Genomic DNA, 72,089 nt, shown 5'->3' with positions numbered 1-72,089 from the left:
CATCTAGCTTTTAAGCCCTACAGGCATTAGTTATTTGTCCTAATGCTGTCTCTTCTCTTGCCCCCACCCACTGACATGCCCCACTGCGTGATGTTCCCCTCCCTGTGATTATGTGCTCTCATTGTTCAACTCCCACTTACGAGTGAGAACATGTGGTGTTGGGTTTTCTGTTTCTGTGTTAGCTTGCTGAGAATGATGGCTTCCAGCTTCATCCGTATACCTGCAAAGGATATGAACTCATCCTTTTTTATGGCTGCATAGTATTCCATGGTGTATATATGCCACATTTTCTTTACCCAGTCTACCATTGATGGGCATTTGGGTTGGTTCCAAGTCTTTGCTATTGTAAATAGTACTGCAATAGACATACGTGTGCATGTGCCTTTACAGTAGAATGATTTATAATCCTTTGGGTATATACCCAGTAATGGGATTGCTGGATCGAATGATATTTCTGGTTCTAGATCCTTGAGAAATCATCACACTGTCTTCCACAATGGTTGAACTAATCTACACTCCCACGCACCGTGTAAAAGTGTTCCTATTTCTCCACGGCCTCACCAGCATCTGTTGTTTCCTGACTTTTTAATAATCACCTTTCTGACTGGCATGAGGTGGTATCTCATTGTGGTTTTGATCTGCATTTCCCTAATGACCAGTGATGATTAGCTTTTTTTCATATGTTTGTTGGTTGCATAAATGTCTTCTTTTGAAAAGTGTCTGTTTATATCTTTGCCCACTTTTTGATGGGGTTATTTGTTTTTTTTTTTTTTCTTTTAAATTTGTTTAAGTTCCTTGTAGATTCTGGATATTAGCCCTTTGTCAGATGGGTAGATTGCAAAAATTATTTCCCATTCTGTAGGTTGCCTGTTCACTCTGATGATAGTTTCTTTTGCTGTGCAGAAGCTGTTTAGTTTAATTAAATCCTATTTGTCAATTTTAGCTTTTGTTGCAATTGCTTTTGCTGTTTCAGTCATGAAGTCTTTGCCCATGCCTATGTCCTGAATGATATTGCCAAGGTTTTCTTCTAGGGTTTTATGGTTTGGGGTTTTACATTTAAGTCTTTAATCGATCTTGAGTTAATTTTTATATAAGGTGTAAGAAAGGGGTCCAGTTTCTGTTTTCTGCATATGGCTAGCCAGTTTTTCCAGCACCATTTATTAAATAGGGAATCCATTCCCCTTTGTTAAAGCCAGATTGTAGTCATTTTTTTTTCCTAGCCTGTCATGCTGGAAAGTTCATTAAGCCACCTCACATTTTAGTTATCATGGCAAAAAATGGGAATATTAATGTTAGATACTAACATGGGATGAATTATCTAATGTTTCTTATTTCGGGTTGTACAGCAAAATCATCTGAGGTTTTGCTTGTTTTAAGGTTGAAATACCTAAGCCCTATATTAACTCAAATCAGAATTTCTGAGATGGAACACAGAAGTCCATATTTTTTTTCTTTTCTTTTTTTTTATTATACTTTAAGTTTTAGGGTACATGTGCACATTGTGCAGGTTAGTTACATATGTATACATGTGCCATGCTGGTGCGCTGCCATATTTAAAAAAAAAATTCTAATATACATATTTGGTTGAGACTCATAAAGTAGCCAATAAGCACTTCAGAGGCAGGGCTTCTATATTTCTCATCAGGCTCAGGCTTATAGCTAATACTCAGTACATACTTTGGTGTGATAGCATGAATGAATAGAGTGATGGATGTATAGAGAGGATGGATAGCTGGAAAGATGGATCAATCACAAAGGGTTTAATGATGCTCTGAGTTAGTAATAGAATGATGCTAACTTCAGGATAAAAAGTTATATATATTTTTACCTAAGAAACTATTACAATGTTCATGATGTGGGTTGACATGACCAGCGCTCTAGGTATGAGTGCATTAAAGGAATATTGGATATAAGTTGAAGATATTCAAGAGAAATGTTTTTAATGAAATACAACTTGGGAGTTGGTATAAGTGAATGCCAAAATATCTGAGAAGTAATCTGGGAGATGAGTGGAATGCTGAAGGTCACTGAAACTGCATTCTCATCAGCAAAATTATTTGTATGAACGATAATCAGAGAATTGAGCCAAATTCTATTTTTCTGAATATGTTGAAAATTCAGGACTATAGCCTAATGGAAAAATCTCACTACACACACATAAACATATTCCTAAAATGTTAAAAATTTTGAATTCAGGAAAAAATACTTTAAAAATGTTTCCATAACTTACCTGTGCACAAATAGTTGCCACATTCCCTAAAAGTCAGCACAGATAACAAGCTAATCACCTCTTTTAACCATAAGGACTGTTAATCTAAAAGAACCACCTCTAAAATCTAAGTTACTGAAGTGAGTGGGTGTGTGTGTGTATGCAGGATTCTAACAGCTCATAAATCTTTGTATGATTCTACTGTGTCTGCCAGTATTTATCTTAAGGTCCCCCTTCTTGTGTTCTCACATTGCAAATGTTTCCCTTTGATATTGGTTTTATTTGATTTGATTTTGACATTTAATTGCTAAAAATTGCAAGCATTGATTTTTCTTCCTCTCATCTTGCTTGCTCTGTTTACCTAAGAAGGTTTTTTCTGAAAATCAAATGTAAAGCAACATGTGAAAGCATGTTATAGTTTATAAAACTTCAAAAATGGGAGGAATTATTTATATAACCATTAATCAAAATAATCATCGTCTTCATTATCATTATGACAGCATTGTAATTGGGGAATGTAATTCGAGATCTAAAGCAGCTCTTTTTTTGTTGGAAGGACAAGTTGTAGTTATGCCCCATTGGGCAATTATCCTCCTTACATATGGGGAGAAAGTAAGTTTTTTTTTTTTTTTATCCTAATAAAAGTAATGGTGACTGCAGTGGAAAGGCAATATAATTTCCCAGGTGAGAAATAAAGGTTAGAAAGAACCATAATCTACATATCTACAGTTGACTAGCTAAGAAGAGAAGCATGCTTTCTTGTAATCTCTCTAATCTGAAGCTCTCTCTCCCTCTCTCTCCACCTCTCCTAGATGCCAACAAAGAGAATATGAGACAGGCCACAATAAAATTATAAGAATTGTTCACTCATCTTCAACAGTGTAGAATTACTTTGCAAGTCCAGGCATTTGTTCCCCAACTGTACTTGGTAATTAGCAAGATATAAGCAAACTAAACACTCTGTGGAACTTTTCACTGCTTCTTTTTGCTGAAGTACTAGGAGCTTAATTTTTCTTTCCCTGTGGATTTTTTTCAATTATTTTTTATTATAATAAATATCTCTAGCTGCCTGAGATACTATTTTTTAATGCTTCTAATTACTAGATGTGTGATCTTTGGCAACTCACTTAACTTCTGTGAACATTTGTTTTCTCCTTTCTAATATAGACACAATTTTTGTCCTGCCTCATAAGGATCTTAGAGGCTCTAATTAGAAAATATATTTGAACACAATTTATAAGTTGAAAAAGGCAAACAAATAATGAGATATAATTATTGTAACTTAGTATCTGACCCAGTTCTTTATCAAGTTTTATGATTTTCTAGTATACATGGTAAAACCTTTAAATGTGATTATTAATTTGCCTGTGTCTAGAATTGCAGACAAATTTTTCTTGTACACCATCCCTAAATAGTTGGTTTTGGCTGCTTGCAGTGCCTTTTGGAATTAATTCTAAGTTCATTTTGGGACATTGTGGAAAAAGATTCTATGATCAATCAGCAGCATCTTCCGTGGGCACAGGGGAGGGAAGTAGTATCAAGAAAAGTGTATATTTGCTAACTCTGCACAATGTTCTAAAGCAATAATATACAGTGGCAATACATGGATGAAATTCAGTCCCAGACATGTTTTACATTGTTTGCACAAACACTTAAAAATTCAAAGATTTAATACATACATGTATACATATTCATATATACATGGATTTTTATATTCTCTTGAAAAACTGGAAGGTCTAGTAAAACTATGCCTGTCCTTACCCTATGTATTAGTCTGTTCTCACACTGCTATAAAATATATACCTAAAACCGGGTAAATTATAAAGGAAAGAGGCTTAATAGATTCACAATTCTGCATGGCTGGGGAGGCCTCAGGAAACGTACAATCATGGTGAAGACAAAGAGAAAGCAAAGACCTTCTTCACATTGTGGCAGGAAAGAGAAGTGCAAGCAGGGGAAATGCCAGATGCTTATAAAACCATTAGCTCTTGTGAGACTCACTCACTGTCATAAGAACAGCATGGGGGAACCATACCCATGATCCAATCACCTTCTACAAGGTCTCTTCCTCAACACCTGGGGATTACAATTCAAGATGAGATTTGGGTGGGGATAGAAAGCCTAACCATATCACCCCATTACAACAATGATCAAGAACTAAGTACTGTTTCATTACCCCTTTTAAGTGAAGCACATTCCCTTTAATTTTACATAGTTCCACCACTCCCTATTACCTTACTGCATTCTCCTTCACATTTGTTCTATTTTCTAAGATTCTGTAGGCATTAGGATTTCTGATTTCTGGTTTAGAGTTTTGCAGTGTGTTGGATTCATCTGCAAAATTCAGACTATGATAAAATTATCTGAGCACTGCATATTAAGATAGTTGAGTTCTGAAGACCAAAAAATTTAGATACTCAAAAATGCGGTATGGTACAGAATTTTTCATTTCAAATCCAGAATTTTAAATCTTGAAAATATCAATGCTGTTATGCATTGATCAAGCCTTTTAGCAAAAGCTTCATTAAATGAATCATGGCCAACATAGTGTAGCCAACTCCAAAGTTGGAAAAGAGTCTGTGCCCCTTTCCTTCGCCCTATAATCTCTCAGCACTTTCAGGATCTAGCCAAAAGCAAAGAAAGAGCAACATAAAATGAAGTGAGTAATTCACCATTTGTTGAGGGAACATAAATTAGCAACATTTTATGATGTCGCTTTTTTAACTAAAAATCTCCACAGATATGCTTAATGTGGAGAAGTGCATTTGTTTTCCCCTAATAAGACATACATATATCCCCCCATCCTCCTGCATCCTCTTTCAGATCCCTTCAAATTGAACAAAGTGGACTTAATTTGAATTAAACTGTCAAAAATCTCCCACTTAAATTGATGTATCTACTTCCTCAACTAAAATGGATTAATTTCTGGGCAATGTATAAGAAGTGTTGATGGATTGCATTTTGTGAACTAGAAATATTTTGCATGCATCTTCATGTCATGTAATTTAGGTATGGAGAGAAAATGAAATAGTGGAAGTAGAACAGGACAGCGTAGGGAGTAGAAAATACAAGGGGTGGGTGAGAGGCAAGGGCTAGAGGAGATGGCAGCGTTTACACTAAAACAAGGAAATAGTAACCCTCTTTAGATATTTTGAGTCAGATAAACTTTTCAAATAAAATATGCAGACTGTCTTTTAAGTCTGATGTAGTTGACCTTCAAAACCCCCTACCTGAGGCATTTTATTGATGCCTTTAATTTACCAGGATATGATTTTATATGTGCAAATGGCCATTTAAATTCAAAAAAGGAAAAGCTGAATTATCAGGAAATTTTTGAATTTAATATTGAATTTTTGTTATATTATCAAGAATGCTTTGTGTACTTTATAGTGGGGGCTACAAAAAAAAGTATTCAAATATAATGACTAGTTTCATCTTCAAAGATGTTATAATTTAATTAGGAAGCATAAAACAATTACTATCATATTTAAGGCAGAAAATAATTTGGCACTTAAGCCTGTAGTTATGGGCTAGAAATGATGAAAAAATGAAGGAAATCAATGTAAATTTGTATAAATCAGGAAGCTTCATCAATGAGGTTCACTGGCAGAAGATGGAAAATATTGTTTTATGCTTGTTGAGAAAATTGTCGTACTATTCACTAGTCTGCCTTCTGGCAGATTTGACCAATGTCATAGCTATTAAAAGAAAACTAACTAAATGGAAAGCAAAATGCCTATTTATAAATTACTTAGTGAGTGTCTGGGTCTTTTTTTGTAGGGCTGTGGCAAGTGGAGGAGTGACATAGTATGATTTAAACTTGAAGTTAAACCAGGCCTCCAATCTCTCTCTTATTTTAACTCTCTGTATTGAAACCCATACATGCAGATATGCAAAAGAGAGTGAGCCAAGGGAGTTCCAAAGAGTAGGTGCCTACTTCATGACCTAGCCCGCATGAGTGAGGCACACAAAGGTGTGCCTTGCTGATCCATTCAAAGGCAAGCACAGAGAAAATAACATGACATCTTGCAAGCCCTAGCTGAGTTGCTCACTGTATGGAGAAAGAAAAGGCAAGAGAGTCTTAGAAAATTTCCATTTACAAACACTAATTGTTATCACTGTCTCTGACCACTTGTAAAATGTAGTTCATTAGATTCACATCTCGTCCTTTTCATGGGGAAAAACGTACATGGTTGGAAGAGTCAAAGCAAAACAGAAATTCCCTACTTTATGGACTGAGGCCAAAGTATGAGATGAGCAGAAAAAGTATTTCCCACAATTAAGGAAATGAACTGTGCCATCCACCTGTAATGGTTCTAAGGGAATCTAGAAACATTTGATTGTGTCTTTGACCTTCAATTTTCCCTTGGTGTTACACAATAATTTGAAGAATCTCTTTCAACAAAATGTCTCATCTGTTGACTATCAGAAATATATGTTTTAACATTTTCATGACACATGATAAAAATATAAATCCTTTGAGTATTCTGCATAAAATTCATAGCTCATTTAAAGAGAAATGAGGAGGATAGGAAGGTACTCAAATGATCTTAGGGTATGAGAAAAGATTGAAAAACATATGTGGATATTAATGCTGGTGGGATAGAGGAGGAATGTGATCACTGTCTTCAAATAGCTATAGCAATGTCATGGGAAAAAAACAATTACCCTAATTCTTTATGACCCAAATAAGTGAAAATAAATGCAATCAAACTGTGTCACAAGGTAATAAGCTTCCAATCATAGGAAATATGTAAACACTAACTTTTTGGTAACTTTCCGGAGATGTGGTAGAGAGTTATTTTTCAAAGGGGTAAGATTCTCAAAAGTGTTAAAAGCAACCATCTAACTGTGAAATTATATGATTCTATAAGTCTAATTCTTAAACTGTTAAACCATTTGTGATATTGTGAAATATATATTAGGTTTTGGTCCCTGTTTCCTGTCATACAAGTCCTAACATCTTTAGAATCTCCAAAGTAATGTCTTTTTGTGTGCTATCGAGTTGACTGGTGGCTGGCTGACCCGGTAGCTTCAGCATGGGATCTGGTCACTGTAAACACCAAGACGTGATTACAGGGTTTGGTGTTTTACCTCCATTCCCCAACCTCCAGGGCTGAAGGTTAAATTAGTCACCAATGGCCAATTGTTTAATCAATCATGCCTACACAATGAAGGCTTCATAAAAACCCAAAAGGACAGGGCTAAGAGAACTCCCCCAAATAGCTGAATATCTGGACAGTGTTGGAGGGTGGTATGTTCAAGGAGGCCATAGAAGCTTCATGATTCTTCCCCGGTACCTCACCCTATACAATTCTTTATCTGTATTTTTGTAATATCATTTTTAATAAACCAGTAAATGTAAGCATGTTTCCCTGAGTTCTGCAAGCTGCTCTAGAAAATTAATGAAACCCAGAGAAGGGGCTATTGAAACCCCAGCTTGGAGCTGGTGGATCAGAAGTTGTAGAGTCCCAGACTTTTGGCTGGTATCTGAAGAGGCATACAGTCTTGTGGGACTGAGCCCTCAACCTGTGGGATCTGACTCTATCTCCAGGTAGACAGTGTCGAAATTGAATTGGAGGACACCCAGCTGGTGTCTCTTGCAGAATTGATTGTTTGCTTATTGATGGGGAGAAATCTCCACACATTTGATGACAGAAGTTTTCTGTGTAGATTGTTAAGTGAGAGAAAAAAAAGTTTGTTTACCTTTTATTACTTGTTTTTTTGTTTTTTACTTTTTTGTTTACTTGTTTATTTATAATCATTATTCATTATTACTAAACTTTAGTTACAGAAATCTTACCTTCAAATCTTAACTTCTTCCAGTATGTTTCTTTGAATATATAAGTCTAGAATGAATATTATCCTTTGTTACAAGAGTCATGTGAGTCCACTTTTGGAAGTTAAACACCTGTTGTTCTTGGTTAAGACTGGTCTGTGTTCAAATGGAAAGAGGATACTACTTCCTAAGAAGCTGAGTCATCCAATCTTACGGCTTTAAATGCCATCTTTATGCATAAGAAACCCAAATTCATCTCCAGCCCAGAGCTTACATTTGAACTACATATTAATAATGGGAACTGCTAACTAGAAATTTTCTTTTTGATGTGATGGGCATCACAAACAGTATTTCCAGAAAGAAAAAAAGGCAAAAGTGAGGTGCATATATCCACTACACCCTCTCCATTTAAAAGACCTTGTCTCCCCCAGTATTTTCAATCTGAGTAAATGGCATTCATATCTATTTTAGTAGCTCACATCAAACACTTGGAAGTCAATTTTGATCTTTTTCTCATTCTCTACCACCAAAAGCTCTTCTGGTTCTTTTAGTTCTTCTTCAAAAATATATGTCACATTTATCTTCTTTTCAATTGCTTGCTCCCACTCTAGTCAAGGCTGCCATCATAAATCCCCTAGCTATTGTCTCTAACAGTATTGTCTCTGATTGATCCCCCTGCTTCCACTTTTAAGTCTCTCCAATCCATTCTTCACATCACAGTCAGAAGAGGGAAGAAACGGCAAGGACAATGACATGCTTGAGACCATTGCATTTGAAAAACAAACATAAACAAACAACAACAACAACAAAACTCTTTCAATTGTAAAAATGTTGTTATCTTTATTTCCGCATTGCACTGACCTAGCTAGTGCTGAATATGGTGGGAGCCATTTAACAAATTTAATCTACTTGTACTCAAAAAACAATTCTTATCTCCAGGATTTGAGTTGAGGAGGGGAAGGATGAAATTTGTCATTGATTGACCCAATAAAAATTGACTCTTACTTTATCCCAAAGAAAACATCCTTCACTCTTTTCTCTCTGTGTTTGTCAAAAAAAAAACTTAGATTTAGAAGACTACAAGGACAAAAAAAAAATCATCCACTAATTTATTCATCCATGTCATTCATTTGTTCGTGGTACTGTTAAAGAAAAAATTATTCATGACACTTGTTAAAGAAAGTAAGAAATATTGTTTTCAAGAGAGACTACTGTAATATGGGTTTTGCAATAGAAGACAAAAGTTAAGTTCAACTCTAAATACAATAAGAACAAGTTGAGATTTATAGCTAAGGAGTAGGATGAGGATTCAGTGGATAGAAAATTACTAAAAGAAAACATCAAGGCTAGAGATATCCTTACTGAAGGCAGGTCAGAGTGATACAATATCCAGGACTGGGGATAAGGCATTTGATCAGATACCAAGGATGGGGGACTTTCTCTAATCTGACAGAGCAGGACTATTGCTAATATAGGACTAAGCAGGACAAAGACAGCACCTGAGGTTGGACTTAGTCAAATGGAAGACTCAGCAGGTCCTGATTCAAGTTTGCTCAAGGATAGTGTCTTTGTCACTATCCATGCTTTCTGAACATATATTCCAGGCTCTGAGCTAGGGAACAGTGATACAAATAATGACAAGTCAGACATAGTCCCTACCTCATGTGCCTAACAAGCTAATAGGAAATAAAATTACTTTAAAAAAAGTTTACTCATTTAACTTCTTCAAGCCGTAGAAAGAGCCAGAATGAAAAAAAAAATTACTGAGGTCAGTAAGGGAATACTTAGAGACAATTGCCAGGTGAGTTTTCTGTTCGTTTGCCTTGTTTTTTAATACCCTCAGTTACCAATGAAATTAACCCGATCAATGCCCTAGCAATTTATTATCCACCTCTCCTAACCTTAGAAGTAAACAAAATAAGTGGTACAGTCACGAAATAGAAGTGGAGGAATGATGCTGAAAGGAGAAAGGAAGTAGGAAAATATTTTTAAAGTACCTAATATGTGATTGAGAGCCTTGATTTATCTTCGAGTTTTACCCTTGCGTCTTCAATGTGAGGCAGAAATAATTATCCCACACTATTTCACAGAAAATGAAAGCATCTCAGAGATGGCAAGAAACTTGCTCATGATCTAATAGATATACAAAGTAGCAAAACTCAAATTTAAACCCCAATTCATCTCCTCACTCCCAACACAGGCATTGATTATATCCTACAACATTTGTATCTTCCATCAGGCCCAGTTCCTTGGATCCATACAGAAGAGATTATTGAGACCTTAGAAATAAGCTGAAGACTGAGAGGAGTTCCTGATGCTCTCTGATCACGGTTCTTTCCAGATACTTGCCAGTTGAGCTGTCTTGCAAAACTTTTTATTTCAAAGTCCAATGGGAATTTCTATAATTATGCCCTGCCTTTTTCCAGCTTCTGCCTTTCACTTTCCTGCCCTCCTGGCCTCTCTCAAATGGAAATTAATCCAGCCTCTAACAAGCTGTCAGTAAGTAAAGATTTTACTGTGATTATTGCTTAGGAAAAAGATATTGCCTTTCTCCCCCTGCCTCCAAATGCCTTATTTGCAGACTAGAAATCATGGGGCATGTGTCCAATTGATACATTTCTCTTCAAATAGAAGATCCAATGCTAAAGTGGGATGCAAATTTAATTATTCCACATGTACAGAACAGAAACAGAATCTCATTGTTAAATTTGTTCTCCTATGTTGGAAAGATTAAAAACAAAATATGTTGAAGTGGTTTGTGTGAGCGGAATATATTTCAGCTCATAAAAATGTGAGGCAGTGAAATAAGGGCACCAGAGGACTTACTTCTACCACACAGAATTGTCATTATTTAAAAATGTTTCTTCTCAGAAATCTTTTTTTTCCTCACCTGTGTACTTCCAACATTTCTATAATCTTCTCTGTGATGATTTCTCTAAATAATCCCCTTCAAACACTTTGTCTTCCAGCCATGCCCATATAATATAATATGGAATAAAATGGTGATAAAATTAATTAATTGCAACATAAATATGAGTCCAGCAGTCAAGAGCCTGACCTTAACCTCTACCTAAACTCAAACGTTGGCTTCATTGCTTCACAGTTATACAAACTCAGGCAAGTTACTTGACTTCTCTCTGCTTCTGTTTCTTGCTCTATAAAAGGGCACAATAATGGTACCCACTTCCTAAAGTTTTTATGGAGTAATGAGTTAATACAAGTATTGTGTCTAGAACAGTGCCTAGTACTTAATAAACACTCAATAGAATGTTATTATCCCGTACCTGCCTCCTTTCCTCTTTATCACCTCCTTCAAGGTTCAACTGAAATAATTTCTATGCTATAAAACCATTTCACCAGCCAATAGTTAACTTTTCATCCCTAAGTTCCTTAAAACATTGTCTCTGCCTCATATATCACAATTTATCATGTTCTTTCTTGGGTTATATCTATATATATATATACAAGTTACTCCATTGCTCCTAAGAGTGAAGAGAAGAGATCATCTTACTGCTTTTACAGAGCAGGGAGAAAGTAAGTGCTTGCTGATCGATGGAATGAATAAAAGGACAAGGAGTGTTTTAATTAGAACCCTTGAGGGCTTACTATATATACCCAGGCCCTGTGCCAAGAATACATTATCTTATTTAATCTTTGCAACAGTTTTGGAGATAGGTTTTATTATTTGCAGTATATAGATAAGGGTTTGGGAGGTCAGAGAACTTTAATGACCTTGACCAAGGACACATGGGAAATAAGAGGCAGCATAGGCATTTGAGGTTACATAGCTCTGTCTGGCTAACACCTGTTAAATTGAGATTAGCTTACAGCTGCCTCCTTACACATCTTAAGCTCAGCCTAAAAGTTATGCCATACCTAATGAACCATAGCCTAACTGGATGTGTAAACAGACTAACCTACTCTTGTAACAAGTAGCTGAGTCTCAGCCAATCACAGCTTGGTTGATGTTGGCCAATCACAGGTGACCAACTGTTCAAACCGTGTTCAAATAATGCAAAGCCAAGCTATAGCCCTCTAGCTGTTTCTGCACCTCACTTCCATTTTCTATGCATCAGTTTCCTTTTTTCTGTCCATATGTTATCTGATCACTTGGAAGCCCTGGAGTCCTTCTGAACTGGGGGCTGCTCAGTTCCTTCTTTGCTCAGTTAAACTGTTGAATTCAATTTGTCTGAAGTATTTCTTTTAACACTCTAAAGATCATATTTGTACCTACTAAGCAAAATTGTCCTAGGAGTCCCCACATAGGCATGGGGAAGAGCAAATTATGAAATAGTGCTGTGTGAGATTGGAGTTTGAAATTCACTGAATTTCTTACAGATGCATTTCTTCTGTTAGCAGGAAATACTTCAAACCAGAAATTTTGTTAATGAGCACATTTCATAAATCCTAGCTTGAGATGGAGGGAGAGGGAGAAGAGAGTAGCATTCTCCCCTACTCATCTGATATGGTTTGGCTGTGTCCCCACCCAAATGTCATCTTGAATTGTATCTCCCATAATTCCCACGTGTTGTGGGAGGGAACCCGTGAGAGATAATGGAATCATGGCAGCAGTTTAACACAAGCTGTTCTCGTGGTAGTGAATAAGTCTCATGAAATCTGATGGTTTTATAAGAGGAAACTCCTTTCACTTGGCTTTCACTCTTCTCTTGTCTGCCTCCATGTGAGACCGTGCCTTTCACCTTCTGCCATGATTGTGAGGCAGCGTCCCCAGCCATGTGGAACTGTGGGTCCATTAAACCTCTCTCTTTTGTAAATTGCCCAGTCTCAGGTATGTCTTCATCAGTAGCATGAAAATGGACTAATACGCCATCTCAAGTATATCTGTCTCTGGGGAAGTGACTGCTTTCTTGATTACTTTTATCTCCTCCTTCCAAACTCTGGTTGTCTCTTAGGTCTCAGATCAAGCCACTCCCACTCCCACCCCTTCCTCTCTGCTCCAGCCAATAGATCTATTTAAAATTATTTGCATTGGTACCCTTCTTTTTCTTCAAGCTTCTTTGACCACCATCTCTTCTGTTTTCACTTTGACTCCCAAATGCTTTCCCAACCACTCTGGAAAGTTTTCTCAATCATTCCACTAAATTCACTGCATTGAATTTGCTTATTTATTCTTCATTTTCTCCTCACCAGTCTACATCCTCCCAGAAAATAGGTATATCTTCTACCTTATTCACAGTTAAATCTCCAAACTGAGTGTACCCTTTCTTGGCCAAGAGGACCCAGATAAACCTTAAAATTGAATTCCTGGTCATGACAGGATGGGAAGTGAGACATGCCTCAGGATGCCCCTCCATTATTAACCTTTAGCCAGAATTCTCTCCTAAGGAGTAAGCAGAAAACAGCCCTAGAAGACAAGAAACAGATGATTCATACCTTTATCAACTTTGGCCAGTCACTGGAGACTGCAACCAGACTCCCCCTCCTGCTTTGCAGGTTAACTTGACAACTCACCAGTTTCATAGCTCATTCCTTTCTTATAAGAGACCATGGATCACTGAGTGGTTCTGGCCAGTCTACAGAGGCTGTGCAGTGAGGGTTTCTGGGTCCCATGCTTTACCTTTTGATGTCAATGGGCCAAAAATCCCACCCTCAAATTACACTAATGCCACCATTTTTTTGAACGTGCAACTCATGGAGAGGCATTAAGCTCAATTGTGCATGTGCATGTTTCTCCTTTTATAAACATTTTGACTTTTCCTATAGCTTGATAAATATGTATATTTGGTCTCCCCATTTAGCATAAATTTCTATCTTCTGCTTTCCTCCCTGGAAGTTCTTGCTCTTGGCTTCTGGCTGGAGGCTATGCTTCCCAGAATGTGGGATGCCCAGCCTGCAGGCTGAAATGCTTTATGAAAAATAAGTCTTTCCCTTCCAAATTTATAAGCCCCCTGATATTTAGTTGACAAACCTTGTAGAGGTTTAAATACCTCAAAAACTTTAGAAAACTGTAATTACCACTTTTCCTGCTCATACCACCCTGCCTCCACTCTCTCTAACAGCATATAAAAGGGAAAAAAAATTAAGGCTGATGTTACCTGGGAAAAAAAGCCCAGGAAGACCTTTTAGGAAGGAGAAGAGATTTTCCCCTAGTAATACAGAAACAGACGTCAACTCCTTTCCTTCCTACCTTACAGCTACAGTAACAATAATGTGCCCTAACATTTTAGTCTAGGCACACTGTTTCTCTTAAGTACACATAAAAATCACCTAGAGAGTTTGTTAAAACAAATTCCTAGCTTCTGATATGCAGAGATTGGGCCATGTGAATCTCAGTGACCTGAATCCCTCATACTTCTTTATGGCTCCTCTGCCCCAGAAAAAAAAAAAAAAAGAAAAAAAAAGTTAAAATTCATGTATCAATTATAAATAATTGTGTCTCCATTAAGCACAAGCAAGTGATTCCTCATTGTCTCTGTCAAATAAAACCACCCCTTAACTCAAGCGGTTTTCTTCAGAAAACACAGCTCCACTTCCTCCCACCCTGAACTCAGTTAGATTAACATTAATGATTCTTCCTTTCAGATGGGCCCCAGAGCATTGGACCCTGCCAAGGCATTTGCCACTTAGAATGATGCTTGTTATGGCCTCTTGCTTGCAACATGGCTCTATCTCAATTTGGAAGTAGCAGCTGTTTAACAGATGCTCGCCCACTTAGACTTAGCCCTAAAGGTATGGAGAGAGGGTCTGGTAGGCCAAGAAAAGAGAGGAGAGCATTGCAGATATATTATGATAAATTCTAGAAGCTGGGAGCATAGATCCTGGAAAGAAAAACCACCATTGAGCTTTATAGTTGACTTTGAGTGATGAAGACTGAGCAGTTATTTTGCCTTTCCAAGGAATGTGTGTCAATATTTTAAATAATTTTAACTACTCCTTTTTTTAATTTATAAATAAAACACACACAAAAACAAGAATTAAATGTCTACATGTTCTAACTTCCTTTCTCCATTTTAGAGTTCATCCTTGTTTATAATGTCTTATGTATCCTAGAATTTGTACAAATATCAGAGCGTTTAATATAAACATTTTCTGTTTTAAAATCACAAATGACATTATATATAATATTCTCTACATTGATTAAACATTTTTGTCACAGAATCATGTGCTTCCAAAAAACAACGTGTATATTTAAGTGTATAATTCATTGACTTTTTATAAACTGAACTCTCAGATGTAACTAGCTGCACAAAGACCATAAAACAGAACAAAACAGAATTTTAGGAGTTCTCTTGTGCACCTTGCTTTTTCATTTAATGAAACAGCTCGGCAATCTCTTCATTCAGCCTATATGAATCTACTATTTTTTTAATAGCTATAGAGTGCTTGGCCATATGGCATTGCTATAAAGAAATACCTGAAACAGTGTAATTTATAAAGAAAAGAGTTTTAATTGGCTTGTGGTTCTGCAGCTGCACAGGAAGCAGGGCAGCATCTGCTCAGATTCTGGGGAGGCCTCAGGAAACTTACACTCATGGCAGAAGATGAAGGGGAAGCAGGAACATCTTACATGTCCAGGGCAGAAGGAAGGGGCGGGGGCAGGTGCCACACACTTTTAAACAATAGGAGGAAATCTGCCCCCATGATGCAATCACCTCCCAGCATGCCCCACCTCCAACACTGGGGATTATAATTCAACATGAAATTTAGGCAGGGACAAGATCCAATCCATATCAAAGAGCCATATATTTTTTAATGACTGGGCTATTGATGGACATTTAGGCAATTTCCAGTTTTGCTTTGTAAATATCTCCATGAAAATTCTTGCACGTGGATCTTTGTACACTTCTGAGATTTCTTTAAAATGTACTCTTGAAGAAGAATTGCGATAACAAAAAAGTGTCTGTATTTTAATTGTTACGAATATTTTAAAATTGTCCTGCAAGAAGTTAAGGAATCTACACTAATCCACACTCCCACAATGGTACCAGCTTCAGAAAAATATAGTTTAAAAAATGCATGCTAAATATATACTACTTAGAATATGCTGATAAACAAACAAACAAAAAACTAAACATTACCAGCAGTCTTATCTCTTTGAGGTAACTCGTTATTTATTTTTGTGAACTTTTGGAATTTTTTTCTTAGGTTCAAATGAGGAGAAAGTTTGGTTGATTTGAAAAGGCATCGTGAAGAGACAGTCAGCCTGAGGATACAAGCTCAGTTGATGTTCTGGAAGAGAAAGCTGATCTCTTTCAGTTTAGCACCGAAACCTTTTCACTGCATCATTTTGGCAGCTCCTAAGGCTGTTTCTCCTCTCCCTTTAGACTAACAAACTCATGGCCTGCAAGGAAAGAGGGAGTCATAGACTTATCCAGGAAAGGAGGCATATGGACTCAGCGGCATGCCCAAAGGCCCAGGTACCCACTAACTGAGCTGTGGGGCTTGTTATGCTGCCTGTGCAGGTGACCTACAGGCATCATGGGATCCATTCATTAGAGCCCAGATGCTCTGATAAAGGGAATAGTGCCTTATGCACTGTCACAGAGAGAAAAACTCCTTTCTTTAACTTTCCATGCATTTTTCACTGCTGACGATCATTGAATAATATCTCTACTTCATATATCTGGGAGTAAAATGTTCACAAAAACAGTCTGTGTGAGAGATGAGCTGTCACAAAACAGAGCAGCAGATAAAGTCTGATAAAGTTCCTGCTGTATCCATCTCCCTTTCTCACTTGCAGTTGGTACTGGTTGTACCTGTGACACCATATATCTAAGCAAACAACATGAAAAGTTCTCTCAGAAGTATTTCTTCTCTACCATCTACCTTCTGCCATGGAATTCCTGGCAGAAGAACTCAGAATGGCAGAGATTTTCAGAGGTGAATGAGATCACAGAGACCATGCGGTGTGGGACTTCTCCAAAACTTTCAAATTGTATGTAGACTGTGCTTAAACATTGCTTCTAAAGGCCCAGCATTGGCAGAGGTTATGAATAAAATCTGGAATGGGGTCCAGGAATATACATTTTTTACTAAGGTGATGCTGATACAGCAAGACCTCTAGTTTGCATTTAGAAAACATCATTTGAGTTCAAACCTCCAAGTGAGTAAGTGAAGAAACTGAAGTCAAGTCCAGTGAGTATTCTATTACATTATACCAAAGAAATGCTTTGTTATTCACCCTTCCAAAGTCAGAACTCTGTTCACATAAGCTCAGAGTATTTCCTCACAAGATACTTACTAATTTATGAAGGACATACAGTCACTTGACAGCAGACAAAACTGGCAGACCCTTTCCTAACCAAGTGATCAAAGTTAATATCATCAGTTATGAACAAATCAGTAAATGGTACAGATGAGACAGGGAAAAGATGCAATAAGAACACAGCATCATTTTTATGGCATCCTTGCCAAAAAGGTGTAATCTAAATTTTTCATCATAGGAAATATTTGCCCAACCCAAACTGAGGTATATTTGACAAAATAACTGGCTAATATTCTCCAAAAAATGTCAAGGTCCTAAAAGACAAACAAAGAAGCTAATGAACTGTCACAGATTAAAGGACACTTAAAGGACACATGAGGACGAAATATATCATTCAGGATTGGGTTGTGAAACAGAAGATGACATCAGTGGAACAAGTAGGGGAATTTAATAAAGTCTTTAGATACTCATATGTTATCAATGTTAATTTCTTATTTTAATAATTGTACTATGGTTATACATTAACATTTCTGGAATCTGGGTAAAGGGCATACTGGAATTCTTTTCACCAGTTTTGCAATGTTTTTATAAGTCTGAACGTTTTTCAAAAATACAAAGCTTAAAAAACAGAAAAATTAAAAGGTAAGAACTCTACTGTACTCTCAGACTCCATAAAATTTAAGAGATAAAGAAATGGTAAAGACATTGACTTATAAAACTGATTTTTGCCTCTGAAACTTGAAGAATAGAGACAAAGGCTGAGGCATAAGACAAGTTTTACAACTTTATTTGGTGTCCTTGGATAAATCATTAACTTCCTTTGGCTTCAATTTATTACATAAAACCATTATTAAATATAGTCAACTATCACATTATTTAACATTCAATAAAATTACTTGATTGTGTCCTTCCCTTAATAAGTAGAATAGGTTGCAGATGGAGAGGAAATGTATACTAGGCACTAGAATACCTCCCTACAATACTAAAACACTTTTACTTCATCCTAGATGACAATTTAAATCTTAGACTGTATTTCTCCTCTAGAATAGAATCTATATGTAAGTTTATCTTGTTTGTAGCCAAAATCGCAGCACCTAGGGTAGTTTGCTGTCACAAAATATTTATCCTTTAAATATCTCCTGAATAAATTAATGAACGAACAAATCTATCTTTACCTCTTTGCTGGACCATACCAAAATTTATTCCTTCTACAAATTCCCAAATGTTATGAATTGGCAAAATCTACCCTATTTTATTGTTCTTTCTTAATTGTTTGATACTTGGCCATTGTTCTTTTTTTTTTTTTTGAGACGGTGTCTCGCTCTGTTGCCCAGGCTGGAATGCAGTGGCGCGATCTCCGCTCACTGCAAGCTCCGCCTCCCGGGTTCACGCCATTCTCCTGCCTCAGCCTTCGAGTAGCTGGGACTACAGGCGCCCGCCACCACGCCCGGCTAATTTTTTGTATTTTTAGTAGAAACGGGGTTTCACCATGTTAACCAGGATGGTCTCTATCTCCTGACCTCGTGATCCGCCCGCCTCCGCCTCCCAAAGTGCTGGGATCGCAGGCGTGAGCCGCCGCGCCCGGCCTTGGCCATTGTTCTTTCAGGCAGTATTTTAGCTGTCCTTCGGCGCAGTTGAAGATTCTGTAACTGGGCGTTTGCCATTCAAAATAGGTAGAGTTGCACATTCAAGAGGGAAACAGTCCTGAGGCATTCTCACAGATAAAGGTAAGTCAAATGTTTAGGAAGCACTTTAACTTGAGCTTCTGGAAGGTAATCTCTAAGAATGCCATGCCTAAAAAGAGTTTCTTTCTTTGCATGGTGGCTGTGGGTTACACTAAATGGTCTAACAATACGATTTAGGGTGAGGCCTGGCCAGAATTTAGGGCTGGGGCTAGTCATGCCAGGAAAACCAATAATGTTACCTGAGGTGAGGGCTTTGGATCATGCACTATCAGTCAACCTGTAGACTGAGATCAACCACATGGGCAATCAATCAGTCAATCCTATCTACATCATGCAGTCCCAGTCAAAATTCTGAACAAGGAGCCTTAGTGAGCTTCCGTTTTTGGCAGTCCTCCAAGCATATTGTCATACAACATTGGCAGGAAGGTAACACATCCTGACTTCTCAGGGAAAGAGTAACAGAAGTTCCACCAGGGAAATAAAGTGGAGTCAGATTTATAGAAGATGTTAAGGTATGAATAAAGAAGTATGTCAGTTTTGTGCGTTCTGTGATAACCTAAAACACAGAGGAAGAAATTTCAGTGAAGGAGTTCAAATCAGAATGCAAAACAGTAACTAAAAGTTCTGAAACATTGAGCAACTTGGGGGAGTGTCACACAATACAAAAATTAAGCTCTAATAATCTGCAAGAGTCCTTTAATTCTGTTGTTATAAAGATGATACTGTATAGGACTTGTAAGGAATTCCATGTTCTCATCTCTGGCTACTACTCTACTTCTCTCAAAGTTTTTATCATAGTATCATATACTACAACTTGAATGATTTGGTCTTATTTTGTACTTTCTTAAATATGCCATAGTCTGTGTTTATGTTGTTCCTTGTGCTTTGAATGCTTTTCCACACTCTCTTTGTCTGACTAACTCATGGTTATAACTTAGGAAACACTGCCTCCAGAAAACCTTAATTGTCTCCATGTTTGGCTGAGATATTCCTTTCTGTGGTCCACAAACTTGATATTCTTGCTCTTTCATAACACTTATGCCCTGGTATTGTATGTGTCTGCATAAACTCTCTACCTGGCTAGATTAAATGCTGACTAATTAATGGCAGGAAATGTGCTCACTTTAGTCATCACTGAATTCTGCACATCCAGAACACTTCTTTTATATATGTAATGAATAAATGTGCACTATTTGTTAAATAGCTGAATAAATACATTTTATAAATACTGCTTTTGGCTTATTCATTTTTATTTTATTTTTTTAGGAACAGGGTCTTGCGTTGTTGCCCAGGATGGCCTTGAACTCCTGGGCTCAAGCAATCCTTGAGTAGCTGGGATTACAGGTCTGCACCGCTGTGCCCTATTTATTTTTAACAAGGGGCATTATATGCCACTTAACTATCTGATATTTCCATCATAAATTATGATTGACATTTCTCTGTTTATTTTAAGCTGGGAATAAGCTTAACTCTCAAGAAAGATTCTCTGGAGATTATGGCTCTTTTATTGTATGGACTGATCTTAAATCAGTACCTTAGTGTGGTATAGCAAAAGAAGTTCTGGACTGAAAGGGAGGTGACTGGATTTCATAAGAAATCTAGCAACAAATTCTGTAACTTAATGACTATAGTATAAGACTGCTTTTTCTACCAAGTGGACATCAAGTAGACTGTAAATATTAGCAATCTCTCCAGCAATCCCTGAGATCAGAGAATCTCTATCTCAGAAGAGTAGAAAAGCTTATTTGCTAGCCAAATGAAGAGTAGTCTCCTGTCTTATCTATTACCAATGTTGCCTGGACTGAATTTGTTACAGTGACTTTTTTTTTTTTCAGTTTCTTTTTCCCTTTCTCAATGAGGAAGACATTTGTGGATTCTTTCTTTTTTCTCTCTCTCTCATTTTGCCTTTCTCTCTTCCTTCCTGCATGCCCCAACTCTCAGGATCTCTAGTGCATTATTAACTGGGACTTGTTCAATTAAAGGGGACGTGGACCTTCATATTTCGTGGTTCCTCAACAACGATCAGGCTGGCAGGCCCAGGAGGAACTGCAGTCCCTGAGACACTGGCTGCATGAGCTAACAGGAAAAGATGAGCAATAAAAAGAGATTATGAGAGAAATCAATAGGTTCATACTGGCCCCATATGTCCACAAACATCTTTTTGCTGCTGGAGAATCACTTCTGAGATTGTAGCCATCATTACTGCAGTATTTATTTCTCTCTCTCTGACCCATCAAATACCTGCCTAGAATCAGGAGTCTATTTGGTTCTGGCGTTTTAAGCTCTCTTAGTTCTCTATAGGTCAGGTTTTTGGTCTTTTCTCTTATTTCCTAACTACAAGCCAGAGACTACAGTTTGTTTAACTGGCTGACCACAGGCCTGAAATATTGTGCAAGAAACTGTGGAATTCACAGGGAACTAGGGATTGGTCGTAGTGACTTTATTCTAATTCTGAGCTTCAAAGATTCTGTGGCTAAATGAACATTTTATCTAAGATGAAAAACTTGCTGTTGGTTTCATAAAAACATATTTATTCAACAAATATTTATTGGGCATGGTGTGTCTGGTATTAATTTATGTTTTTGGCTTCATTGATTACATCTAACTATTTTGTAAATTTTAGAAAGGTTCTGCCTGGTGATTTAGAAAGGTTCTGCCTGGTACCACACTCCTGATAGCAGACATAGTCTCTGAGCCTCCACATTCTGTAGTCATTTATCGTGATGTTTCCCAAGGTGTGGTGCAAAACCATCTGTCTCAGACAAGCTGCTAGAGTGTAGTAGTTATGAATATGACTCTAGAGCTGAATTGCACCTCAGCCACTTACCATCTATGAGACATTGGGCAAAGCACTTAATCATTTAAAATCATGTCTTGTGGAGTAAGTCCTGAATGATGAGCAACTATCAGAATTATCCAGCAATTCTATCAAAATGCATATCTAGAGATGTTTTAGTGGTGGACTGACTGTCTGCAGCAAGATGATCTTTATTTATTGAAACTTGCGGAAGCACTGAATTTTATACTTTCCCCTTAAATTTTCTCATTTTTTCTTCCCCCCACTTCTATCAATGACTGGGTTCAAATCTGATCCTTTCATTTTTCATGATGTATAATTTAGGCAAGTTTCTTGAACTCTCTGATACTCAATTTTTTTCACATGTAAAAAGAAAGACAATATTTTCAATGTTTCTGGTGATGATGAATGAGGCGAGGATTAAATACCCAATAGAATGGAAGAATACCCAATAAAATGAAATACCCAATAAAATGAGAATACCCAATAAAATGAAAGTCATCATTTGTTACCATGTAACAAGCATTGCCTTATGGTGTTTAGCTATCTCAGCCACTTTGTAAGGTAGGTAGGTATCATCATGCCCATTTTACAGATGAGGAAACAGGTTCAAAATGGCTAAACCATTTGCACACAGTCTCAGTCTCACAGATAGTAAATGGCAGATCCAGGATTTGAAAGCACAACTATTTTCGAATGTGGATATTTTATCAATAAAGTGTCTTCTACTTTTCTTATCGTTTTGTAAAGTTTCACCTCCACTTGAGAACCATGCAGGTAATGTCTTCTCAGGAGAGGATTTTCTGAAATCAGGCAGCAGATAGAGAATTATCAATATTTATACTCTTCATCAGTGTGTTATATATTAATGACAAATGTTTTTACAACAGTACAGGCAATTTTAGCAAAAAATAAAAAATACTAAACCCCTAACAATAAAAGTTGCTGGAGTAGAAAGCACTGTATATCCGTATAGCTCATTATATATCTTTGCTAACCGAGTGTTTCAGGTCACCTTATGGGGTTAAGGAAGCCCCACTGTCCTTGCATTAATTAATTAATTTTTTTCTCAATCTTATTTCTTACACTCTATTTTGTTGCTATTCAAGAGGTATCTATAAACTAGTTGTAAGTAGTGAAGAAGACAGTAAAGTTCCCTGACATACGGCACTTAATTTTAATGGGGGAACATAGATAAAAATTACTATATAATGAGCTATATGGGTACATAGTACTTTCTACTCCAGCAACTTTTGTTGTTAGGGGTTTAGTCTGATATTTTTGCTAAAATTGCCTGCAATATATATATAAATATATATATATATATATTTATATATATATTTTATTATACCTTAAGTTCTAGGGTACCTATGCACAACGTGCAGGTTTGTTACATATGTATACATGTGCCATGTTGGTGTGCTGCACCCAGTAACTCATCATTTACATTAGGTATATCTTCTAATACTATCCCTCCCCACTCCCACCACCCCACAACAGGCCCCGGTGTGTGATGTTCCCTTTCCTGCGTCCAAGTGTTCTCATTGTTCAATTCCCACCTTTGAGTGAGAACATGCGGTGTTTGGTTTTTTGTCCTTGCGATAGTTTGCTCAGAATGATGGTTTCCAGCTTCATCCATGTCCCTACAAAGGACAAGAACTCATCATTTTCTTATGGCTGCATAGTATTCCATGGTGTATATGTGCCACATTTTCTTAATCCAGTATATCATTGTTGGACATTTGGGTTGGTTCCAAGTCTTTGCTATTGTGAGTAGTGCCACAATAAACATGCGTGTGCATGTGTCTTTATAGCAGCATGATTTATAATCCTTTGGGTATATACCCAGTAATGGGATGGCTGGGTCAAATGGTATTTCTAGTTCTAGATCATTGAGGAATAGCCACACTGTCTTCCACAATGGTTGAACTAGTTTACAGTTCCACCAACAGTGTAAAATCATGAGTGAACTCCCATTCACAATTGCTACAAAGATAATAAAATACCTGGGAATCCAACTTACAAGGGATGTGAAGGACCTCTTCAAGGAGAACTACAAACCACTGCTCAGTGAAATAAAAGAGGATACAAACAAATGGAAGAACATTCCATGCTCATGGATAGGAAGAATCAATATCGTGAAAATGGCCATACTGCCCAAGGTAATTTATAGATTCAATGCCATCCCCATCAAGCTACCAATGACTTTCTTCACAGAATTGGAAAAAACTACTTTAAAGTTCATATGGAAACAAAAAAGAGCCTGCATTGTGAAGACAATCCTAAGCCAAAAGAACAAAGCTGGAGGCATCACGCTATCTGACTTCAAACTATACTACAAGGCTGCAGTAACCACAACAGCATGGTACTGGTACCAAAACAGAGATATAGACCAATGGAACAGAACAGAGCCCTCAGAAAAGTATCACACATTTACAACTATCTGATCTTTGACAAACCTGACAAAAACAAGAAATTGGGAAAGGATTCCCTATTTAATAAATGGTGCTGGGAAAACTGGCTAGCCAAATGTAGAAAGCTGAAACTGGATCCCTTCCTCATACCTTGTACAAAAATTAATTCAAGATGGATTAAAGACTTAAATGTTAGACCTAAAACCATAAAAACCCTAGAAGAAAACCTAGGCAATACCATTCAGGACATAGGCATGGGCAAGGACTTCATGTCTAAAACACCAAAAGCAATGGCAACAAAAGCCAAAATTGACAAATGGGATCTAATTAAACTAAAGAGCTTCTGCACAGCAAAAGAAACTACCATCAGAGTGAACAGGCAACCTACAGAATGGGAGAAAATTTTTGCAATCTACTCATCTGACAAAGGGCTAATATCCAGAATCTACAAAGAACTCAAACAAATTTACAAGAAAAAAACAATCCCATCAACACGTGGGCAAAGGATATGAACAGACACTCCTCAAAAGAAGACATTTATGCAGCCAAAAGACACATGAAAAAAATGCCTGCAATATTTTAAAACCATTGGTCATAAATATAAAACATACTGATGAAGAGCAATATGATGGAATAGGACTTTCCACTGTTCCCTCTTCAGAAACATCAATTTGAACAACAATCAACACACAAAAGTACCTTCACAAGAGCAAAGGAAACCAGGTGAGTGATTTTAGCACCTGGGCATAGCACAGAAATCAGAAAAGGTGCATTAAAGAGAGTAGGACGGGCAGTTTTATATCAACTGAGTCACCCCTTTGAAAATTCCAGGCAGTACATCGTGTAAAGAGACACTCTTCAACTTGGGGAAGGAGAAGAAAGTGAGCTTTGGACTTTTCCTTTGGCCCCAACATTGGATCTGCACCAATAAAACCCAACACTGAGCAGGCTACCACAACCACAAAATTCAAGGTAGTACCTATGGACTGAGTATCCAGGCCTGCCCTGGCACCAGTCTGGACCCTACTGCTCCAGGTTCCAGGCCTGCTCATTGGATTCAGTCTCCAGGCCTGCCTCACCATCAGGCCAACCCCAGCGGCCCTGGGCTCTGGACCAGCTACAGCACAGGGCTAGTCCCATCACAAGGTAAGCCCTGCCAGATTCAGGCTCTAGGCCTGCCCCACAGACTCGGTCTCTGGGCTGGCCCCAGCAACCCTGGGCTCAGGCCTGCCCCAGCACCATGCTAGTTTCTGCATCCCTAGTCATCATGCTAGCACTCACAGATCCACTCATCAGGATGGACCCTGTGCATGCAGAATTCAGGTTTGCCCAGTAGCTGGTCAGCCTCTATGACCCCAGGCTCCAGACCTGCCCCAGGTTTCAGAAAAGCCCAGAGCTAGGCACACACACAGCCCCAGGCTCAGGCCCACCCTGGCACTAAGTTAGCAATCCTTGCCTCAGGCACTAGGATAGAACCCACTGGCTCAGGCTTTAGGCCTGCCAAATACAAGGTTGGTTCCTGGCTCCATTCTCCAGGCCAGATACCGGAGCCACATGCTCCAGCAGACCTAGAGTTCAGACCTGCCCAGGGTCCAGGCTTATCTCAATAGATCCTAGCACCAGGTGAGACTCCTGAACCTTGGCTCCAGGACTGACCCTCAGCACCCAGCATCTAGGCCAGCCCCCAAAACCCCAGGACCCAGGCCAGCCCTCATGTTCCTAGCCTTCTGGTCAGCATCATCACACCCAGCTTCCAGGCAAGCCCCCATAGCCCTTGGCTCCAGGCAAGTTTCTGTGGCTCCAAGCATAATGTCAGCACCTGCCATCCCAGGCTACAGTCTAGCCCCTGTGGGTGCAGGCTTCATGTCTTCCCTAGCACCAGGCCATCCCCAGGTTGCCGTCAGGTCCCAGTGGCCCAAAGTTCCAGTGGACCCAGGGGCCAGGCCTGATCCAAAAAATACAGGGCCTAGGCTTACCTCAGGCGACCTTAGTGACTGGCCAACCCCTGTGGACTAAGACTCTAAGAACAACCCTGCAGACTTAGGCTCCAGGCCCATCCCAGTAGACCTAGGCTCTAGGCTTATCACAGCACCCGGCTAGCTCCTTCAGACTCAGGCTCAAGGGATATTCCAGTATCAGGTTAGCCTCTGTGGATTCATGCTTCAGTAGAGACCCCATGGATCTAATCAAAAGGTCTAGCACTACTTATCCAGCTTTCAGGTCCAACTCTGCAAATCCCAGGCACCAGGCCCACTCATCTGCTGACCCTGACACCAGACCAGCTTGCCTAGAAACTTCAGAAGCAAACCCATTCATGAACCGTGCCAGATGGACTGTTAGAATCTCTCTGGACAGGCTCACTGTTGAAAGTTTTTCTGAAACAAAGCCAGTCTGCAATGTTTGGAATAAGTCCATACTTCTTTAAATACACAGAAACCAACACATGGCCACAAGAATCAAGAATGATCAGGAAAACATGACACCAACAAAGGAATAATGCACCAGTAACCAACCATAAATAAGTGGAGATTTACAAATTGCCTGACAAAAAATTAAAATAATTGTTTTAAGGAAGCTCAGTAAACTTCAAGAAAACATAGAGAAAAAAATTCAATGAAATCAGAAAAACAATAAATGACCAAAACAAAAAATAAATACCAGAGATATTGAAATTATTTTTAAAAAATCAAACAGAAATTCTGGAGCTAAATATACCATGAAGAAAATTTAAAATGCAATAGAGAGCATCAACAGCAGAATTGATTGAGCAGAAAAAATAATTTGAGAACTTGAAGACAGGTTATTTGAATATGTACAATCGGAGGAGAAAAGATCTAAATGAATAAAAAAGAATGGATAAATATTATGGGACTTTTGGGAAAGCATGAGAAGGGCAAGGCTTTTTGATTTATAGAAATTAATGAAGGAGAAGAGAGAAACAGTGATATTTAAAGAAAGAATAGAAGAAAACTTTCTAAATTGGGAGAAAGATATAAATATTCAGGTATGTAAAGGTTAAAGATATCTAATTAGATCCAATCCAAACAGGACTACACCAAGTCATGTGATAATCAAACTGTGAAAATTAATGATAAAGATGGAATTCTGAAAGCCACAAAGGAAAAGAAGAATATCACATATATGAGAATTACAGAACCACTAGAAACAAACCTCTCAGCAGAAATCTTACAGGCCAGGAGAGATTGGGTTGATATATGCAAAGTGCTGGAGAAAAAAACAAATCATCAATCAAGATTATTTTACCCACAGAATTTGTCCTTCAGAGAAGGAGAGATATAGACTTTCCAACACAAACAAAAGTGAGGGAGTTCATCACCACCAGAAAGACCTGTCTCACAAGAAATACTAAAGGCAGTCCTTAAAGATGAAGGAAACATATGCTAGGTAGCAACAGAGAAACGAAAAGTATAAAATTCATTGATGAAAGTATGTACACAGTCAAATTCAGAATGCTTTAATATTGAAATAGTGGTATATAAATCACTTAAATCTTTATTATGAAGGTTAAAAGAAAAAACTGCTAAAAATAATAATAGTTACAATAATTTCTTAAGGAATATGCTATTCAAAGAGATGTAAGTCATGGCATCAAAAACACAAAATGTGAGGAGATGTTGAGTTTTTTTTAATGAGATCAAAGTTAGTTGTTATCAGCTCAGAATATCCTATTATGACCATAAGATGTCTTATGTAACTCATAAAGAAAAAAATAGTAGATACCAAAATAATAAAAAGAACCAAGTATACATTAGAAAAAAATCACCTAATTACCAAGAAAGGCAGAAAGAGAAGAAGAAAGGAATATATAATCTACAAAACTACCAGAAAGCAATTAACAAAATGGCAGTAGTCATTACCTAACAATAATTACCTTAAGTATAAATGATTTTTTTTTAATCAAAAGATACAGAATGACTAAAAGTATAAAAACGAGACCTGCCTATATGCTGCTTACAAAAGCCTCACTTTACCTGTAAGGACACACATAGACTGAAAGTGAAGGAATGGAAAAAATATTCCATGCAGATGGAAATCAAAAGAGAGCAATGACAGCTACGTTTACATCAGATAAAATAGACTTGGGTGAAGAGTAAGACAGACTGAAATATAATAATACCAGGGACTTCAGTACTCCACTTTGGGCATGGACAGGTTATCCAGACAGAAATCAATAATGAAACTTTGGATTTAAACTACACTAAACCAAATGGACCTAACAGACACATACAGAATATTCCACACAAAAAAGCAGAATATACATTCTTCTCAAGAGCACACAGAACTTCTCTAGGATAGATTATATGTTAGGCCACAGAAAAGTTTTAACAAATTTAAGAAGATTGAAATCATGTCAAGTGTCTTTTCTGACCACAATGGTATAAAGCTAGAAATCAGTGACAGAAGAAATCTTGGAAGACTCACAAATATGTGGGAATTGAGACAAACAAAAATGGACAAACAACATAACAAAATTTAAGGGATGCAACAAAAGGAGTTCTAAGAGGAACATTTATAACATAAATGCGTACATCAAAATAGAGAAAAGATTTTAAGTAAGCAACCTAATATTATACTTTAAGAGAGTAGAGAAAGAAGAACAAACTAACCCCAACATTAGTAGAAGAAAGAAAATAATTAGTATCAGAGTAGATGTAGGCAAAATAGAGACTAGAAAAAAAAATAAAAATGATCAACAAAACTAAGAGTTTTATTTAAGATTAACAAAATTTACAAACCTTTCACTAGACTAAGAAAATAAAGAGAAGATGAAAATAAATAAAATCAGAAAGAAAGAGGAGACATTACAACTGATACCACAGCAATAAAAGGCATCAGAAGACATTACTATGAGCAATTATATATCAATGAGTTGGATAACCTCGAAGAAAAGAATAAATTCCTAGATACATGCAGTCTGTCAAGACAGAATTATGAAGAAATAGAAAATCTGAACAGACCAATAACAAGGAAGAAGAAAAAGTCAATAGTAAAGTCTTTCATCAAAAATAAAAAGGCTCAGGAAATGACAGCTTCACTGCTGAATTTTACCAAACACTCAAAAAACAACTAACAACAATTATTCTCACAGTCTGAAAAAAATGAAGAAAAGGAAATACTTCCAAACTCATTTTATGAGGCCAGCATTTCACTGATACTAAAGCCAGACAAAAACACTGCCAGAAAAGAAAATTACAGGCCAATATTCCTGATAAGCATAGATGCAAAAATTTGCAATAAAATATTAGCAAACCAAATTCAACAACACATTAAAAGGATCTTTCTAATAGAATACTTTATATGCCTTTGGGAATACTCTGCAGCCATAAACAAGAATGAGATCATGTCCTTTGCAGGGACATGGATGGAGCTGGAGGCTATTATCCTTACCAAACTAATGCAGGAACAGAAAACCAAATACCACATGTTCTCAGTTATAAATAGGAGCTAAATGATGAGAACACATGGATACATAGAGGGAAACAACACACACTGGGGCTTCCAGAGGGTGGAGAGTGGGAGGAGGGAAAGAATCAGGAAAAATAACTAATGTGTACTAGGTTTAGTATCTGGGTGACTAAATAATCTGTACAATGAACCCCAACAACACAAGGTTGCCTATGCAACAAACCTGCACTTGTACCCCTAAACTTAAAATAAAAGTTAAAAGATAAATAAAATGATGCTTCACCATGATAAAGTGGGATTTATCCCAGAAATGCAAGATGGCTCAACATACACAAATCTGTAAATGTAATATACCACATTAATAGAATGAAGGACAAAAAACATACAATCATCCTAATAGATGCAGAAAAAGCATTTGACAAAATTCAACATCATTTCATAATAAAAACTCTCAATAAACTAGGTGTAGAGGGAATGTACATGAAATAATGCTTAACGTCACTAATCCTAAGCGAAATGCAAACCAAAACCATAATGTGCTACTATCTCACACTTGTTTGAAAAACTTTTTTCAAAAACTCAAAAGATAACAAGGGTTGGCAAGGAAGTGGAGAAAAGGGAAGACTTGTACACTATTAGTATAGCCATTATGGAAAACAGTATAAAAATTCCTCAGAAACTAAAAAATAGAACCACCACATGATCCAGTAATCCCTCTCTTGAGTATAAATTCAAAGGATATGAAATCAGTTTGTCTAAGAAATATATCTGCACTTCCATGGTTATTGTACCATTATTTGCAATAGCCAAGATGTGGGATCAATCTAAGTGTCCATCAATGGATGAATGGATAAAGAACATGTGTCATATGTACTTAAAGGGATTCCTTTTTGCCTTTTTTTAAAAAAAAAAAAAAGAAAGAAAACCTGCTATTTGCAACAACATGGATAAACCTGGAGGACCTTAAGTTAAGTGAAATAAGCCAGGCACAAATAGAGAAGTGTCACAGCATCTCACTTACATATGGAATCTAAAATAGTTGGACCCACAGAAGCAAAGAGTAGAATAGTGAATACCAGGAGCTGGGGAGATGTTGGTCAAAAATTACAAAATTTTGGTTAGATAGGAAGAATCTACAGATCTCTCTATTCAAGAGCTCTGTTGTACAACATGGTGACTATAGTTAATAGGAATGTACTATATTCTTGAAAATTACTAAGAGTAGATTTTACATGTTCTCACCGCAAAAGAAAAAAAAATGATATGTGAGCCAGTTCATATGCTAGGTAACTTGATTTGGCCATTCTGCAGTGTATACATACTTCAAAATATGATGTTGTACAAAAAAAAGTGTACATAATTTTTGTTAATTAAAAAATAAATTTTTAAAAATTACTAAGATAACTCAAAATTATAATTGATTTTTATAAATGTCATACATGATACAAATAAGATATTATCTAAGGGTAAAGAATATATTTGAAAGAATAAGAGAAGAAACTAAAAAACATTTCACTTGAAAACAAAAAGATTGTGTTCAGAGATAGTGCATCCACTTGTAACTGCTAAGCTGTTCATGGTGGCACACGTAATACTCTAAGTAATTTTACTGTCTTTATGGGCTCTTGATGTGTACTCATGTTCTTAGACTTCATATTAAGAATATTTCATCTCAAGCAATATTGGCATCTTTGAAAACATAATGCTTTCCAATACCAATGTCCAGGATGGTCAAAGTAGGTAATTTTCTCTGATGTAAACGTTTACTATGATGTTGACATCTTTATTGTTTTCTTACAAAAAGTTATAAAAATTTTCTGTCCATAATATTTGTCATAGAAATAACCTTAGAATACTCTTTTTGAGAAGATTCCATACTGTTCTCATCCCTGCTACACTTAATTGATCAGAGTCGGGCACCTGTTCCCCAAGACAGCCCAGGCACAATCTGGTCAGCAACCCATGAAATGATCTTGTATAAACCATAAGCTGGACCAGTTAGATCTCTTTCTCTAACATATTTGGATCAGCTAACATTAGAGAATTATGTTGATAGCTTTGGGGAAGAAAAAATGGAAGTGTTCATAGAGACTATGAGGTAGAGTGAGGAGGGCTTTGAAAAACAATCTGAGAAAGTCATGTGATGAGATTTTAATGCAATAAATAAGCAAATGTTATGAGAAAAGAGAGAAATGACAATGAAGCTAGTCTTTAGTGAGCTAACTAACAAAAAGGAAAGAGAAGTGGAGACCCAGAGAGTACCTGAATGACCTTAATTTTGAAAAATTCCAGTAGATACCTACCAGTGTCTGCTGCCAGAGACTTTAGAACTTTGCATTGGTTTTCATTTTCAAGAGGCTGAATGAGCATTTGAGTGGCATGTCATAAGAGAATTAAAAAATGGAGTTGAGACTAGACTATATAAACTCATAGGTGTTTCTTAATTATGAGAGTCTAAATTTAAGATCCCAAATCATCGACACCCACACAATTTACTGTCTACATTAAACATCACTTTAGTAATCCATTGCTTTCATCTGCATGACTTTACAATTCTAAGAAACTGTTGCCTAGGAAAATAAATTTTGAAAATGATTTTCTTGTTCATTCCAGGATCTTCACAAGAAGATCACTTAAATAAACACCAACTAGTTAAATGCCTCTATAGCATCAAATGATAGCTTGCCCCAAAAGATTCTTCCAACTAAAGTATTCACCAATTCTAAACAATTATATCTGAATTCTTACCCAGTCCTAATCAAACCACTTCATTGAAAGACCCCTAAATTTTGTAAATATTCTAATTTTATCTTTCTCCAAAAATTTACTGAGTCTGCCCAGATGATATATTCCCTTACTATAAGAATCTATTCAGCTTTTCCTTATCAGCAGGTTGTTTTTTCTTTTAATATCATATGGTAGTTTATGTAAGACCAACTTGAGAAAAAAAAAAATCCCCTAGTAGCTTCCAGAATCCGAAAGCCTTATGCTTTTGTGCGTTTACATCATACACTTTAAGACTTTGTCAAATGACCTGCCTTAATCAGGATTTTTAATCCTTCCTCCCACCCAATCGCATTTATTCTCTTGCCACAGTTCTTAGGCATGGCATTCCTCTCACTCATCTTTTAAAATGGAGAGTTTTTTGCTCCCATTTCGTGTGCTATAGTCTCTGAATTGTCCTGGGCTACGTAGTCTCTTTTTTATCTCTGTAAATCTATCTCTATTTTATTTTCTCACCAAAGTGCGAATACTTGAATCTGTAATAGATCAAGCCTTTGTTGAAATCCCTTTCAAATTATATTAACATTAGGCTGAGGTACATAGAAAAGATGATGTGATTTTTCTATCTCTGTATGCGTGTGTGATTGCGTATGTGTATGTATGCAATTTCAAAAGAGAAAAACAGATAAACACACAAAATGTCTAAGAACATCAACCCTTTCATCAAATAGCAACCAAATTAAAAAGGAAACCAAAGATAAATTCAGGTCCATATTTCAGAAGTGAATGAGGACCTCTTTATTTCCAATGCAATAGAAATGCAAAGCGGAAGAAATCAATGCAAACCAGTATGTCTTGGATCAGCACATTTTAAAACAAAATGTACCTTTGTATCTAAAAATCTGAGAGCCATGAATATTTAACACAGAGAGAAAAGAATGATTTTGTCAGCCTGTAAAGCAAGTCCCAGGGAAGCTTAAATTCTGCTGCCTTCTATTAGCTTCTCAGCTCAGTAAACAAAATGAGTCATTCAGGGAGAAGGAGAGGAAGGAGGTAAGGACCAGGGGAGGCTGAGTGAGAGGGTACTTCTGAGGCTTGGGAAGTAGTGAACTCAGGAATGGTAGTGGAGGGGAGAGAATGATGAGGTTTAATGCCAGCTAGTGGTCATGAGCTCTCTGGCTGGGTATAGAGCAGCTGGAGATAGTCTGTGGAAAGAATTATTAAAAATCCTACCAGTTTTTGGAACCAAAGGAAGCAGGGAGTGGCTATTGTAGTAAAGGGATCTAAGGGACTGATTTGGCTATTCCAGGATGCATGTCTTGTCCAACTAATCTCTCCAAGGCTCTCTCTCCTAATCTCTTAAAGGGTAGTAATACCAGCTCTTTGCTTTAGAAGAATATCTTAGGGATAAATGAAGCGCATTAGCCAAAATCCATGCTAAATATTTGATGGTTGTATCTGAAGCCACACAAGGGAATATTTGATCAGCTTGCTATCTTCATGGGGGACAATTCTTAATGTGGCATAATTCAAAACTTTTATTACAGCCCAACCCCTATCATTATGACTCAGATAATGTTCCCAGGAGTTTGCCTAATACTCAGAAAACAACATCCTGCAGGCTAATGATGTATTGATTCTTTGGCTATGAGGTCTGCATGAAAGGAAAACGGTGATGAGTGGGCTGGGATGGTATACATGGGTGTGTAGTTGCATTAAACAATACTAATCAACAAGTTTGGCTGCTCCTTCAGTCTTTCCTCCCCCTGCCCCCCCAATATTCTGTTAGGCTTCAAACTGGCATTTTATCCCCTTGTTTTTTAACAAATGACTTTTGCAAGAGGCAGCATAGTGTTGTGTGAAATGGACTCTGGACTGTGAATCAAAAACCTTCATTCTCATCCTAACTCTGCAATAAACACCACTCATGAATTTGAGCAAGCCACTTCCAATTCTTTATTTTTAGAGTGTCAGTTTCCCGATCTGTAGGAAAAACAAATACATTCTACAGTTTTTTGTTTGATAGACGGAGAAGGGAGGAGACTTTCATTCTAGATAACACACATTACTCCCTGTTTATGTTTCTGCCCCAGCCACTCTCTGCTTAGAGCCTATGTTTCAGGGCTATAAGCCTTAAATATAAGCTATAAGCCTTGCTGGAGGCTGTCACAGCCTGAACTAACCATTAACTAATTAAGGGGAGCAAATCAAGTTGTCAAAAATCTGTAAAACTAATAAGTCTTTGTAAATCGTTTTTTTTTTTAATTTAAGTGGGTACACCGCAATCCCATCACTTCAAGGCCAGCGTGCTTAGCGCAAGGTATCAGCAGACAACCCTTGAAAAGAAGATTTCTCATTAAATACACTAGCCCTGAGGCCATCACTTCACTCAAAGCTTGTCCTTGGTACCTTAATTTTGGAGAAAAATGCAGATTTTCAGAGGATGTAAGAAAAAGGCATCCAGCCTGTCTCCTAGGAGTCTCTTGAGCCCTCAGGCAATCAGTCTAGAAGCAAAAGTGTTTTTATACAAAGGGACACTTGACACCTATCAATTATCTTCCTAAGCTGACTAATTCTTCTTTATGGCTTCTTGGTGCTCAAATCAGAGCAGAGGTGCCATCTCTATGAAGGTTGACTTTGTATCAGCTGAAATATGGGAGCCACCATGGAATCATAGAATAATGGATGTTCAGGGCTTGTCGTATTAGAGATGGAGACGATTGGCACAGGAGCATCTAACTGGGATCATTTCTTCAAGTAAGGCATTCTTAGCCTAGGGATGTGAATAGAATCATTCTGCAAATAGGTACAGGGTTTCTGTGCTGAGCTCACGCTTGCATTTGAGGACAGAGGACAAAGAATTGAAAAGAAAGGGTCTCTTCCACTCTAATACCTGAGCACCTAAGTGGAGATATAAAGATGCACGCAATGTTTTACCATCACTGGTTCATAAAACTGAAATTGTATTTACGTCTCTCGTTATGTGAGGTAATGCAGGAAAACATTACAAAAGATGTGATATCTGAGCTGAGGCTTGTAGGGTGAGTAGGGTAAGGGTAAGCAAGCAGAGAGAAGGCCATGCCAGGCAGGGGGAACATTATACATAATGGCAAGAAGATCTGTAAAATAATTGTTTGTTTGTTTATTTGTTTGAAAGCAGTTTGGTGTGAAGAGGTGTTCCTGAGATACTTGTCTTCCCAACACATACATGCAAGATTTGATGCTACAGTTGAAGGGAGACATTATCAAATATTGAGCAGGTGCACAGATTGATTGGATACAAATAGTAGAATTGCCATTCTGGAGGTTGTAGGGAGACTATCGAAACACATGCCAGGTCATGGGAGACACTGTCCATAGGAGATGAATGAGGACATCATTTTGACAGTGTAGGGGAACAGGTGAGACCCTGAAGCAGGATAGCAGCAGTTGGAATAAGTGTCATGTAAGAGTTATTTAGATGGTGGAATTAGAACAGAAGTTTGCAATCGATGTGGTGGCATGGATAAGGAAGAAAAATAAGGCATTTTATTTGTGTTTAGGTTGTTATTAAAACTTCCTCACTCAAAGTAATTTTCCCATTTTTTAACAAGTAAATTTGATTCCAATATATGTTTTAACCCAGTTAGTACGACCACAGTGCACTGTATTTTCAAGTTAGCAAAAATTGACAGCAGAAAGCTTTTTTCTTAGTTTTACTAATCAATATCCATTGAATTTCACTGGACATTCTAAACACAGTATATGTATTTGGGAAGAAAATGGTAAAAAGCCCAGGACTCTCACCCTTCCAAACCTATGTGTGGAAACTGTTAGCCTGTATGACCCAATTCGCCTGTGAGATGACTCCATTAACATGGAAATGCCAGCTTTGGAAATTGTGTTTTCAGAGTTCACAATATAGCTCAGAAAGTGGCCAAAATGGATGTTGTAGTGTCCATTTTGACTGGGTAGAGCTCTCATGGGTTTCTTTGCATTTTTTTAATGTGCACTAAAGAGCCAAAGTTGCTGAGCAGATAATGCAAAGATACAAACATGTTCTTGTGCAGAGGATAAAGAAAAGATCTGGAAGTCAAAATGTATCATATATAGTGAGATAACATTATTAATGAATTATTTGTCCATTCCTTAATTAGATAAATATTTGTGGAGTTTCAAACATTGTAAACTGTACAGTGGGTATAATGATAGAATCAACAGATTTTAGATGTGAGTTTCAATATTCAATGATGAGTCTTGTAATTGGAGTTAAGAAGTGTCATGGGAGTGGATATCAGATGTTCCTAACCATGAATTAAGTTCTGTATTGAGCTCAGGCAGGAAATAAATAACAACAGTTCATTTTTCAATCAACATTGTGTACTTATCTGTGCTTCAAATATTGAGCTGGGTTTGTGGTGAATTTAAAATAAATCAGACACTTATCTTCTTCTCTAGGTATTTGTACAACAGCCGTGGTAAGGTATGGAAACAAGTAACTTTGAAATTATTAAATCCATGATAAGCACCTTTGACAAAGGAAGTGTCACAGGACTTAGGCAGAAAGAGAAGTTGATTCCAATTAGGTGATCTATCAAGAAAAGCTTAAATATCCAGGTAAACATCTATAAAAACAAAATACATTTGGAAACATAGTAATAAAGAAATTAGACTTATCGGGACTTGCTCTAAGAAGGTTAGCCAGTTGGTATCCAAGTTGAAGGAAGATATATTACAAAGGAGGTAATATCTGAGCTGAAGCTTGAAGGATGAGTAGGATTTATTAGGATAAACAAGCAGAGGGAAGGCCATGCCAGGCAGGGGAAACATCGTATGCAATGGCAAGAAGATCTGTAAAATAATGGTTTGCTTGTTTTTTTGTTTAAAAGCAGTTCAGTGTGAAAAGGCACTGCTGAGATATTGCTATTACTGACACTGAGACTGAGGCACTTCTATTCATTCAGACTCAAAGCATGTGACCTCAACTCTGTTCCTACAACCACGATCTTACGTCAGGCCCTTCTCATCCCCTCTTGGACAGCAAACTACTTTCCTTGCCATCTCCTCTCTAGAACCCAGTCCTGCTCACTGAGAAGTCAACTAGCTCTTTAGGAAACAGGCTTCCATGTTCATTTCCTGGCTTAGTATCTCTAACAATTTCCTCAACTAAAGAAAGTGCAATAATCCGTTTTCACTTATTTCCTCTATCAGCATTCCATTTTGCTCTTACAACCATGGTGCAACTATCCAAAATTGTTTCTTTATTTTTCTCAGAATTATTCTTTTATAACAACAATTTATATTTTGTATATGTTGACCCCTCTGCCTGGAATTGGTTCCTCTCTCTGTGGACTGAAAAAAATCCTATCTACCTTTGGCAAGACTTGGCTTAATTGTCCCCCTTTTCTGCAATGGAGTCTCTGAGTCCCAGGTTCCCCTAGATTCCTGTCTCTATTACAATACTTATTTTATTGTTTTGGAATTTTCTCATTATAAACCCCTGTTGAACTATATGTGTTGGAAAGGGAAGCCATAATGGTATTTTGTATAAATTTTAAATAATCTTTTAATCTGAGTTATTTAATTTTTGATATTCTAATATTCTGTCTATTATTTATAAAATGATATATAAATTTTCAGTGTCTCCAGTGGTAACCTTGCTATAATGGGCACTTGACAAATGAAGACTCAATTACTCAAGAGAGGAAGGTGTCGTGGTAGGCTGGAACCAGCATCATTGCCCAGTTCCATTATATATTCTCTGTAACTTTGCACAACTTTCTTGACTTGTTCAAGGTTTAAGTTTATTATCTGTAAAATCAGGATAATAATACTTAGCTCATTGTGAGAATTAAGTAAAATAATGATTGTAGAGCATTTGGCTCAATTCCTAGCATATAGTAAGCTCATAATAAATTATTTATATTAAAACTATTGCTATTAATGAATGTTTTAACCTGAGCAAAGATCAACCTCTAAAACTTTATTTTCTACCGTCTTGCCCTCCATAGAAGACTTTAGTGATTATCAAAGAAAATATTACAGGTTAGAGTACTTTAAAAATTACAACAAATCATATAATTGTTAATAGTGATTTTTAAGCTTCTCGGAACCTTAGGTCACTTGGAAAGGATGAGGATGTGGCTTGTAAATTCTCTGTGACTAAAATGGAAACTGTTTATAAGAACAGAGAATGTTGTTATAGTTGATTCTGAGTTACCCAAGGTTAAGAATTGGAAGTGAGATTAATAGAGTCAAAAGCTTTCTCTTAATCATGGATCACATAATAAGTCAGTTATTACATCTTTTTTCATGTCCCAGAAACTGCCTAACATAGGTAGAATTATTAGCCACAATTCTCCATCAAAGTACACGTTTGTACCATCATAATTAGTCTGGCCTGAAGTGATAGGACGATTAAGGAGTGTTTCTGTCAAGATATTGTCATTTAAGATTTAAAAGCAACCAGTTCTTAATATCTTGCCTGGGTCATTTTAAATTGTCAATTATACTGAGTAGACAGTGAAGCACTTATTTTTCTTTATCAATAATTATCTGGGACTCTCAAATGTTTAGTCATAATACTAATTGTTAAAGTATGAAACCATAAATATCAACTCAAAAGCTAGATGTTGGTATTTTGTGTAAATTTTGTGTAAATGCCAATATCTAGCTTTTGAGATCCCAAGAGACCCATATCAGTTGGGGAAATAATGGGCACTTTTTCCACGAATGTTTTTCTGACCACTGTGGTATATATCATTTCTCTCTATTTCTATTAAACCTACAGTACATTCCACTCGGTTTCTCTTTTAATTGAATGCCTTGCAATACAATTGAAACTGCTCTAGGTGTATTCAACTGGATAATTTGCTAGCCAAAACAACCTAAAAATTACAAGCCCTAGAATCTGTGAAATGAGAATAATAATAATGCCTTGGCTATTCCCCCAAAAGCTTATGTTGTTCAAATGATATATTGGGTGTGAAAATAGTTTCCAAAATGAAAATAATTATTTAGTTATTACCTAATGGTTTGTATTTCACATTCTAAAACATCTTTAACCTCTCTTATTCTCTAGATTCTCTCTAAACATTTTCTCTCTTTCAACAGCCTTAATTTCCATTTAGGGGTGACAGGTTTGAGATCCATACTTGTGTCTCATCTCTCTTCATGAGCTGGACACCCATACATCATGCTGGATAATCTAAAATTTATCAAATTTAACATTTCCAGATGTTAACTCATCACCTTCTCTCCTTTCCTGTCTTATTTTCTTTTTCCCTACCTCAGTGAGTGGTACTCCCAACCACTTGTTACTGTAGCCATGAACCGGGTGTTCTTGATTTTTCCTTCATTGTTACGTCACACTTCAACCACTCACTAAATGTGGTCAAACACCCCACAAACTGACTTCCCCTTCAGTCCTGGATCAGTATTACAGCCTCCTAATCCGCTTCTCTAACTCCTGACATGGCCTGCTCTAGCATGCTATCCACACTGCCACAGATAAACCTTTATAAATGAAACAGGAACCTCCACCTGCTTAAATCCTGAAACATAATAGCCATTGTTCCCAGGACAATCTGTAAACTCAAGCATGGTTTACAAACTCTTGAGAGCAGTTCCTGCCAAATGTAATGTGCATGCACATCACTTGGGCATCTTGTTAAAATATAGCTTCTGATTCATTGGGCCTGGGGTGCAGGCCCAGGACTAGGGTAAGCTAAGTGAGACATCCCCAGATGAAAAATTTAAAGAGATACTCACTGTCAGGGCAGTACTAGTGCCAATCCTATGCTTGCATGAATCTAAGAGGGCGTGTCTCCTTAAATGATGTGCCTTAAGTTTCTCACTTGCTGACCTTCCAGGTGATGCTGATGCTGCTTGTTCTAGGACCACATTTGAATATCAAATCTGGAAGGGTCAAAACTTATCTGCCTATCTTTATATCTTAGGATTTCTCACCTCAAACTCTACCCTCTACCTATACTAAATAATATATATTATTATTTTTTTCATTTCTGGGCACATGCTGTTTTTTCTTACTGAAATGATTGGCACCCCTAACTTTCATTGCCTCTGTGACATCTATGTGTCCTTAAACACCACTTTCTCCAGGCTGCCTTTTTTGACTTAGAGAGCCAATGGATTCAAAGGTACCTATCTATTCTCTATTTCTGTAGCTCTACTTACCTATTTTTCTTCATCATTTGTCTGTTGATAGCATACTATCCTCTTTAGTTGTATATGTCTGCAGGCTACATTTGTGGATTTAAAAACATGAGTTTATTATTTCAGATCAAGCAACAAGTACATTTCCTCACATAGAGTAGATATTGAATATATATTTGAGAAATAAATGAAAGAATATTTGAACATTAAATTTTCATTTGTGCTACCTTCTTAAATCTACTTTAAAATCCTTTAGCAATGCCTTCTACTTTTCCAGTAATGCTCACTTTACCTTACAGTGCAGTGTTTGTACTCAATAAATATGATTTCATATCAATAAACACAGACAATAATTTGTCTTTATTGAAGTCATTTACTGAATAATTGTTAATCATGAACCTGCGAGGTGCTATGAATTCAGTGGTGAACTACAGTAAAGTCCCTGCTTTCAAATTTAGGGTGAAGGCATTTTTAAGCATTAAACAAATATGTGTATGTGTTTGTGTGTGTGTGTGTGTGTGTGTGTGTGTGAGAGAGAGAGAGATATTGCTACACAAGTAGCAAGACAAACATATATATACATACATTATATACATACATGTATATAACATGTGTTTATACACAAAAGTATGTATATATGTGTTTATCTTGCTACTTGTGTGACGATTAGTAAACTACTTTATCTCAAGTCTCTTACTCTCATTCTGCAAAGTGATCATAGCATTGCCTAACTCTTCAAGCCACTGTGTGAATAAATGAACTTAACTCTTAACTCACTTGGGTCACAGCTCTTACTGCTGGTTGGATCTAAGAGTGCTGCAGAAGGCAGTTCTATATGCTTTTTTCTACTCTCTAGGACATACCCCCTCCATATGACTAAGGCATTTTGCCACTTTAGCATGGATGAGTGCCTTTGGATTCAATGCTCTGGAGACAGCTCAGGAAAGAAGGGAGCCATGTAAGAGACTAAGAGGAGCAGACACAAATTCATGAGCAGCACCAGGTCATGGGAAAGGTGGGCACCCCTTCACAGTCTAATGCATATGGACAGGGGTGTGATGCAGGGGCAATTGGGATCTGTCTTCAGTGTTAATTAACCTTTCTCACCCTTACATGGCACCAGACAGTAGCAGTTCTCTTACTCCCAAGAAAGGGACATAATTAGAACAGATGGAGAAAATACAGATGAAAAGAAATGGAGCAGGTGTTCAACTCCAGGAATAGCTCGTGTCCATTGATTGCATTCGGTAGAGGTAGGTTGTGTTTTTGGTTTTGGTTTTATTTTCCTTTTAATCTAGCTGTTTCTCTCATGCCACTGAATGAAGCCAGATGTTAAGGAGAGGTAGAAAAGAAAAATGGAGAGGCTATCTATAATGAAAACTGCTCTTAGTTATCTGTATTTCCAGCCTCACAGCTTTTGGAATATAGAGAATATTTTAAATATGTGTACACATAACTTTTCCCTGCAAGACTATAAAGTCCAGAAACCAAACAGGGACATCAAGAGGCCATAGATTCCTTCAATGATGAACAAGAAGAGGCTTTAGACTCATCCAAAATATTCTATAAATTGAACTCTTAATTTTGGAGAGATTAAAAAAATAGCCTCAACCGCATAACTGGTCAATTAAAAAGCTAGAGCTAGAACCCAACTGTACATTTATTTATTACACCACCATGATTTAGTTACTCCCATCAGAACTATACTTCAATTGTGATTAAGGAAGGGTCAATGGTGGGGGCCTATAGCAAGTGTCAATAATGTTGGCAATTTAACTCAAATCACATTGACTACATATTGAAGAAAAAGCTGTATCAAATTCAGTCTTCATGTTGGCCAGCCTAGCCGAGGATTTTGGGTAGCCAAAGCACTCTGAGGAATGACTCATCCAGAGAGATGGTTAGGCAGAAGTCCTCTGGGTGCAATTAAACACTTAAATAATCTTTTCTCAGGGAGAGTTCCTGATGATGCGTATGACCACAGTCTCTGCAACTATCTTCACAGTTACGAAAGTCCAAAGGCTTCTATTTTTTTTGAAAATTTCTTTTCTAAAAAGCAACCCCCACAAAAAATTAAATACCTTATCTGCCTTGCTATGCTTACTTCTAGTATACATTGGGTTTCTATGTAAGAGACCCTATGAGTCTATGGATATTTTGATGGACATCTATAGTGTTATTTTCTAAGGAATCTATTCTAGTAGAATGTGTCTCTATTCTACAGAACAAGAGAAGAGGGTGCCATGTTCTGCTTTTTCTACTCCACTGGTCAAAGTTATTGGTAGTCAAGAGTGGGCACTTGACCCATGTCAGGCCAAAGTTCTTCTCAAGGTTGTTTTTAACTCAGAGATTGAGTCTTTCTTCTATGATAGAAACTGTAAGATACAGTCTGGATATCTGTGTCCTTATTTTCTGTTACGTAGAGAGCATTATCCTAAAATGCAGAAAGAATCAGGAATTAGAGGTGAAGATATTCCTGGTGGAATTTACATCACTGGCCCTATTGCATTTGATGCTCATTTGTATCTTTTCCCTTTTAACAGTTTTATTACTTAAACTCTCTAGGATTCTGGAAGGTATTTTTTTTTTTAAGTTAGTTGGTATGTTTCTTCTCTTCTTTATCCAAAGGAAGCCTGCACAAGCTAGAAATCAGAATTAAAAAAATACTTTCAGTGGGCCGGGTGCTGTGGCTCACGCCTGTAATCCCAGCACTTTGGGAGGCCGAGGCGGGCAGATCACGAGGTCAGGAGATCGAGACCATCCTGGCTAACACGGTGAAACCCCGTCTCTACTAAAAATACGAAAAATTATCCGGGTGTGGTGGGGGGCGCCTGTAGTCCCAGCTACTCAGGAGGCTGAAGCAGGAGAATGGCGTGAACCCGGGAGGCGGAGGTTGCAGTGAGCCGAGATCGAGCCACTGTACTCCAGCCTGGGCAACAGAGTGAGACTCTGTCTCAAAAAAAAAAAAAAAAATTCAGTAGTTACAATTACATGCCAGTTTATTTAAAACCATACACAATTGTATGTACAATTTTGCCTATATCTCTGAGAGGCTGATTTTATTATCCCACTTTACAAAAGTAGAAGAAAGCTCAGAGCTCAGAGAAATTGTCTATTCCAAGGCTGTCCCTCCAGGTAATAGCAAATCTGCGATGCAATCTAAGTGTCTTTCTCTTTTCACTGAAGTATACCCAGTCCCTACTCAGGGAGCATAAGGTTCATTGAAGGTCCAGAAACAAAATTAATCAAATATAGAAAAGTCCAAAATTAAGAAAGCAAGTTGGCACACATAGATTGCAATTAATCAAGGAGTTTCTTGATGAAACATTCAAATGATATTCTAAAACATGATAAAATAATATTTCCATCCATGAGATCAACATGAGCAACATAAAAGTGTGTAAAAATGCAAAATGTGGCAAAAATATAGTATTCATAGAGAAATATAGTGGGAAGGAGACCAAAAAATATTTAGGAACCAAGTTACTGGAATTCTTAAAATTGTCTAAGCAATTTAGACTATTTAATTAGCACTGTCAACACAATGGAAGATTGAGAAGAGAAGCAAGTTCTTCACAATGTGAAGGTTGGATTAAAGATGGAAGTGAAACCACAGTGGTAGTAAGATATTGTAATGATCCTAGTTCTTCCAGAACTTTCATTTTATGAGTCAGAATGGAAGGGTATGCTTTATGTCCAGACTTGGAGCTCCACTTACATACTCATGCTCTCGTAATTTTCGCTATTTGATCACGAGTGGCATATCCCTTATTCTTGAACCATTCACCTTATTTTAAGTCGGAGTCTGAAGCCACATCTCTAATATTGACTACTCACAGGTCCTCGTGGTTCAACAAGAATGATATCCAGATTGTGCTTCAGAAGTGCTTTGGGTCCACCACCTACTGCATTTGTGTCACAATCCCATTTTCTGCTAAATAGGGTAAGTTCTTCCCATTCTTCCCATTCCTTTACAGTCTTACTTATGTGACATAGTTTTTATTTTTATTTTTTTCTTGCATTGCTCTAGAGGGATAGATAAGAAGTATTCCACTCAAAATAGGTTTAGTTTAGAAACATGGCCTTTGCAAATTTGGATTGTTTCATTATGCCTGCTTTCTCAAATGTTACACATGTAGAATAATTTTGCTTCTTTTTTTTTTAGTAAAATTGGAGAACAGTTGAAAACACCATTTACCTAAATTCCAGGCATTCAAAGTAATGGGAAAATTTGAGAGAACAACAGTGTATGAAAATCCTGATTTCCTTACCAAAAAGCTTCTTCTACCTTTGGAGCTGACTTAGCCATTTTCCTCTGCTTCTATGGTTTCATATGAACCCCTGGTTTTTACTACAGTTCTTTTTATATATTCAACAGCCCAATTGGACAGCATGCCCATTAAAGGCAGGTGCTGTGTTTTATTGAATTAGACCTCTTTATGGAAGGGTGGCCTAGGACATAATGATTTTTAATCTCTGGGAACTCCTGGGTATGAGAGCCAACTGCCATATGTGTACTGTTAGCTCACCTCTGGCCATAGCAGTTTTATCCTGGAGTGAAAAGCTGACTTGATTGGAACAGTCAGATTCTCTCTTCTGGAAAGTTGCAATCTCAAAAGGAGAGACAGATGATCCATATTGATTGTAGTATCATAGAGAGAAAATTGTTCTCTTTTCCTCTAGGTCTCCTGAACTTCCCTGCTCTCCACTTTTTCCGAGTCTTAGTCATTCAACTGTTTGGACTTAATGAGATACTCATATTATTTCAAAATCTCCACTTTTTAAAGTTAATCTGTGTTGACTTCTGATGCCTTACATAAAATAATCATATGTAATTTTGATCATTATCTTATTCATAACACAGGTCTCAGAATTTTACCCATTGTGAGTATTCAAGACAAACTAAATAAATGATCTCAAAAGCATTTGCACCAATATCGGCTTTTCATTTAGGGCTTAACCATTAGAATAGAAAGTCAAATAAGTGCTGGTTATCCAGGGACTCCAAAGGCTGAGGAAGAAGGATCACTTGAGCCCAGGGTTTAGAGGCTACAGTGAGCCAGGATTGTGCCACTGCACTGCACCTAGGCAACATAGCAAGACTCCAACTCAAAAAAAAAAAAAAAAAGAGAGACAGATGGGGTGCTATGGCTCATGCCTGTAATTTCAGCATTTTGGGAGGCCGAGGAGGGTGGATCGCATGGTCAAGAGATCTAGACCACCCTGGCCAACATGGTGAAACCCTGTCTCTACTAAAAATAGAAAAATTAGCTGAGTGTGATGGCAGGTGTCTGTAGTCCCCACTATTCAGGAGGCTGAGGCAGGAGAATCACTTGAACCTGGGAGGTGGAGGTTGCAGTGAGCTGAGATGGCACCACTGCATTCCAGCCTGGTGACAGAGCAAGACTCCGTCTCAAAAAAGAGGAGGAGGAGGAGGAGGAGGAAGGAGGAGGAGGAGGAAGGAGGAGGAAGGAGGAGGAGGAGGAGAAAGAAGGAAGAAAGGCTGAATGTGAAGAAAAAGAAGAGGGAGAAGAAGAAGAGGAAGAAGAAGAAGAAGAAGAGGAAAAGAGGAAGGAGGAAGGAGGAAGGAAGAAGGAAGAAGAAGAGCTGAATGTTAGCTCTGACTCATTTACTAAATCACAACTTTATGTAGGGTCAGTCACTTTCTTAGACCATCCCTGTTTCAGTATTTTAAATGAAAAGATTATATCACATGATCTCCAAGGTTGCTCCTGGGCCTAATACTAGACTGTAGTTTCATATTACTGTATTAACAAAGATGTAAAGTTTGATATCAAGTTCAAAATTTGTTGTGTGAAAAATTTGTTGGGTGATCATTTAATACTCCCTTCCACATGTGCAGATCTCCATATAGAACATAAGCGCTAATTATTTATAAGTTCTTTATATGGTAAAGGGAGAGCTGGAATTGGATCCAGGTCTTGCAGCTTCTAGTTCAGTGTACTTTCCATTACCCCATGCTGCTGTTTCGGCTCCACCAGTGCATGTAGAAACATCTGTCCAGTAGTCACCCAGACAGTCTTTCCAGATCACCTTCATTAGTCATTTAACACAAATGAAATTCTTTCCAGAGAAACAACCCTTACCAGTGAGGCTTAAGCTATTATTACTATTTTAGGCAACACAGGGCATTGACTGAAATCTTGGCAAGGAGATGGTTCTTGGAACAAAATTGGCTTACAGTGGTACAACAGTGTTTTGTGAGTTGAAGGTATCCCGTTCTTTGTATAGCACACACCTGGCACAGAAAATTACAGTTTTGCAGAACTCAATGCATCCTGGGGAATAGAAAGTGATGGCAGTGGAGTCAGAAAATGTTGGATATCCCCTGGATTTTGTTACAGCTCCGCTGAGATGACTGGAAGTGACTTCATGTCCCTGGTCTTTGATATCTTTTGTATAAAACTAGGCTTACCTCAGTGGTTCTGGGAAGACTTAGGTTCCACAGCAGAGCCTCATAAGCTACCTTGCAGTGACAAGTGATAGGTTGCAGAGAGGACACTGTGCAGAAAGGGGTTTCAAGGGTCCCTTTTCCCACATCAATCGGAACTGCTCTTCTTTGGTCTGTTATAACAGAAAATTTTCTCATGGAATTTACTTAGGGGTAAAAATAAAATATTTTAAACAACAAATTTCTTGAATTACTAAAAGTGAGATCTCTCCCTTTCCCTCTCTTTCCATTTTTTTTTTTTTTTTTTTTGAGACTGAGTCTCCCTCTGTCACCCAGGCTGCAGTGCAGTGGCTCAATCTCTGCTCACTGCAAGGTCTGCCTCCCAGGTTCACTCCATTCTCCTGCCTCAGCCTCCCCAGTAGCTGGGATCACAGGCGCCTGCCACCATGCCTGGCTAATTTTTTGTATTTTTAGTAGAGACGGGTTTCATTGTGTTAGCTAGGATGGTCTCGATCTCCTGACCTCGTGATCCACCTGCCTCGGCCTCCCAAAGTGCTGGGATTACAGGTGTGAGCCACCACGCCTGGCCTCTTTTAATCTTAATACTAAGTGGGAAGATTGGAGAAATTGCACACATCCTCACTAGTCCTCTTTAACAAGGGTTTTGAACAAATCCATTTATTTCTTCCTGAAAAACAAATAGATTTATGCATCTCCAATAGCTGATTGAACTTTGCCACTGTGATTCGTCCCTATCGGTTTATCAAATCAAAATACATCTGCAAACCTGAACTCAAGCTCTATTTCTGACAAAATCTGCTTCTCAACAAACCAGCTCTAGACTTAGTGAAAGGCAAATTTTAAGTTTTTTTTCTTCCTGGTTAGCCAGCATTAAAACCTTCAAGTTATGCTTGACCTATTTGTCTCTTTTAATTGCTGTAGAAAGTTTTCACTTAGCTATCCTAATACTTTTTTTTCAAATTTTCTTTACATTTGCTTAATCTCAATTTCTATTCGTATAATCCTAATTTAGAGATTACTACGACATTCTCCCAAATATCTGCCAATGTGCACAACTACCTCAGAATGGTTCTCTAAATTTTTTCCTCCTCTACATAATTAGATAGATCCTCATAGCCAGATTAATTTTTCCAGAATGGGGCACCTGCTATATAGTCCAAAGCCTTTTGAGAGTCCAGCACTCTTGGATTCGCTTTTAAGGCTCTCCATAATCTATCCTACCCTACATACTTATATATTTCATCTGAAGTCTTTTTAAAATGTAAATAATTCATTCTGAAATTTTGATTTATTTGCTGTACCAGACACATATATCATTTGGATTTGAATAAACATAGGCTAATTTAGATTTTCAGCTCTTGTAGCTGATAAGAAAATCCAAATCAACCTATACATGGAGATTATAACACAGAGAAAACTTTCCCTGCTACGATGCAGGGAGGACTAAATAACATGAGAAAGGGTTGCATGAACGCTTTATTGATTTTAATTTTATACAGTATTAGAAGCCTTCAAGACACACCCTATAATATAGAGGGCACATTCCACACACTTCCACATCATAATGCTGCTGGTCCTAACTAAATCAAAGATGAAAAAGGCAACACACTACACTATTTGAGGCAGTTCCAGTATTTGCTTTACATTTCTGTGACACTGTTAAAGTAGCATATGTCTTTCAGAGCGTCTTCCTGTATTCTAAAGTTTTGGCTATTGTTTTATTTATGTATTTATCATTTCTATATTGTACCCTCCAAACTATAATACCTCTCTTCAATTTCAGAACCATATTTTTATCTGTCCATCATAAGCACTGTGTTCATATCAAATTCATTGCCCACCCTTGTTTTCTTTGTTATCTTCATAACAGCCTTCATGTTACATAAGTCCCCGGACCAGACTTGGAATAATTAATGACTTTGCATTGGTCAGTGTTCATGACAGGAAAACAGGTGCCACACCAGGTATTTTTAAGAGACATTTTTAATATGGGGGATTGGTTATGCAAGTGTTGGAGAGCTGGAGAGGAAGGAGGGTGTGGGAGAACAGATTAAATGGCTTTAGGAATCATCTATTATCCCCAGAATTGGGAGAACAAGGAGAAGAGTTAGCAGTTATCATAACCTAGAATATCAGAGAAGATGCTCCACAAAGTTGGGACTCTGACCACTGAGAAGGAGAACAGTTAGCAGTTATCATAACCTAGAATATCAGGGAAGATGCTCCACAAAGTTGGGGCTCTGACCACTAAGAAGGGAGGAACTTGCCATCTCACATTGGTACCTTTGAGAACATGCAATGTGAATGTTAAAAGAAGCTGGAATCTGGGGCTGGGCACAGTGGCTCGGGCCTGTAATCTCAGCACTTTGGGAGGCTGAGGCAGGTGGATTTCTTGAGGTCATGAGTTTGAGAGCAGCCTGATGGCTCTCACCATACTGAGAGCCAATATGGTGAAAACCTGTCTCTACTAAAAAAATACAAAAATTAGCCAGTGTGGTGGTGCATGCCAGTAGTCCCAACTACTTGGGAGGCTGAGGCAGGAGAATTGCTTGAACCCAGGAAGGGGAGTCTGCAGTGGGCCGAGATCACGCCACTGCACTCCAGCCTAGGCAACAGAGAGAGACACCATCTCAAAAAATAAAATAAAATAAATAAAAGCTGGGATCTGGAACCAAAGTGGGCTGCCCAGGTAAAGCATCATCTCTAGATCGTTTCCATCAAGAATAAAAATCAAAGTAAGAATGAGCAAGTCCCTTCTTGTCTTCTAGTGGTCCTTGGTGGCAAAAACTTTTAGAACGTCAGGTACCAGAAAGCATGTGTATTTTTAGAAGTCCAATCACAGCATTAAAAAACAAACAAACAAAAACAAAAACAAAAACAAAAAAACAAGAATAGAGGGTGGATTTGGAACTCAGAAATAGTAACTTCACATTCAAAATAATACAAAGTTCTATAAATTATATCTTTCACTCAGGGCTAGAATGCCTCACCTTCTCATTTCCTGTTGCCACACCTCTAGCACAGGTACTCACTATCTCTTGTTCAGGCTATCCAAATGAGCTAGAGAATTCCATCTCCTACCCTTTCCTTTCTCTAGTCCACTCACTACATCTGTGGTCTAGTTGTTTTTCTAGTGAACAACTTTGATCATGCTACAACCTGCTTGAAAAGCTTCCCAAATTTCTTATCAACTCATTTTCTCTGGGGAACCTGAAATAGTATTCATTCCATCTCCATTTAAAGAACTTCTTCTAAAAAAGGTTTATGACATGTGCAAAGAAAAATATATATATGTATATTTTTTACAAAACTTGGTAGCATTCTCTCTTCTGGCATTCAGCAATTACGGAGCATCTATTACATGTGCCAGACCTCAAAAAAATCATATTTTAAGTTGTGAGTCTGTTGCCTATACTACCATATAAGTGCCTCATGAACACGTTTAATATTGTTTTTTTGTGTTGTACCTGTAGTAATCTGCAGAGGACCTCGCATGTAGTAGATGCTACAAGCTACTTGTTGAATGAGTGAATGAATGATAAATATGCATATCTAGAAAAAGATTGAGCTATTTGTTTTCTTGTCCTGCTGGGTTTGTACATTGTCCACAGAGAAGTTTCCAAAAGATTTGGATCAACATCTTATAAAGAAGAAGTCTTGAGACCCACAGTGCACATGTCATCAGGGCCACAGCAAACAGTGAGGCAGAGGCAAGTCTAGTTCCAAAGTTTGAGCTTGAGTTATACAAAAGCCAATGAATTTAAGAAGTAAACTGAAGGTAAAGTAAAGGAGTGGTCCACTGGAGTGCTCACCCTTGTTGCTCTTCTCCCCTCTTCTCAGAAACCTGAGATTAGTTCTTCCCTCCCTCTAACCCCTGCCTCCTCTCCATTTCCACCTCCTAATTTTTAAACGCCACTGTTTTGGAGAAACGTAGTATAGTTCCAGCTGCAGGCACTAAATCATTGCTGTACTTTGGACGTGTGCTGCAGAAGGGAGCCCTGTGATGAATGGGGCTGTCCGTATTTACATTGGGTACACAACAGCTGTGGGAATCGTCCTGTGCAATGAGTATTCTGGGCAAACTTGGCATGTCCCCATCACACTACCACCTCCCCCACCTTCTCCTCACCCAGTGACAGTGACTGATTGGCCACTTCTAAGGAGAACTACCCTTTAGAACAAAGGAATCACAATGTCCCCTCTTGTAAAAGCACATACACACGTACTCTCACTACACACACACACACACACACACACACAGAGCCCTTTCACTGACAATCTGCCAGTGCCACATTTTTTTTGGCAATTTTGTATTTCCCTAGATAAATAACCTTGCAAATAATAAAACTGCTCAAGTGTAGGCAGGTGGTGCAAAAGGAGCAATTTCTGTCTTTCAAAAAAAAAAAAAAATCTCCTCATGGGCTTGAAGAGACATACTGCATTGGTCATTGCCAAACTTATTGCCCAAGGCAAGTTGTGTCAAATACAGGTCTTGCTAAAACCCCATGTAACCAGGGCTTTTTGCCCGTAGGCAATCCACCTGACAGTGTTGATTTGAGTACTAGTGCCAAAGAGAAAAAGAGAAGAGGGAAAGGGAATACGGATAGTAAAGATTTATCACATTTATATGGTTCTTTACTCTTCATAGTACATATCATTCCCTTCACTCTCCAGGGATAAACATTCAAGCCTGAAGGACAAGGATGACTGTGCATGTGTGTGTGTATGTGTGTGTGAGAGAGAAAGAGGTTATTTGTTAAATAACAGAAACTTTGAACAAGCTGGACTAATTTTATTGGCTAGAATATTTTAGACTCAGAGTATAATCTGGTCTTTAGGCTTTTAATCGTATGTACTTTTAATTTCACTATTTTTCTCTGTGAACTAAACCTGAGAAATATTGCCATCTAACCATCTTTTTTTTTATAATTCTCCCTTTGGGTCCAGGAGTTCTTATAGGTCCTGATAGGAAACATCAAGACAAAGAGATGGCCATGATTGCAACAATCCTAGGGGTAAATCACATGCTTTATTCCATCCCACACTCCGTCTCTGAGTGGGTAACCAAAGAATCATTGGTATGACAAGACCAATTCCAAGTTTTCAGACTACTCATTTAGAATTTTAAAATTTCTTTTTAGAGCACATAATTGCATTGCTATTCTTAGGTTTCTCCTTTATATGTTTCAATCTGTTCAGGGACACTTCCTATGATATGAGGCTACAGAGTGGTAATATAATAGTTTCTAAACTTTACTGCATAAAATTGGATCCAATGCTATAACATCTGGAAGCGCACATACTTTATAAGTTGTAAAACATTTAAAAAAGGTAAGAAGATGTTAGTAACATTAAATTTGTTCTAAAACTACCTCTCTTCCTCCTGTCTACCCTACCACCACCACCACCAAGAAAACCATCAAGACCTGGTTTGGGGCTCTGTGAGGCAGCGCCAAAACATAGATGCCACCCACCAGATTGATTGTATGGCCCGCAACAGTATCCATACTAAGACTTAGTCAATCACAAAAGAAAGCAGAGTAGGGAGTCGCCAAGGACGCAGGGGGCAGGTTCCAGTTCTATTGCTTATTTGTTGTGTGAACTTAAGCAAGTTTCTTAACTCAGAAAACCCTGTTTCCTCTTGTGTAAAAAACAAGTATTACCTTATCTATATAGAATTATTCTGAGGACTACATGATATAATGAATGCAAGCATTATTACCCCAGGAAGTCATTTAACAGATTTCCTTTCATTTATTTTTGTGTTCATATTGTGAGGCAAGGCAGTAGGCAGTATGACTAAGAAACAAAACAAAAGCAAAAACACAAAAGAAGGTGAGAAGGGCTGGGCGCGGTGGCTCACACCTGTAATCCCAGCACTTTGGGAGGCCGAGGCAGGCGGATCATGAGGTCAGGAGTTCAAGACCAGCCTGGCCAATATGGTGAAACCCCATCTCTACTAAAAATACAAAAATTAGCCGGGCATGGTGGCATGCGCCTGTAGTCTCAGCTTCTCGGGAGGCTGAGGCAGAAGAATCACTTGAACCTGGCAGGCAGAGGTTGCCGTGAGCTGAGATCATGCCACTGCATTCCACACTCCAGCCTGGGTGACAGAGAGAGACTATTGTGTCTCAAAAAAAATAATAATAAAGAAGAAGAAGAAGATATGAAGCATCCAGTCATTCAGTAGCTTTAAGAAAAGCTGAGTTACATGGATTTATTCATGTTTTAAAATCACTAATATCACAGGAATATGTTGAATGCAGCACCTCCCAAAGCTACTTGACATTGGAACTCACATTTGCCGGATGTATCTAGAGTGGCACTGTCCTATAGAACTTTCCACTTTCCGTGATGATAAGCATGTTCTGTATCTGCTCTAACTTACATGATGACCACCGGCCACATGTAGCTACTAGACCCGTGAAAATTGGCTAGCACAACTAAAAAACTGAGTTTAAATTTTATTCAAATTAATTTCCGATGTAAATTTAAATAGCCACATGTGGCTAGTGACTATCACATTGGACAATACAGATCTAGAGACTAGTGTTTCAGGAAACACACATCAGAAAATGCTGCAGCAGTACAAACAGCTGGGCAATTAAAAAAAAAAAAAAAAAAAGCAGAAGCTGGCAAGGCCTGAATAGGTTGGGTGAAGCAGACATGAGAAGATCTGTTTGCTTCCCTCAGGGAAGAAAACGCCATGAATGACAGTGGCTAAGCAAAGTGGGTTTACTGAGAAGCTCCTAAAGCTTAAATTTCAGTGCTGCACTCTTGCATGAGTTCAGCTAAGGCTCTGTGCATTTTTCACATGGTCATATACTTCACTGTAAAATTTTCAACAGTAAAATGTAACAATAGTTGTTACAAAGAGCCCTTTCCACTCTGACTTTCATTATGTAAGGTCTCCTCTCATGTTGGCTGGTGCTCTGGTCTGAATGTTTGTGTCCTTTCAAAATCCACATGTTGAAATCCTAACCCGCAAGATGATGGCATTTTGGGAGGCGATGAGGTCATGAGGGTAAAACCCTTATTAAAGAGGCTTCAGAGAGCCGCCTTGTCCTTTTCACCATGTGAGGACTCAGCTAGAAGGTGCCATCTATGGGGGAACAGGCCATTTCTAGACACTACATTTGTTGGTGTCTTGATCTTGGACTTCCAGCTTCTGGAACTATAAAAAAAAATCTGTTGCTTATTGACCACCCAGCTTATAATATTTTTGTTATAGCAACCCAAACAGACTAAGACAGATGGTGACTGTGTAGCATGAACATTTTTGGAATCTGGATAATGGGAAGTTGAGTTGGGGATACACAGTGATTGGTTTTAAGTAAAATACATTTACATGGTTCAGAGTCACTTTTGTATGTATATAAGTTATCTCCAGTCATTCTAGTGTAGAAATGGCTTTCAGGAATGTTCTTAATGTTGTAAACTCAAAAGATATAGATTAAGTTCTTTTAAAGGCAATCTAAAATTCTTTTAAATTTTATAGCTCATATATGAAAAAACTTTCTAAAGATTGGCACAAATTTGACCACAATCTTAACAAAATTTACATGATATTACAATAATTAGTGAAAGTTCCCAAAGGCATTTCTCTCAACTATCTTTAATGAAAAATAAATTGTAAGCAACATTATTAGAGAAAAGATCAAATTACTTTTTATTCTGTCTTTAGAGAATATTACAATAGCATTGTCATAAAAAGTCATGATCAAATGAAGTCAAAAGAAAAAATAAGAAAAAGTTATTAAAGAAGTTATGTCAGAAAGTTAATTATTTTGTAAAACAGATTTACATTGTTTTCTCAAGTTGGGGTCTCTAAACATTTGAGTTGATTATGAGTTCTTATTTTTCTAACTGCATATTATTATTCTGTATTTGATGTTTGCAATTTTGTGCTTTCACTTTAGAGCAGGCTCCTAAACTTCTAGAGTTTTTAGGTTGTATAATATCTCAATAAGTCTATAGATGCCATTTTTAAAAATTCTTATCATATGCCAGCCATCATTGAGAAGCTATTGCATATAGTATTGCATTGCACTTCCTACTAGCCCTATGGAGGAGGTGTGCTCACCATCTCAATTTTCAAGATGAGGAACTGAGCTTCATAGATTTTTGCCCAAGTTTATAGAGCTGATAAGTAGAAGAACTGAAACTCAAACCTGATAATACTTCTACTTCTGGTTAAGGAGTAGAAGTTAGCAGCAAACTATTGTTCTTGCTGGAACCACTTGGGTGTGGGAGGCAAATGCTACAAAAGTAATATATTTTTAAAAAGTGATCAGAAATGTGTTTAGGTAAGGAGTATAGAAGAATTGAAATCCAAACAGAAAAGAGCTCTTCCTAAATGAGTAGACTTCCTGCATTATTCACTGAGGGCATTTTCTGAGTCTAAGCACAGGCTGGACATAAAGCTTGCAGTAGGCAGAGAGACTTTTCCAAGGATAGGAAAAAAAAAGCAGTGGAACTTTTTACAGCCACATGGGTTAGCATGAGGGAACAGAATCTGGAAGTGCCTCAAATGCTAGGCTGATTTTTCTCATAAGATCTGCTGAGTGCTATGGTGGAATGGAAAGTTGGGGCAGGATGGAAAAAACAGAGTAAAATCTTATTAAATTTTGCATTGTTTATAAGTCAAAGCAGTGCATATTGTTGTTTATTGTTTATTGTTTGTTTTAGTTGATATATAATAATCCATTGTATGACCATAAAAAAAAAACTACCTTTTTACCCATTTGGATGGATTTTGATTTCTTGCTATCACAAGAAGTGTCACTTTGAAAACAGATAATATTGACTGGGGAAAGAAAAAGTAAATGAAGAGATGTAGGTTTTTAAATGCATCATTGCATACTTATATACACTTTTTTTTCTAATCAGAGAAGAAAAACATATCTGAAAAGATGCATTTGTCTACTTTGTATTTTTTTTCTGCAATTAGTTGGTACCTTTGATGTATTGAATATGTTCTTTTAAGTGTGTTGACAGTAAAGGAGAATATGCATCTGAAATAAAAAATTCCTTTTCTTCAAGTATTAGAAATAAACATGCCAAAGTCTCTGCAAGACAGGAGGAGAGCAAAACAAGAAAAGTAGAAAGAGAAATGTATGTATGGGAAAGAAAAAGAGTTTTACAGAAGTGCAGATAAGGATAGAGGCAGGGTTTGTACTCTGGTGTTGGGTGATGGAGGCTGAAACTCCAACTTGCAATCTCCTTTTCAGCACTGTTTCCTTTATGTTGCCCATACCCAAATAACTTACTTTTAATTCTTCTCCAATTTGGACTCATACTTTCTCATCTCAAGCTGCTCTTGTCCAATCCTAAAGTGTCTGATCCCGAATAAAATTGTCAAGGTTTGTTGTTTAAGGTTTCACTTTATGCGAAAGACAGAATGCCACGACAGGAACATGACTTCGAGAGAGGCCGTAGATTTGGTTTCTGATGTCTTTTCAGCTCCTACATCTCTCCGCAGTTCCAATTTCTCTGCTGTTTCTGGCAGCGTTTCTTCCCAGTAAGATATTTATGTGAGGGATTGCTGTTACATCATGACTTAATAGTGCATTGCATTTAGGCCTGTTTTCTCTTCCTCGTCCTAAGAACAATACACTCTTGAACAATGGAGCAGAGCCACGTGTTCTTTTTGCTTTCTTGGAAGGAATTATCTAGAGTTCAGACTAAAAATTGTTCAAAAAGAATTAGAAAACCTGGGCTGGGCATAGTGGCTCATGCCTGTATTCCCAGCACTTTGGGAGGTCGAAGCGGGTGGATCACCAGAGGTCAGGAGTTCCAGACCAGCCTGACCAATATGGTGAAACCTCATGTCTACTAAAAATGCAAAAATTAGCCTAGCATGGTGGCATGCACCTATAGTCCCAGCTACTTGGGAGGCTGAGACAGGAGAATTGCTTGAACCAGGGAGGTGGAGGTTACAGTGAGCTGAGATCACACCACTGCACTCCAGCCAAAAAAAAAAAAAAAAAAAAAAAACCTGAATATGCAAATAGATTTGAAAGGTCATCGTACTAGTTTGTTCTCATGCTGCTGATAAAGACACACCCAAGAATGGGTAATTTATAAAGAAAAAGAGGTTTAATGGATTCACAGTTCCACATCACTGGGGAGGCCTTACAGTCATGGTGGAAGGCAAAGGAAGAGCAAAGCACATCTTACATAGCAGCAGGCAAGAGAGAATGAGTGCCAGCAGGGGAAATGCCAGATGCTTATAAAACCATAAGATCTTGTGAGACTCACTCATTATCATGAGAACAGCATGGGGAAAACCACCCCCATGATTCAATTACCTCCACCTGGTCCCTCCCATGACACATGGAGGTTATGGGAACTACCATTCAATATGAGACTTGGGAGGAGACACAGCCAAACCATATCAATTTTCTAGGCTTTCATGTTGAAGAAGGGAAAACTGAGCTTCAGAGAGTTGTAATACCTTGGTCAAGCAAACATGGATGATGAGAGGTTAACAGCTTGGGTTAGAATCCGAGTAATTTTACTCCCAGGAAATTTGGTATAAAACTGAGCCTCTGTTATGAATTAACAACTGTTCCAGTGCAGTAGAGGAAATGTAGGGCTTGGAATCCACCCTCAAAGGGCTTAGAAAGGGAAAGCCATGTATATTAGATATAGCATTTTTAGAAGTACAGTATGTTCTTGATAAGCTGAGAGAGAAAGGCGAGAAGCTCATCAATGTACCTATTCTGCTTGTGTATGTATGACAGTGAGACAAATTTAGGCAGAATACTGAGTACCCATTATGTGCCATGCATACCATAAACACAGAGGATACAGTGGTGAATGAGGCACACACTCCTCTGACTGTACATAGTGTACTATCTGGTGGAGAAGCAAAAAGCAACAACAAAACCTTTTGAGAGAGAAGCAGAAGCTAGAGAAAGTGAGAAAACAAGAAAACATGATTAAGGAGATCTTTCTCAGCAAGAAGAGGGTAATAATCAAAAAGTTCCATGGAGGTAGGGTAAGAATGATAAAGGGGCAAAAATAAGATGATTTTTAGAAAAAGGAAAAAGCTCAAGCATTTTAAGAGGTGTTGCAGATTGATGAGGAAGGAGTGCCCAAGAATAGTGCTTTTCCCCATTGCTCACTGATTCTGTGTTACCACACTTTGTGCGCACATAGATAAAGTGGTCTCTTTTTCACTCCCTTTTCTGTGGGTTTCATTTCTAGTCACACTCTCAGCTGGTTAATTTTCTTCTCTTCTGCGATCGGTGATAAGATACAGTCTGGATTTATTACTGGAAGACATAAAAAGAACTATTCCTATCAAGGATTCATATGATTAAATATCCCCACCACAGAAATACTTTTAACTTCTCATATAGTAGAAAGTCACTTGCCTTCAGATACCAGGGGTGATGCCACCCCAGGGCTCCAAGTCTGGAGGAACAAGGACAAAAAGCAGAGGGATGGAATGAGAAAGAGTGATGGACTTAAAAACGGGGTTGGGGAGAGGCTGTGGGAGGGAAAGGACATAGACAAGGATAGAAGAGAAGGGGACGTGAGTGGCATTAAAGAGGCACTGCTTCTAGTAGCTTTGAACTGAAATTGGGAGGATTAAACCAGTCAAACATGGGAGCAAAATCAAAGCTAGAAGAGAAAATGGCATGAGCCATCTTCCCTCCTTCCCTCACTCTATCATTTACTTTTGTGTCTTTTATTTTCTTACCTAAGAATTCACCATTCCCTATATTATAGAATCCCAGAACTGAGAACATGGAACAGCCATGTTGAAGGAGTATGTATTCCTGACGTTGCGTGCTGCAACCTGGTGGCTCCAGTCATATTCTGTTAGGTTGAAATCCTCACTGAGCCTTTGCTTAGCCATTGCATTTTGCAGGCAAATCAGGCAGTCAAGCTTCTCTTGAAAACATTAGAAGATCTCGTAATGTTTGACTCTCATAAACCTACATTATTGGGAACAGTCAGATAAACCACCTCTTTGAGGAGGGGCATGACACTCCTAGTTCTCCTCAGTTCCCACCTGGCCTCTCTACAAGCTGCCTTGCCCCAAGAGGCATTTGAATAGGCATTAGGAGATATACCTAATGTAAATGATGAGTTAATGGGTGCATCACACCAACATGGCACATGTATACATATGTAACAAACCTGCACCTTGTGCACATGTACCCTAGAACTTGAAGTGTATAAAAAAAAGAAAAACAATTTGGTTCAACTCATCTACCTCTCATCTCCTCACCCCCACACAGAAACCTACATGTACATTGCATGCATGAGGAAAGAGAGGCAAAGACCAGTCAAGGGACTAGCTAGTTTCTGGCAGAGATCAAAGCAGAGAGTCTAGCTTTCTTTCCACTATTCCAGTGTCAACTACAAAGCCCTTTTTGGCGAGGGCTTTCCAGACATGAGGGCTCTTGTCACAGCTAAGTTTATCATGTTGTCTACAAACCTGAGCTTCCTCCCATCCTGAGTTTCCACCCATCTTGGATGCTCCACCTCGGCTGTAAGATTTCAAAACCATTTCAGCCTACCTAGGCTCTCCATCACCTTTCACAGATAAAGAAACAAAGCTCCCCAGTGTTTATCAATGTTCCCTGGTCACACTGTTCATGAATGAGAGGACCAATCTCAGAGTCCAGATCTCCTTTCTCCTTACCCCATGATGCAGCTAAACACATCGTCCAAGCCCAAAGACCTTCCAGGGTGTGTATTTGACTTTACTTTCTCTTTACACTGCTTCTCGGGTCTCAGACCCAAGCATTTCCAGAGACTTCAGGAGCTTCTCTTCTCCAGTTTTAAGTTCATGTCCATGCCTTTGTTAGCTTTTTTTCCCTCAATTCCTCATTGCCCTCTGCCCTCATCACCATCTGTCTGGTGCCTCCCTCTCTTCTCCTCTTTCTATACCATTAGGTTTAATTTTACCATGATTTCCTCCCAAGTTTTCTAATTTAATCTGATGTCAACTTTGACACAGTATTATTTTCCTTGACCCTTCACAGTAGCACTTACCATCTTTCCCAAAAATCTAAATGATTCTACTTTTCTTTATTTTATATTGTGATCTCTCTCCCTCACCCTTGTTTTCTCTCTCTCTCTCTCCCTCCCTCCCTCCCCCCTCTCTCTCACTCCCTCTTTTTAATGTCTATGTCTTTCTCCATCTTTTTCTCCCTCTTTTCTTTGAATTTTCTTTTCTTTCTGGCTTTTTATCTCTTCTCTTTCTCTCTGCCTGCTTTTCTCTGTCTTGATTATTATCTCTCTTCTTATTGTTTTCTTTTGATTCTCTCTCTCTCTCTCTCTGCTTTCTTACTCTCTCACTCTCGTCGGTCTGTCCTCTCTATGAAAATCTCAGATTCTTTTATTTTCCCCAGGGGAGACATGGGACAGGTTTCAGACGTGGAAAGAACAGTAGGGGAGCAGGTATTCTCAGCTCCAATCCTCATTCCTCATAGGAGGTGGGTGGGAGCGTGTGCCCTACTAAACAGTGTGTATTTCTCACAATTTCTTCCTGCTCTGGGGATCAACATTGCCTTTTCTCTTCTCTCAGATTTTACATGGGTCCACAGATGCTGTCTCCCTCTGGACTTTGTGTTTCACGTTGAACTAACCATTAATGAGATTCAGGGAACCTGAAATGAAGTTTATTGCCTATATGGCTTCAGTGCTTGGGAGGGATCTATTACAATGTAATGTTTGATAAACCAGGAACCCTTTCTGTTCTCGCAAATCAAATAGCCTGCATAGGAAAATGGTGGAAGATTAGGCTAGAGAGATGGGAAGAAGTTGGATCATGGACAAAAATAAGTGTGAAATGTTTTACAAGCCAAAAATCACTGAATTATTTTGTTCTTTTTGCCCCCTTTTGGATTTTATCAAAACAATTTCAACTCCATGAGAAAGAAAAGGAGCATCAGAAGGATGGAAGGAAGAAAAAGATAGTGGAGAAAAAAGAAAAAGGAAAAAGAATTTACCATCACCACCTGGTTTTTTGCTAGTAGAACTTAAAATATTAAATTAGGAAATAAACTGAAACCAATATATCAAGCTAAGGGCTAGAGTATTACTGCCCATGTTTTCTTTGCTTCTTATGTATAGACACTTAATAATTAGTAATAATCAGATTCTTATAAGTCTAAGATACTGGAATGCCATTATTATCATAATTATATTTGAGGAGCAATTCAGAGCTTAGGAAGGAATTCTTACATACACTATTTTATTTTATTTATTTTATGACATGGAGTCTCACTCTGTCACCCAGGTTGGAGTGCAGTGGCATGATCTCGGCTCACTGCAACCTCCGCCTCCTGGGCTCAAGCAATTCTGGTTCAGCTTCCCAAGTAGCTGGGACTACAGGCACATGCCACCATGCCTGGCTAACTCTTTGTATTTTTTTTTAGTAGAGATGGGGTTTTGCCATGTTCTTCAGGGTAGTTTACAACTCCTGACCTCATTTGATCCTCCTGCCTTGGCCTCCCAAAGTGCTGGGATTACAGGCATGAGCCACCATGCCCAGCCCCCAATTTTATTTTATTCGTGGCCATGATTCCAATGATCAGGTTAAAGGAAAAAGGGGCAAGTTCTGTGTCTCTAAAGCTTGAATTTGCAGTCCATTTATTTAAGAAGACTTTCAATACTGGGGGGAGATTGATAAGGTTATTGAGCAGTTTCTAAATTAATCACTCCAAGCTTCTTCAGTGAAACAATATGTAAATAGGCCTGTGGACAGTTTGTAAACTGCCAAATGCCCTCAGACTCCAGATAGTTGGAGATTAGCTTTCTAGGATACTTCAAAGAACAGTTTGCTGCATAATGACCATCTTCTCTGTCATTTATAAAAAACTGACAATTTTCCAGGCACACACATTATATTTTCACTTTTCATTCAAGATTTGAATATCCCAATATTTGCATATGAAGCAGTTGAGGTTCAGAGAGGTTAATTGATTTGTTGGGGTCATACAGCCAATAACTGGTAGCATTTTAGTTCAAGCCCAGGTCAGCCTGCTCAAAATTTATTTATTTTTTTCATAATACCACACTGCCTTCCTTCCAGGAAATCGGTAAAGGAAGAAAGGTTAAAGTATGACCTCACATCAGATTATTTTATGTTTTTTCTCTTTTTAATTAGTCATTTTTCCTGTTTCTTCCATAAATAATTCATCAGCAGAGGAAGAGAATCATTCAATACGTGAATAAAGGAATAACAACATTTTTTACCAAGATTGCTCATCGTGGAGGAGATGGACTAGTTCTTTCTCATAGCCGCTTCAAATTAGTTAATTTCAGGTGGATTTTGGGAGGGATATGCTGAACCTGTCTTATAGACAGGGAAAAAAATCCACTTACCAAGTCATCTTCATCCTATCAAGACACCTGCTGGATTGCAGTCAAATTGTCAATGAATAAATAATTAATAGCTAATTTCCATAAAGTGATTTGCCATCCTTTATTGGTTCCTAAACCACCTTAGATTATCTACTCCTTAGAGGGATATTGGTTAGCTTTAGCTAGTGTGAAACCATCCACAATGGCCAAGCAGGAGTCCCTTGTGTCTGGAAAAGGAGATGCAGGTGCACAACTCAAAGCACATTGGTGGTAATGGTCGAGGAGAAGGCTCTCTGGAGCTTACTGAACAGTGCAGAGCACAGGAGATGGCAGAAAAGCCCAAAGACATAAGGCTGGTATATTAACTGGTAGATGCTAAAAAGCACCATTGAGAAAGCATGCTTTGTGGTTTTTTAAATCACAGATATTCAATCAGAGATGCGGAGAAGAGCGGATTTCTGACTTCATTCCTCAATCACCGTCAACTCTGCCAAAGCTGGAAGACTTTAAGTTTATTTGGTTTGATATCTTCTCAAATTACTTTGGGACCTGGAATATCTTTTTTTTTTTTTTTTTTTTTTTTTTTTTTTTTAGAAAAGCTTATTCAGAATCCACCTAATTAAGACAGATATGAATTGGATCTTCCTCAGCTAGGTAGGATGAGTGACTTTTTTTGCGGATAATTTGTAAGGATCAAAAACTTAAAGGTGCATATTCTTTGACAAACAATTATTCTTCTAGTATATTTGCCTTTAGCAAAGCACAAAATGTGTGCACACAAGGTTGTGCAATCTTTGCAATATTGCTTATAATACCAAGAAAGAGTAACAGTTTATCAGTAGAAGAAAATTCAAATAAATTATTGTGCAATTTTTAAAACAAATGAACAAATGTTATATGAGCTAATATCAGAAGATATTCACTATCAATTGCGGTTACATAAAAACTTCAAAGTATAGATAAAACCTTAATATGACATAAATTATATTTAAAACTCTCTCTCTTCCACCCACATGTGTTTTAAACGTCATAACCTATGGATCAAAATATAAGATTAAAACAATTTACACACTAAACATAATAATCTTTATATTCACGGATTGCTTAAATAATTTTAAAATTTGTGAGTAAATTTATACATTTGGTTTTTATGTGTATTGCTTTAATAATTTCAGGACTAAATTGTTCACTTCAAGGCAAAATTTGTTTCTCTTTCAATGTAATGACTTCGTTTCATAGAGACTTCAGTAATTTTATTGTGGTTTCCATTATTATCTCTACTTATTTTAATTACGCTTACCTTATAGCCATTCTCAGATTTTTCTTTTTTCTCAAGTTCATGAGATGCTATTTCTCCTATATTTTTATTTTCTTACTTTCCTTTAAAAGGATTGGTTTGCAATTTTCTTTATTTTTTTGTTATCGTTACCAAAATATTTTTATTCTCCATGGATGCCCATGAACAGTGGTTTTGGAAGTGGCTATAAAGTGGTTTTCATTTGATTATTTTGAAGATCAAAGTGTTCATCGGTCCTCAACCAGGTTTTTTAATGTTAGTTTCTGATCTCAGTATTCTAGTACAACATGGATGATACAAATTCAGACTCCACACTTGCATATGATACAAATATGGGGTTTTGAGTTTTGACTTGTGGACCATATATAGGGTGCTGACTCTTGTTTTATCATAACCATAGTTACTCACTTATTTTATTATGAGATAAGATCTCACTCTGTTGCCCAGGCTGGAGTGCTGTGGTGCAATCATAGCTCACTGCAGCCTCAAACTCATGACCTCAAGTGATCCTCTCACCCCTGCCTACTGAGTAGCTGGGGGTACAGGTGTGCCACCATGCCCAGCTTTCCCTTCTAAGTTTAAGGCTAGATATTATTTTTTCCTCCAATCTGTTTGCCAGAATCTAGGCAATCTGTTTAGACTTATAAATCTTCTTTTCAAATGTTTTGGAGAAGGTCAGTCTGAGGTGACCAACCCACCAGGAAGTATTTTTTTTTTTTTTTTTTGAGACCGAGTCTCGCTCTGTCGCCCAGGCTAGAGTGCAGTGGCGCTATCTTGGCTCACTGCAAGCTCCGCCTCCCGGGTTCACACCATTTTCCTGCTTCAGCCTCCCGAGTAGCTAGGACTACAGGCGCCCGCCACCACGCCCGGCTAATTTTTTGTATTTTTAGTAGAGACAGGGTTTCACTGTGTTAGTCAGGATGGTCTCGATCTCCTTACCTCGTGATCCACCCGCCTCGGCCTCCCAAAGTGAGTATCTATTTGACAATACAAAGAAAACTCACTCCCCCACCCCATCCTTGCTTTCATGAGAACTTCAGGTGATAAATTGGATGGGGAAAGAAGCTCTCTTAGGAGAATATGAATTTATTCTATTTGACCATGGATTTATTAATGCCTCTCGTTTTTCTAAGAGAGGCATTATAAATTGAAAACAGTACACTTTCTAATGACATCATCTATGTTCACCAGCTGAAATAAACTGTTAATTGTAATAGCTATAGACGTAAAAATCCTCAAGCTCTGCCCCACATCACTGCTGTTACTTTGCCCCTTCTGTCTTATCGTGCTCAATATTTTAAGGCTTAATACAATTCCCTCTTCTCTCAAGAAGTTATCTCATCTAATCCAGCTTCAACTATTTTCGTCTTCTTTTTTTTTTTTTTTTTTGAGATGGAGTCTCACTCTGTCACCCAGGCTGGAGTGCAGTGGCGCCATCTCGACTCATTGCAAGCTCCGCCTCCCGGGTTCACGCCATTCTCCTGCCTCAACCTCCCGAGTAGCTGGGACTACAGGCGCCTGCCACCATGACCAGCTAATTTTTTGTATTTTTAATAGAGACGGGGTTTCACCATATTAGCCAGGATGGTTTCGATCTCCTGACCTCGTGATCCACCCGCCTGGGCCTCCCAAAGTACTGGGATTATAGGCATGAGCCACTGTGCCCAGCCAACTATTTCTTCTTCTAATTCTTAAGTCTCTCGTAATTTACAGGATGTCATTTAATGACATGTATTCATGCATTCTACTTGTGTTATGCCACATGTGACCATCATGATCTCCAATCATACTGGGAACTCTTTGAATTCATTAATAAGAGCCCACATTTATCGTCAGAGCTAATATTAATCCTCACTGTTCTGTCAGCAAAATACAACCACTTTCATTAACTCATTGGCACCTCCCAGCAACCCTGAGTGAGGGTAGAGCAGAGGAGAGAATCGAGCTTGTAAAGAAGGTAAAGTGTCTTTTTCAAGGGCTCATTGCTCTAAATAACAGAGTTATTCTAACTCCAGACACATAACTCATTTGACCAGATCCTGGGACCTTCATCAACAGTTCTCTGCCTAGATTAGGAAGAGATTCATAAATAAAGCTGAGATGAGCATGCCATTTATGAGATGGTGATTCAGAGATCATTAAGCCACAGTTCCTATATCATTTTCCTCTGTTATTCAGGATTAGGTGCTCATTGGCCTATCTATCAAATAGAGCCATCTAGTAACAGCTTGTGCTCCCCTTTGTCTTTAAACAAATGTCTAAATCAAAGCTCATTTTGTTTGTATGTTTTGTTTTGTCATGTTGTCCTCAGAAGCACATAAACATCTAATCTATATAGACTTGTGAAATTCACCCTTTTAGTTGGAAAGAGTTTATGACTAAAGTCAAATATGGGTGGGCAATCTACAAAAAGGAGGCTATTTCACAAATGGAAGAAGCCCACAGTTCCTCCCTAATAGCGCTAATACAAAAAATTTAATTAATAATTATTAATAAACTCATTATTACAAAATTAAAACTTAGACTAGGTGAATCATGTCACTTTACCAAGCATGTTTCATTAGATATTACATGCCACTCAAAAAGATCTTAAGCTCTCCAGATATCAGACTGTCTACCTTGAATTCTCAAAGCATAGAGAGTTTTGTAGGCACTCAGTAAATTGCATTTAAGTCATTTAAATATTATTTGTACATTCTCTTTAAGTTCTATGTATTCTTTGTGTTTCATTTTTAAAACTCCATCATCTGTTTCTTATTATTCTGGTAGTTGTACTCCAATTTTACTTGAGTCATGTACTACTGGGTACAGACTTGATAGTATCATCAATAAAAGGGCTTTATTCTTGTGCGCATGTCCCAAAATGGACCAATCAATTTCTCTTTGAGATATGACTCCTTAGAGTGGTGACCGAGTCTAAGACTGGCAATAGTTAGAGGTCATCCTTCTGGTTAAGAGAATCCTAAAGAAGCTCTCCATTGTCTTCTGCTACCCCAATCTCTGGATTTCTCTTCAGTTTCTGTCATTTTTCAAACTGATTTTCTCAGCTTCTACTTTGATTACTTTAAAATTAAAAGTTATCCAGAATCAATTTGTTGATTGCAACCAAAGAATTCTAGCTTATATATTGTGACTCAAATAAAGTTAACAATACTGCATTGAATTTTTACATTTGTATGCATAATTAATGTAATTTTCTGTCTTCCATTTACAAACTCCTTTAAGCCTATCAGATTGGCAGAAAAAAAGCAAAAAGGGACATAATATCAATTGTGAGCAAATGTAGGGTGAGACTGGCATATTAATTCCCAGTGATGAGAATATAAAATGATATCAAAAACAGTCTGATTATAATTAATAAAATTGGGTATAAATATGTCCTGTGACTCAGACATCTCCCTCCTTGGCATGTATTACAGAGACATTTTCATAACAGAGACATTAACATAAACATAATTAACAGAGACAATAACATTACAGAGACAAGTCCGTAACAGACATGTATAAGGATATGTATTTTGGTGTCTGTATGAATGCAAGCTATGACCTAGATGGCTATTACCGAGAGAATGGAGAGACAAAATGTTTGTGAATAATTTGGGATGTTATGAAGCAGATAGAAGCTATAAACTAATGTACCAATAACAACATGGCTTGATTATGAAAATGTTCCTTAATGAAATGAATTAATTTTAGACCATTATAATTATAAAAATTAAAACATAATCATATATAATATAGCATGATGTATTTTATAAAGATGCATTAAAACTCAGGTGCCTGCAGGAGAGTAAAGAGGCGTGGGAAATTTGTGGTCTTAGAAACACAGATGCAAAATAAAATAATAGAAGAGAAGGACATTGTACAGAGCAATGATTTCGAGGTGCTTTGAAGGGAGGAGTATAAGCCAACTGTACTGAAGTTTCAGAAAAAGCAAGGGAAAATAGCAAAACAGCAAAAATACAAACATTTCTGGTGTCTGATATGTATTATTATCCATGTTATTTATTAAAATTCATGATAACTCAAGCTCCTTAGCTAACAAGAATTTGGCTATCTTTACCAGTGACCATGTTAACTGAAATCTGCATCTCTGAAACTTTCTTTACTTGAGGCAATTATCTGAGTTATTGACTGCATCAAAATGAAGAAAGGTTTTGAGAGAAAGAAAAGTGTATTTAGGTAATGTGAGTAAAACATGGAGTTTGCTACTAAGATCTTTTCCTTCCAAGCTTTGGAGTTTAAATGAAAATACATTTGGGTTAAAAGAGAAAAAGTTCTTCACTGAATGCTGCAGTGTAGACTTACAATTGGCTTCTCAAAAGCTAGTTAAAGCTTTGGCAAGTCTGGGTTCACTCACTGCAATTTTCTATGGGTCTTCAAGAGTCTCCCTGGTTTTTCTTATGCCTATATAAATGGCTCCCTCTCTTCCATCATTATTCAGTGATTAAAACATTTAGTTTACTCTTAGAATTAACACAAGATGGTGTTTGGTAAAAGCTCTGTCCCCAGTCCCTTCCTCTTGGCCTTTGTTAGCGACTCAGCTCACTCAAAATACAACTTTCTCATAGAGGAGCTTCTTCATAGTCTTGTTGAATTCCTTGGAAAGGAATATTTTTGTAACATCAGAGTTACAATTTTTGTTCTTTTCTGCTATAACATGCATGGAAAAGGGGAAAGACATGGTAAACAAAAATCTTTGACTCTATTGATCAAGTGTCCAGAATATGTTCCCCCAAATGAATTTTCAGCTTTATTATTATCACTGCTCCTAAAAACATAGGAGATCTTTCTGACTGAGGTCAATGAAGGAGAAATGGTTCAGATTAAAAATGAAAATGAGATATAAATGGGAAGAAAATGCACCCATAGTATTTAACCAGTAGAAAACCTGAAAATATATTAAATGTCTTTCTGGATCAAAACATTACTGAAGAAATGAAATGAACTTACAACTAGTTTAATAAGAGGTGAGGCCTAGGGATACATGTGGATAATGAATTTATTTACAATGTTATATAAGCTTATGGGCATTTATTGATAATTGACAGAAATAATTAGTTAATAGTATTAGAAGCAAAACTTGAATCTACATTATCATTCATTCAGCTACACAATGATCCTTTAAAATGATGCCTGAACAAGCACATCATTTTAAAGGAGGCTATACATGTGATATATTTATTTAAGGCTTCTTAAGTCTTACTGTACAGTTTTGAGAATGAGCAAGGGTGAATTGGGACATGAAACTAACTTTCTTCTATTCTACATATCCCATAGTCAGCTATCTAGCGCTGAGCAAGAGCTTGGAGAGGAAGAAGCTATCTTCTATTGCCAGTGAAAAAAGTGTTGTCAGGACTTTCGTGCACCAAAATATCACAAATATGGCTTCATACAGAATAGCACTGCCCAACAGAACTTTCTGCAGCGATGGAGTTTTTATCTATATATGCTGTCCAATATTATGGACACTAGCCACTGGCTATTAAGCACTTGAAATACAGCTAAAGTGGAGGAAGAATTGAATTTTTAATTTTATTTAATTTTTCATTAATTTAAATTTAAATAGCCACTTATGTCCTCTGGCTAATCTACTGGGCATGCAAGTCTTGCAAAGACTGAGCGTCTCCCAATGGGCGGGCTGCAGTCAAGGAGTCTAAGAGAGATAAGTGCTAACTCTGGGGCTTGGACTTACAAGTGGGCATGGCTCTGAGGATGCTCTTTATCTCTGCTCACACAGGCCCTCCTTAAGTAGTATCTGCCCTTATCTACACGTATAAAGTCACCTTACTCTTGGATTAAGAGGAGATTACTGGAGCTAAAACTCTCAGTCCACTAATGTCAACAGAATCCATTTCATTCTTGCTCACAGGATAACACATGATATGCAACCTGAATTCCCATACCTCTGAAGCCCTCTCTCTTCTCTGTAATTTATGTTGGAAGGAAAAGAGAAAAGAACCCACATGCCTATCCTATACAGAGTATCACTCTCCATAAAACTGAAATTCCACCCTCAGAGCCCATTATTTGAGTATACTCATTATGTTCTTGAAAACCTTTTTGAAGTATAAGAATGTTGCCAAATAGAACAAACATATTTGGTAGAGGGATTCATTAAAAATATAGCAGTGATTAGTTTATCAAGTTAACTAACCTCCTAGGACTAATAAACTGTGCTAAGTACCTCTGTCTCTTCCAAAATGTTGGTGGAAAGAGGGAATTTAGGTTGTTTTGTCAAGTTTTCCTCCTACAAATGAGGAAACTGGAGGACAGAGAAAATGGAGTGACTTGTCTAAAGCCAGTTAGGAGTGGTAACTTGTGGGTGTGAACTATGTAGGTTTTTTTTTGTTTGTTTTTCTTTTGAGACAGTCTCTCTCTGTTGCCCAGACTGGATGGAGTGCAGTGGCGGCACAATCTCAGCTCACTGCAACCTCTGCCTCCCAAATTTAAGTGATTCTCATGCCTCAGTCTCCTGAGTAGCTGAGATTACAGGCATGTGCCACCACACCCAGCTAATTTTTGTATTTTCAGTAGAGACAGGGTTTCGCCATGTTGTCCAGGCTGGTCTTGAACCCCTGATTCCAGGTTATCTGCCTGCCTCAGCCTCCCAAAGTGCTGGGATTACAGGTGTGAGCCACCGTGCCCGGCCAGGTTTTCTAACTTCTAGCCTTATACCTTTTCTAATATATTTACTATCTCCCAGAAATATCCAAACAAGTGGAGCCAATAAATTTGATCTAGATGTGCAAATTGTTATTAATTGTTAGTAGAATTTGGTGCTCTATGTGCTAAAAAGGATTCTGAGGCTGCATTGAACCTGATAGCAAGACTCCATCACTCTATGATTAATTGTTATGAAGATAGAAGAAATAAAACACATACCAGGTATTTGCTATCTGTGTTTCAAATATCTGTCAATGTGCCTTGGAAAACAGGAAAATCTGGGCCAGTGAGGGCCATAAAAATATAGTTGAGTAATGAATGAGGGGGAATATTAGGTTCCATCTACTGGTAATATCTTTTGGATGTAAGATTGAAAAGAAAAAATAGTACTTCTCTGGGAATGAGGAAACCTAGTCTCAGATCTAACCTGTACTTTCTGTGTGTTTATGGAAGAGTTAATTTACTTCTCTGAGGTCCAAATTTGTCCTTTGTAATATAGCAAAAGTAGTTCCTATTTCTCATATTTCCTGAGAGAATTGCATGAGATCGACACATTTAACCCATCCATTGGGGTGCAACACATACTAGTTACTAAAATAGTTCCTCTTTCTCATATAAGGGTTAATATTCATCTACAAGTTCTCTAAGCATAAGACTTGCATAAAATGTCTTTCTGTATGGTTTTAATTTGTATTTCCCTGATGATTAGTGATATTGGTCTTTTTCTTTTTTAAAAATTAAATTAAAATTTATTTTTGGGCTGGGTGTGATGGCTCATACCTGTAATCCTAGCACTTTGGGAGGCTGAGGCTGGAGAATTGCTTGAGGCCACGAGCTCAACATTGATCTGGCCAACATAGTGAGACTCCATCTCTAAAAAAAGAAAAAAAATCAGTTTTGATATATTATAATTACACATAATTATGGGATACAAAATAAAGTTATGATGTATGTATACAATGTGGAATGATTCACTCAAGGTAATTAACATATTCATCATCTTAAATACATATTGTTTATTTCTCCTAACTGCAACTTTCTACACTTTGACCAACATCTTCTCATTCCTCCTACCCCTCTGCCAGCTTCTGGTACCACCATTCCATTTTTTGCTTCCATGAGCTCTATTGTTTTAGATTCTATGTGTAAGTGAGAACATGTGGGATTTGTCTTTCTATGCCTGGCTTATTTCACTTAGGATAATACCCTCCAGGTTCACCCATGTTGTTGCAAATAATGGAATTTCCTCCCTTATAAAAATAATGTAATGATTTTACATGAAGATATGAAATAATGTCCTAATTGTCATACCTTAAACCCACTCACCTCCAAATGACATCCTGTAGTTCCCCCAGAGTTACAATGACACAGAACTGCCAAGGTCTTATTAAAATCCTAACCTATAGCAAACAACAAATGAAACACACATAAAATGTATTTGCCATGAGTGCAATGTAAAACCTAAAACTTTCTGTTTTCCCCAAGTCTCACCTTTGAAAGGCATCTATGCCACTCACTGCTGAGAGGTAAGGCATCTCCTCACAGCTTCCCCACTGGCCCTCCACATGGTGCTTCTTGACAAGGCATTATTGCCCTCTTATCTCAGAATTCTCACCTGAGCATCACCTCCATTTTTTATTATGTTTATTATTTCAAAAATTTTGTTAAGCCCTACACTTTCTCCTTAGTGATGGGAATATAATGATGGGGGATATAGACATAATCCCAAAGCTCCTGAAACTTAAGTCCAGGGAGAAAGAAAGAAAATTAAATGAGCTTGGAGAACATTAACACATCCTCATCTATGTTCTTGGTCCCTTGGAGTACTAAAATTACTCCTTTGAATTCCCACAGCTTCAGTGGTGGGGAAGAGACAAACATCTCCCCTTTATTTTTGTACATCATAGTATCTTCTTTCGTGCACTGCCACCTTTTCCATTTCTTTTCTGTGCTGTTGTTGTCTTGTGAGGCTTTTTTCCTAAAGAGTTGACAGACTTATCTCTCCAAG

At 37.7% G+C, this 72,089-nt stretch overlaps 1 long non-coding RNA gene across 1 annotated transcript; it reads left to right on the top strand.

Annotated features, from left to right (window-relative positions):
• Positions 1–18,699: 18,699 nt before the first annotated feature.
• LOC105376246 (uncharacterized) lies at positions 18,700–45,405 on the top strand. The gene is made up of 3 exons (XR_930291.1): positions 18,700–18,881; positions 44,195–44,298; positions 45,220–45,405. It is a non-coding gene; the product is annotated as an uncharacterized LOC105376246 (long non-coding RNA).
• Positions 45,406–72,089: the final 26,684 nt, after the last annotated feature.

The sequence above is a fragment of the Homo sapiens genome, chromosome 9 (assembly GCF_000001405.40).
Source record: "Homo sapiens chromosome 9, GRCh38.p14 Primary Assembly".
NCBI classification, from domain to species: domain Eukaryota; kingdom Metazoa; phylum Chordata; class Mammalia; order Primates; family Hominidae; genus Homo; species Homo sapiens.
This window is presented reverse-complemented; position numbering and strand designations above follow the sequence as displayed.